The sequence below is a fragment of the Rhinoraja longicauda genome, chromosome 20 (assembly GCF_053455715.1).
Source record: "Rhinoraja longicauda isolate Sanriku21f chromosome 20, sRhiLon1.1, whole genome shotgun sequence".
Lineage (NCBI taxonomy): Eukaryota > Metazoa > Chordata > Chondrichthyes > Rajiformes > Arhynchobatidae > Rhinoraja > Rhinoraja longicauda.
The window spans coordinates 39,168,381-39,240,469 of record NC_135972.1 but is presented as its reverse complement, the minus strand read 5'-3'; the positions used below and the strand labels follow the sequence as shown (position 1 = coordinate 39,240,469).

At 45.1% G+C, this 72,089-nt stretch overlaps 2 protein-coding genes across 3 annotated transcripts; both read left to right on the top strand.

The window, feature by feature from the left end:
- Positions 1-21,611: 21,611 nt before the first annotated feature.
- Positions 21,612-35,798, top strand: LOC144603742 (caveolin-2-like). The gene is made up of 3 exons (XM_078417444.1): positions 21,612-21,778; positions 23,481-23,668; positions 31,315-35,798. Exons 1-3 carry the CDS (start codon positions 21,614-21,616, stop codon positions 31,463-31,465), a joined length of 504 nt encoding a protein of 167 aa, XP_078273570.1. The 5' UTR covers positions 21,612-21,613; the 3' UTR covers positions 31,466-35,798.
- An 11,420-nt stretch (positions 35,799-47,218) lies between these two features.
- On the top strand, positions 47,219-67,002 carry LOC144603451 (caveolin-1-like). Of its 2 annotated transcripts, none has more exons than XM_078416658.1 (3): positions 47,219-47,495; positions 49,777-49,941; positions 65,110-67,002. In XM_078416658.1, the coding sequence occupies exons 1-3, from the start codon at positions 47,466-47,468 to the stop codon at positions 65,449-65,451; spliced, it is 537 nt and encodes a 178-aa protein (XP_078272784.1). In that variant the 5' UTR covers positions 47,219-47,465; the 3' UTR covers positions 65,452-67,002. The 2 variants fall into 2 exon arrangements, with proteins under 2 accessions (XP_078272784.1, XP_078272785.1); XM_078416659.1 differs by lacking the exon at positions 47,219-47,495 and adding an exon at positions 47,556-47,618.
- The last annotated feature ends 5,087 nt before the right edge of the window (positions 67,003-72,089 follow it).

Sequence of the window (72,089 nt, the reverse complement as noted above, 5' to 3'; positions counted from 1 at the left end):
TGGGGTCAGGTTTTATGTTCTTGCTGTTTGAAATCCCCATCCTACCTTCTGCAATTGTCCAGAGGAAGCGTGGATTAAAACGCCCATGTTAAAGGATAAAGATAATTAGTTTAGTTTGGTTTAGAGATACAGCACGGAAACAGGCCCTTTCGGCCCACCAGGTCCGCGCCGACCAGCGATCCCCACATATTAACACCATCCTATACCCACTAGGGACAAATTTTACATTTACTAAGCCAATTAACCTACAAACCTGTACGTCTTTGGAGTGTGGGAGAAAACCAAAGATCTCGGAGAAAACCCACGCAGGTCATGGGGAGAACGTACAAACTCCGTACAGACAGCACCCGTAGTTGGGATCGAACCCGGGTCTCCGGCGCTGCATTCGCTGTAAGGCAGCAACTCTACCGCTGCGCCACCGTGCCGCCCTTTAATTTTCAAGGGCTGCTTTTTAAATAGACCACCAAAAAACGGAGGAGGAAGTGGGATTGTAAATGTGGTGATGTTGACTAGTCCTTTAACCAGACTCTACACATTTACTCCACAGACGTCTGTGTTTAACTCCAACGCACAAAGCATTTGAGCAATTAGCTCAGATGGGGACGGAGGAGCTTCTCATTCTGTTACTGCCTCAATTAAAGAAGTATCTGTATCTCACTCTAACTTAAGCTGTGGCTGCTTGGCTTTTCTGGAACTTTGCATTGGTAGAACACAGAACATAGAACATAGAACATAGAACATAGAACTTAGAACATAGAACATAGAACATAGAACACAGAACACAGAACACAGAACACAAAACACAGAACATAGAAGATAGAAGATAGAAGATAGAACACAGAACATAGAACACAGATCATAGAACATAGAACATAGAACATAGAACGTAGAACATAGAACACAGAACATAGAACATAGAACATAGAACATGGAACGTAGAACATAGAACATAGAACATAGAACACAAAACACAAAACATAAAACATAAAACATTGAACATTGAACATCAAACATCAAATATCAAACATCAAACAGAGAAATGTACAAAATAAAAAAAACAACAAACAACATACAATGTACAACATACAATATAGTGTATACACCATACAATACATACCATACAACATACGACACACAACACACAGCATACAACATCACAGGAATGGGACCTTGGGCCCACGATGTTTACACCGAACATGACGCCAAGTTAGCAAGGCACATGATATCAACACACAAAATCAGCAGCAAAGCAGAAAACGTAACAGGAAAACATATCAACAAATCCTGACACAAATGCAAGAAGTATGTGGCTAATGGATTGATTGGAAGGAAGAGCACAATTGGCCTGGGAACTTGATGCCAGACTTGACACAGAAGCCAAAGCCAGCTGTGAACCTCTCTGAAGACACAAGGAACTGGCATTCAAAAAAAACCTAAGCGCTGGAGTAACTCAGTAGGTGGCAGCGTCTCTGGAGGACATGGTGGGTAGTGTTTTGGTTTATGACCCTTCTTTGGATTGATTGTAGTAGGGGGGAGTCTGAAGAAGGGTCAGGATCGACCCTGACTCTGGGATTTGGAGCCATGAGGCAGTTGCTTGATCAACTGTGCCTGCTGCCCCTGGTAATATAGAATGAAAGACGTGCTATCTAATATTTCAAGGTTTCAAGGTGAGTTTATTGTCACATGTACCAATTAAGGTACAGTGAAATTCAGATTGCCATACAGTCATTCCAATAAAAAGCAACAAGACACCCAAATAAATTTTTAACATGAACATCCACCACAGCGACTCCCCCAAAAAGCATTTGCACGTTTCCATCATTTTTATTGAATTTTATGAAAATTAGATTAAATCTCACCCAGTTTGTTCCTTTCCTTCCATGGTCTGTAAAATTGTTCCCAGCGTGTAGTGTATTGGTGATTGCTGGTCGGCATGGACTTGGTGGGCTGAAGGGCCTGGTTCAACACTGTATCTCCAAACTAAACTAAACTAAACTGAATTACAGAGGAAATCTTCCTGTGATAATTAAGTGCAAAGAAACCTGACATTAACTCTCCAATTTAATTTTAACAAGGAAAGCCATTTCCTTCAAATGTAACTTTGACCTCTTTTGGCTTCTGCAGGGATAATTCCTGTTGCTATAAATGGCTGTTTATTGTGTAAAATGATATGTGATTTATACTAAGGCACATATACTAAGCTGAGTTACTCCAGCATTATACTAAGCTGAGTTACTCCAGCATTATACTAAGCTGAGTTACTCCAGCATTATACTAAGCTAAGTTACTCCAGCATTATACTAAGCTGTCAATTCTCATCATGGATTGGAAAAAGGCTACAATGACTGTTCATATCATTGTATCCAAGGTAAATTTTCTTATCCACTTCTTTCTCTCACGAACTTATACTGTGCAATATTATACAGACATAGCTACCCTTTGAGCACAAACTGTGAGCATTGAGAAGTAACTAAAAGATGGTAACAGAGATGGCCAAACATATTTATATTTGTTTGCTCACTGATGGCATACTTTATTTTAATCTAAGATAGGCACAAAATGCTGGAGTAACTCAGCGGGACAGGCAGCGTCTCTGGAGAGAAGGAATGGGTGTCGTTTCAAGTCGTCACATCCTCAAAAAATTCCAGAAGATTAGTCAAGCATGATTTCCCTTTCATAAATCCATGCTGACTTGGACTTATCCTTTTACTGCTACCGTTATTACCTCTTTAATAATTGACTCCAGCATCTTCTCCACCACCGATGTCAGGCTAACTGGTCTGTAATTCCCCGTTTTCTCTCTCACTCATTTCTTGAAAAGTGGGATAGCATTAGATATCCTCGAATCCATAGGAACTGATCCTGAATCTATTGAACATTGGAAAATGATCACCAATGCATCCACTATTTCTAGAGCCACCTCCTGAGTACCCTGGGATGCAGACCATCAGGCCTTGGGGATTTATCAACCTTCAGTCCCATCGGTCTACCCAATACTATTTCTCGCATAATGCAAAAAATGTTCAGTTCCTCTATCCCCCTAGATTCCTTGATTCCACTAGCCCCTAGAGCGCTATCTAACTCTCTTTTAAATTCATCCAGTGAATTGGCTTCCACTGCCCTCTGTGGCAGAGAATTCCACAAATTCACAACTCTCTGGGTGAAAAAGTTTATTCTCCGGACTGTCAAAGCAGCCACAGCCATACATAAAAACAGCTTTTTTTCCCATGAGTGGTAGTTCTACTCAATAACCAAAGTCTGTAGTTTCTTTTTTGCTCTGGTTTATTTTCACCCACATGTTTAGACCGTAATGTTGTATCCTTATTGTTTTGATGTGGTTATGCTTTATTCTTAATTGTTAACTGTATGTTTGTGTCGTCGTTTGTGAGCGGAGCACCAAGGCACATTCCTTGTATGTGCACATACTTGGCCCATAAACTTATTCATTCATTCATTCATTCATTCATTCATTCATTCACTCATTCATTCTCACCTCAATTTTAAATGGCCTCCCCTTTATTCTTAGAATGTGGCCCTTGGTTCTGGACTCCCCCAACATTGGGAACATTTTTCCTGCATCTAGCATGTCCAGTCCCTTTATAATTTTATACGTTTCTATAAGATCCCCTCTCATTGTTCCAAATTCCAGTGAATAAAAGCCCAGTTTTTCCAATCTTTCCTCATATGACAGTCCCGCCATCCCAGGGAGAAGCACAGAATAAGGGAATCAACAACCAGAGGGCGTTGGTTTAAGGTGACAGGGGGAAGATTTAATCGAAAACTGAGGGGTATCTTTTTTACATAAAGGGTGGTAGGTGTATGGAATGAGCTACCAGAGGAGGCAGTTGAGGCAGATACTGTTGCAACGTTTAAGAAGCATTTAGATAGATAAGTGGATAGGATAGGATTAGAGGGACATGGGCCAAACGCAGGCAGGTGGGACTAGTGGATCGGTGGCAGGTAGATGGTGCTTATTGGCCTGCATGGGTAGGTTGGACTGGAGGCCCCTGTTATCGCACTGCATGACTCTGACTCTAAGAGACCCATATTTTCTGATTTCTTATTTTCTTGTGATTTATAAATCAAACTGATAATACTGCTGGCATTTATTAATAACACAACTGGCCTTCATTAAGTCACCCACCTTACTGTGCATTGAGAAGTGCTGATTTACCGATCATGGGGAAACATAATGTCAGTTATTCCAACAATAGAGTTGTCATCTGCTACATAATTTACTGTGCATGTGTTTTCGAAGCACAGCGTGGTGATACTGTATTGCCCAGGTTCAACTAAGGTTTCCCATTAAAGTTGAAGTAGAACATCAAATGGTGGGCAGGCAGCCTCTGAAGCCATTAACAGAAAATATTCATTATTTTCACTGTTTTCCTTTCATTATCCTGTACAATACTTCACTGGTCGACATTTCTATTAGATTTTATGATGAAATCGACATTTTCTTTCCTGTTGGACTCCACCACAGCATTTTTGTTATAATAGCATTCTCCAGTAACTTCATGGCAAACTGATTTACTACCCTCCTTGCTACTTCATCCTCAGGCAGATGTCCAAAATGATGTTTGGGATCAAGAATGCTTACCCTGAAAACGCAAGGCTAAAAAATGATAATCACTTATTATTTTGAAGGCTCGTGTAATTTTTTTGCAAATGATACAGCCATTGCAATTGTTTAAATTAAGTGACCTAGACTTCAACACACAACTTTCTGACTCAGAGCTGCATAAATGAATGGGAGGAAGTTTCCATTTCAAACGTCTCTCAGAGAGACAATGAAACTGTGCGCTCAGTAAGCAGATGGGACGTGGCACATTCCAAGGGAAAACGAATAGGTGCTGCCAAATAAACAGGCTTCTCTCTTTTGTTTTGCAGCATATCACCTATTCAATTGTCCCAATTTAGTAACAATGAATTGTTTTTAACATGTCCGCTACATTTTAGTTTGTTCATTAAGTTGGAACTCCAAAGCTTAATTATTTTATGAAAATTATATATTGGGCCCTAATACATAATGCTTACACACAGATTTCTGTTTAGTTTATTGTGATATACATTAGGGTGCAATGGAATTCCTTGTGCACAAGAAGCTTACAAGGTAAACAGTACACATGGTTATGATAGATACCACACGGTAGATGCCACTGTAAATACAACCACAAATGCAAAACACCAGAATGGTCCAAAGACTGGCGTGCAATCTGATGCAGTGCAAACATAAAACGCTGAAGTGAAATAACAAAATGCAATATAATTAGAGGACAATTAACAGAAATTTCACCTTGAAAGTTCTTGGCAAACTGATTAAAGAAAAGATAAATGAATCTGCTTGGATTTACCTCTGCTTGTGATTGAAGTTTGACACTTTGTGACAGACTTGGCTGTAAATATTGAAAGCAAGCACACCCATAGTGTTTGAAGCCAGTGGTTGATCAGTTCTGACTGGGACACTGATGCCAAATGAAGAAACCAAAGCCATGTGAAATCTTTCCATTTCGCTTTAGGTAATCTTCATTTGGTCATTAGATCATAAGTAATAGGAGCAGAATTAGGCTAGCCGACCCACCAAGTCCACTCTGCCATTCAATCATGGCTGATCTAACTCTCCCTCCTAACCCCATTCTCCTGCCTTTCCCCCTTAACCCCTGACAACCCGTACTGATCAAGAATCTATCTACCCCTACCTTAAAAATATCCATTGACAAGCCTCCACAGCCTTCTGTGGCAAAGAATTCCACAGATTCACCACCCTCTGACTAATACCTTGCAATGTTATTCTCACCAACAATGCAGCAAGGCAGGAACCTAATCATTTTCCAAGCCATGGAGCTTTAGCTGCTTTAGTTCTACTCATACATGTTGTTGGGCTTTTGTTATGCTGGTTCTGTATAACATTCCTGCCTGTGTATCGAGCCCTGCTGAAGAGAGGGGTCATATCTTTACTCAGCAAATTCTACATGTATAGATGTACAGTATCAGTACATTGGCTTGGATGGCAATGCTAATTTGGAAGACAAAGCCAAAGCAATCTCTGGCAAAGAATGAATTCTAGATTGAAGATGTGTTAACAGAGACACTATGGAGGCTGATGTTCTGGTTTTCAAACAAAGGTTATATTGCATAAATTAGTCACAAATTGCTGGAGTAACTCAGCAGGACAGGCTTCAGGAGAGAAGGACTGGGTGATGTTTCGGATCGAGAAGAAGGGTCTCAACCTGAAACGTCACCCATTCCTTCTCCCGAGAGATGCTGCCTGTCCCGCTATGAGTTACGCCAGCATTTTGTGACTATCGTCGGTTTTAAACCAGCATCAGCAGTCCCTTCCAACACGTTATATTGCATAACCTGGTCCTGATATTGGACATTTCTCCAGCTGTAAAGAACTTGCCTCCAAAAGTGATATTTCCAGCAGATGTGAGATAGGACACCAATTCATTCTTAGGTTTGAATTTGAGCACTTACTATAAAATTACAACAGAAATGTTTTCAATATGATTATATCCTGGTATTCCTGCACGGGTTACACAATTGTTTGTACTTTTATAAAAGGGTTAAAAAGAATCAAGACAAAAGCCCAATAATAATTGAAACTTAAAAATGAATCTACAAACCACTTTCAGTCATATTCTTCATATAGTGCTCACACACTGTAATACTTTATGTATTAGTGCTATCCACAAAGCAGAAATGATTATACGTTGCATTGTCTCAACAAAAGAGTACTCTTTTTATTTTACAAAATGCAAATATTTAATGGTTGTTCGGGGAAATTTATCAAATCAAAAGCAATTGCCTTTAGAGTGTTGAAATATTCTGGGTTGTGGCAGGTTAACCTTGTTATGTACCACAGTATGTCAAGTATGCTTACTATGTGCATGGATCATGAAACAACAGGAAAATTGTTAACCATTTTCTGCCGTGTTTATAAAAAGGAGTAAAACCACAAATATGAGATGCAGAGGAACTAAAGCAAGTCTGTATAGGTTCTGCAGAACTTTGAAAAATTTGCAGCAATTTGCTTTAGTTTTTATCTCCTGCAGTTGTTTTCATTATGTTGAGAGACCCATAATCAGCCCAACTGCTTCCACCTGAGTTTCCGCTCAGTGATCAGTGAACCATAATGGTTCCCTTAAAACACTGATTTTGTACAATGCCTTGCCTAGGCACAGGGCATTAAAGAAAACAACCTTGTATATTTATATAACATTCACACAATCAAAAACATTTTTCCCCAGCCAATATTAAACAACAGGGCACAGCAGTAGAGTTAGTGCCTTACAGCACTTACAGTTCCAGAGACCCGGTTTCGATCCTGGCTAGGGGTGCTGTCTGTACGGAGTTTGTACGTTCTCCCCATGACCTGCGCGGGTTTTCTCCGAGAACTTTGGTTTCCTCCCACACTCCAAAGGTTTGTAGGTTAATTGCCTTGGTATGAATATAAAAATTGTCCCTAGTGTAGGATAGTGTTAATGTGCGGGGATCGCTGGTCAGTGCGGACTCGGTGGGCCGAAGGGCCTATTTCTGCGCACTAAACTAAACTAAACTAAACATTTTAACATTGTGGAGATATTACATTGACCCAATGTTGGGTCAAAAGGGATAGGAATATGAAATAGGGGCAGAAGCACACGGCGGCACGGTGGCGCAGCAGTAGAGTTGCTGCCTTACAACGAATGCAGCGCCGGAGACTCAGGTTCGATCCTGACTACGGGCGCCGCCTGTACGGAGTTTGTACGTTCTCCTCGTGACCTGCGTGGGTTTTCTCCGAGATCTTCGGTTTCCTCCCACACTCCAAAGACGTACAGGTATGTAGGTTAATTGGCTGAGCCAATGTAAAAAAAATTGTCCCTAGTGGGATAGTGTTAGTGTGCGGGGATTGCTGGGCGGCGCGGACCCGGTGGGCCGAAGGGCCTGTTTCTGCGCTGTATCTCTAAAAAAAAAGCAGGACATAGGCCCTTTAAACCTGTTGTGCCAGACAATGATATCACGGCAGATGCTTCAGCCACCTGTTCCTGTTCTTTGGCTTCGTCCTTCAAGTTATTTTAAAGCAAAGATCTTACAAACGTACGACAGGACCACAAACCTCTGTGGATTATTAAGTGCATGGGTTGGTGCAAGTTGGGAACTGGCAGTTGAATTTCAGGTGAGCTTCAGCTTGTGAAGAAAGGCTCCAAACTCAATTCTACAAGCAACAAAGGCACAGGTGATAACTTCAGTGTAAGGAGAGCTGAGGCAACGTCATCTTCAGACAACCTGCGTAAGGTGGAGATAGATGCATAACGAGTTCTATACAGCTAACCATGTACTTTGTTAATGTCGGCACCAAGGCTGAGTGAGCAATATTGCAGCCAACCTGTGCATAGCTAGCAACCACAATCAGTGACCTCCCCACCATCCAGGGAATGTACAGGAGTCACTGCCTGAAAAAGGCAGCCAGCGTCATCAGAGACTCACACCCCCCCTGACCACACACTCATTTCACCCCTGCCATCAGGAAGAAGGTACAGGAGTCAGAAAACTGTAATGTCCAGGTTCAGGAACAGCTTCTTCCCTACAGCCATTTGGCTTTTAAACACCACAACCTCAAATAACCTCTGAACCACATAGACTTGGGGGCATTGGTTATGTCTTTTTGCACTATTTGCTGTTTGCTTGTTTTAAGAATTGTTTTTTCTTGTTCATTATATTGTTTACAGTGTACTATGTTTACATATTCTGTTGTGCTGCTGCAAGTGAGAATGTCATTGTTCTATCTGGGACAGATGACAATAAGAGGCTCTCAGCTCTTGATGAAACAATATCTAGATCACCCATTTGATAGATGTTGGTTGAGGAATAAATGATGGGCGCTCAAACAAATTAATGTTCTCTAATTGTAGGCTCTGTACATACAGGAAGCAGCACCAATGCGCAGGAAGCCGTTCCCCTGTGTGATGCTCGGCTTCATAGAGATTTCCTGCACAGAAACAGGCCCCCCAAAGCCACACTGATCATCCGTCACCCACTCACCTTAATCCCAACCACATTCCCATCCACTCTCCTCAAGGTTATCCGCACGCTAGGGGACATTTACAGCCACAACTTACATACCGGCCGTCTTTGAGATGTGGAAGGAAACTGGAGCACCTGGAAAAAACACCCATTGTCATAAGGAGCTCGAACAAACTCTGCACCAACTGCACTGAAGATCATGATTGAACTGAGCTCTCTGGTGCTGTGAGGCAGCAACCCTTCCAGCTGTACACTCTGCCACCACAGATCTTAGATATCTCATTGAGAATACCTACTATTATTCTAAAGTCCAGTGGTTTTGGCTCGTCTAACCCCATCTGAACTCATAGGGCAATCTCCTCATCATGGAAGTCAATCCACTGAGTGTACTCTGGAATAACTTCAAAGCAAACATCTGCTTTCTTAGCTAGGATGACCTTCAATGCTGAAGGTATCTCGTCAAGATTTCCTAACTCCTGTACTCTAATAGAGGCACAACATCTCGACATCACCTGAAACAGGCAGCAGCTGATTATTTGAATTACTCCATGCTCGGAACTGAGGCTAAGGTCTGTGGATATCATGCTCTGAAGAAGATCTCAAACCAAAAAAACGAAGAAAAGAAACTGCTCAAGGAATTCACCTGCAATATTTTCAAAGCTAGTTGTCTCGTAATATTCTGGACGATGTCTTTTCTTGAGCAAAATCAGAATACAACTCTTGCAACTTGTCTGGCATGTTCCAAAGTCATCTGTCAAACTGTCTCCTTTACACCATTCATCAACAGGCTGTCTCCATTACACTATTCATCAACAGGCCCTCAATTATACAGTAGCTGTATACCGATTAATTACAAATGATAAAGAGTTTCTACAGACAGTATTTAGGCACGGTGGTGCAGCGGTAGAGTTGCTGACTTACAGCACTTGCAGCTCCGGACTACGGGTGCTGTCTGTACGGAGTTTGTACGTTCTCCCCGTGACCTGCGTGGCTAACGGAATCAAGGATTATGGGAAAAAAGCAGCGTACGAGGTACTGATTTTGGATGATCAGCCATGGTGCTGGCTCGAAGGGCCGAATCACCTACCCCTGCACCTATTTTCTATGTTTCTGTTTCTCGATCACGGGGAGAACGTACGATCTCCATACAAACAAGCTCCCGTAGTCAGGATCGAACCCGGATTTCGGGTCTGAAGAAGGGTCTCGACCTGAAACATCACCCATCCCTTCTCTCCAGAGATGCTGCCTGACCCGCTGAGTTACTCCAGCATTTTGTGTCTATCTTCGGTTTAAACCAGCATCTGCAGTTCCTCCCCACACACGTGCATGCAGCCTGCAGCTGTAGCTTTCTCAGATGAGTCATTTGAATATGGAGCTATTCACCTCCTTTGATGTCTTCTTTGTAAACCACCTAGATTATTCATTACAATTGATTGTCTATCAGTTTTCTAAACTATAATCTCTTCCATGCAGTGTAAACAAATGCAGCTGCAAACCGCTCGAGGTGTTTATCCACAACACAACAATACATGCAGGAAATTCTGCTTGGAATGCATCCTGTGCTGGGCACTGTGGAATTTTGCAACGGTTAATTTTTTCCACACATTACTCCCCGTATTAATTATGAAAACAACTGGAGGAAAATGGGTGCAACAAGGATTTCAACCTATTCCAGGAAGTGCTTCTGCCTTTGATCACAACACATCATTGTCCTCCAAAAGCGAATACAATAGCAACAGCAACATTTACAAAAGACTTGCTTGCTAACGTGGTTTTCAGCATTGATGGTGTCTGATTGATTGTAAATGCATGTCTGAAGAAATATTTAAACTTTATACTTTGAGTTTATCTTTAACAATAATTACCCAATTGCACTGACCTTTACATAACCAACAACAGTCATAAGTTGTTTCTCCAAGACCTCTGTTTGTTAAGCATTGCCAAGTGTGGGAAAAGGCACAATGTCCAACCAACAAATAGAATCAACTGAGAATTCTCTGCGTTCTGCATATTCATTGGGATGTTGTCAACAGGAGATTCTCGGTGCAATCATTTCCCACAGGATACGGGCTCACTCCACTCACTCCACTCACTCACTCACTCACTCCACACTCACTCCACTCACTCACTCACTCACTCACTCACTCACTCACTCACTCACTCACTCACTCACTCACTCACTCACTCACTCACTCCCTCACTCAACTCACTCACTCACTCACTCACTCACTCACTCACTCACTCACTCACTCACTCACTCACTCACTCACTCCACTCACTCACTTCACTCACTCACTCACTCACTCACTCACTCACTCAACACTCACTCACTCCCTCACTCCCTCACTCACTCCACTCCACGCACTCCACTCCACTCACTCCACTCACTCACTCACTCCCTCACTCACTCACTCACTCACTCACTCACTCACTCACTCACTCACTCACTCACTCCACTCACTCCACTCACTCACTCACTCACCCACCCACTCACTCACTCACTCACTCCACCCACTCACTCACTCCACTCACTCCCCACACTCACTCCACTCACTCACTCACTCACTCCACTCACTCACCCCCTCACTCACTCACTCCACTCACTCACTCCACTGACTGACTCACTCACTCACTCACTCACTCCACTCACTCACCCCCTCACTCACTCCCTCATTCACACTCCACTCACTCACTCCCTCATTCACACTCCACTCACTCACTCCCTCATTCACACTCCACTCACTCTCACTCACTCACTCACTCACTCACTCACTCACTCACTCACTCACTCACTCACTCCACTCACTCCACTCACTCACTCACTCACTCCACCCACTCACTCACTCACTCACTCCCTCATTCACACTCCACTCACTCCACTCACTCCCTCACTCACTCCCTCACTCACCCACTCACTCACTCACCACCCACTCTCTCCACTTACTCGACTCACTCACTCCACTCACTCCACTCACTCACTCCACTCACTCACTCACTCACTCACTCCACTCACTCACTCCACTCACTCACTCACTCACTCACTCACTCACTCACTCACTCACTCACTCACTCACTCCACTCACTCACTCCACTCACTCACTCACTCACTCACTCACTCACTCACTCACTCCCTCATTCACACTCCACTCACTCACTCACTCACTCACTCACTCACTCCACTCACTCACTCCACTCACTCACTCACTCACTCCACCCACTCACTCACTCACTCACTCACTCCCTCATTCACACTCCACTCACTCACTCACTCACTCACTCACTCCACTCACTCACTCACTCCACTCACTCACTCACTCACTCCACTCACTCCCTCACTCACTCACTCCACTCACTCACTCACTCACTCACAGTAAGGTTCTTGCTGAGGCACACATTACACGATTGTTCGCAGTGACACCGTTCACTTAGCTCATCCATCGCTGCACATCCAGCCAGGTGCGTTCATGCAAACAGGGCCAGGGGTGGGGAGTTGATAGCTGGTGGACTTGCACCGTTTCATTTTTGATATACGCCACTCAGAGAATGTATAGGAAGGAACTGCAGATGATGGTTTACACCAAAGATAGACACCAAATACTGGAGTAACTCAGCAGGTCAGGCACCATCTCTGGACAGAAGGAATGGGTAACGATTCAGGTCGAGACCCTTCTTCACTCTTGTAAAATTATATACATATATAGAGACTTATGCAGACTTGTATAATGATTGTATAATGTAGTCATCTATAATGTTACCAATAGATAATAGACAATAGACAATAGACAATAGATGCAGGAGTAAACCATTTGGCCCTTCGAGCCAACACCGCCATTCAATGTGATCATGGCTGATCATCCACAATCAGTACCCCGTACTGTCTTCTCCCCATATCCCTTAGCTTCACTACCTTTAAGAGCTCTATCTAACTCTCTCTTGAAAGCATCCAGAGAATCGGCCTCCACTGCCTTCTGAGGCAGAGAATTCTACAGATTCACAACTCTCTGAGTGAAAAAGTTTTTCCTCACCTACGTTCTAAATGGCCTACCCCTTATTATTAAACTGTGGCCCCTGGTTCTGGACTCCCCCAACATTGGGAACATGTTTCCTGCTTCTAGCTTGTCCAATCACTTAACACTATTATATGTTTCAATAAGATCCCCTCATCCTTCTAAATTCCAGTGTATACAAGCATAGTTGCTCCATTCTTTCAACATACGACAGTCCCGCCATTCCGAGAATTAACCTCGTGAATCTACGCTGCGCTCCCTCATTAGCAAGAATATCCTTCCTCAAATTTGGAGACCAAAACTGCACACAGTACTCCAGGTGTGGTCTCACTAGGGCCCTGTACAACTGCAGAAGGACCACTTTGCTCCTATACTCAACTCCTCTTCTTATGAACTCATTTTCGGTTAAAATATTAATGTTTAAGCAGAGGTTGAAGACACTTCACGTCCAACTAACTCAGTCCATGTATTCTTTTGCTAGATAGTTTAATTTAAATATTAACATATCTTGCTTTTCAGCCCACTGTGCAGTTTTCTCTTTGGTAAATTATCCAAATATGGATGTTTTAATGCTTTGGTATTTTAATCAATACAGTCATAAATCAATTCACCATTTACAGCCGCCCTATTTAAGTCGACAATTGCAGGATGGCTGGCATGGAACACCAGACTGATTCCCTCACAGTTAAAGCAGTAAAATATTACATAATTCAATAAGAATCCTGAAAGTAACACCAATATCAATGGCCGTTTTAACCTGTGCATTAACCCTGGCTGTTTCCTTGCCTCCATTGCCAGCTAAAGACAGGAAAGATTTGCGATTCTTTTGAATAGTGATTGTTATTCGGATTTTGGGAAAGGAATATCCAGCAATGGGAAACTATTTCTCAAATCTATCCACATCAACGTCATGTGCATCCGTTCGTCTGGCTTCCTAATTAAAGCACATAATTGTATTTGAAATTGGGAGGAATACAACAGACACTGAACGCTGCCAATTTATTTTCAGTGAATTTGAACAATGCGTTGCTGAGCTCGCATTGACCTTAACCTGCTGGGTCAGTGACTAGATCTTGAGTATGTGTTAGAGCAGCATTTGTGTGAGGCACCTGGGAATGTGTGAGTGCAATTCTGTGTATGTGTGGTCGTCAGAAAATGCTGGAGTAACTCAGCGGGACAGGCAGCATCTCTCTCTCGAGAAGGAATGTACGATGTTTCGGGCTCAGACCCTTCTTCAGACTTCTGTGTATGTGTGTATGCATGTATTACTGCCTTTGCACCTGTATGCGAGGGTATGTCTGTGTGTATCCTTATATCGTTATATGTGGTTGTATAAATATATATATATAAATATATATGTGTGTGTGTGTATCTATTTATATGTGGGTGTGTGTATATATATGTGTATATGTAGAGGAGGCACGGTGGCGCAGCGGTAGAGTTGCTGCCTTACAGCGAATGCAGCGCCGGAGACTCAGGTTCGATCCTGACTACGGGCGCCGTCTGTACGGAGTTTGTACGTTCTCCCCGTGACCTGCGTGTGTTTTCTCCGAGATCTTCGGTTTCCTCCCACACTCCAAAGACGTACAGGTATGTAGGTTAATTGATTGGGTAAATGTACAAAAAAATTGTCCCTAGTGTGTGTAGGATAGTGTAAATGTATGTGCGGGGATCGCAGGGTGGCGCGGACTCGGTGGGCCGAAGGGCCTGTTTCCGCGCTGTATCTCTAAATAATTTTTTTTTAAAGGAGGATGGGGGTTTAAGAGTTAATGTGTACGTGACAGATTGCGTGTTGCACGTGGTGAGCCTGCTTTACTTACTTAGAATTGCTAGCTAAAGTATAATGGGTTGTTTTGCAGAACTGCAGAGGGTGTTGTGACTAAAGGAGAAAGGTCGATACCAAGTAGTACACCAGACAACAAGAAGTCTGTTCTAGACAATAAGAACCGGTGCAGAAACGTGCTGATTATGTGATTAGCTGGACCCGTGACTACTTGTGTATAAATATACTACCAGTGCACAGAGTAATTGTGTGGGACTGCGAGGTGCTGGCACCTTTATTTAATATCACTTTATTTAATATCACTTGCACTTCCATCCTGGATTCTATCGCTCCCCTTAAAATGAAAAAGCTTAAGCCCAAAGGTCGGCCTTGGCTCAATGACACCACCAGAGCCCTAAGAAGGGAGTGCAGAAAATCAGAACGGAGGTGGAAATGTGACAAGCTTCAAATTTCCTTCGAAATTCTGAGAAACAATCTTCTCAAATACCAGGAAGCAGTAAAGTCTGCTAGAGCACAATACTTCTCCGAACTTATCTCCAAAAACTCTCATAACTCCAAGATCCTATTTAGCACTATTACCTCTGTCATATGTCCCGCCCCCAGTACCAGCTTAGTTGCGTCCCCTGCTAAGTGTGAAGAATTCGCTAAATTTTTCACCAGCAAAATTGAGAACATTAGAATGAACATTTCCCCTCCCATCCGTGACCTAGCTGTCTCACTAGTCTGTTCATCTAAATTGGACTGTTTCCAAACCGTCACTCTATCCACCCTTGCAAAGCTTGTCTCCGCTATGAAACCTGCAACCTGCCCCCTTGATCCTGCCCCCACTGCCCTTCTGAAGGATGTCATTGCAATAGCCGGTCCCAGCATCCTCTCTATTATCAACAGTTCTCTGGCCACTGGCACCGTTCCAACCTGTTTCAAGCACGCGGTGGTCCAGCCCCTACTGAAAAAACCTAACCTAGACCCCCACCTTGCCTAGCAACTACAGACCCATTTCCAAACTGCCATTCCTGTCAAAAGTCCTTGAAAAGGCAATTCTAAACCAATTAGTGCCCTACCTACACCAAAACACCATCCTGGAAAGTTTCCAGTCAGGATTCAGAGCCCACCACAGCACAGAGTCTGCCTTGTTGAAGGTACACAACGACCTGCTTCTCGCCATCGACACCGGCGACTGTGCAATCCTGCTCCTTCTCAATCTCAGCGCAGCGTTCGATACAGTGGACCACATTATCCTTATTGACCATCTCCGGTTCGCGGTTGGCATTGATGGCACTGCCCTGAGCTAGTTTGTTTCCTACCTCAAAGATAGGAGTTTCGCCATCAACATAGGCAGTTATTCCTCTTCTCCAGCTAGCCTCTCCTGCAGAGTTCCACAAGGCTCCATCCTAGGCACCATTCTCTTCTCTCTATACATGCTCCCCCTTGGCCAAATCATTCAAAGGCACGGCATTTCTTTCCACTGCTATGCCGATGACACTCAGCTTTACCTCCCCCTGAAACCCAACAACCAGTCAAATTTAAACAGCCTCTTACACTGCCTTGAGGACATAAAATGTTGGATGGCACAGAACTTCCTCCAATTAAACGAGAGCAAGTCTGAGGTCATCCTATCCCCCCCCCCCCCCCCCCCCCCCCCCCCGACTCCATCAAATCGATAACAGGCAGTCTTGGAAGTCTATCCTGCCTAGTCAAACCGCATGTCAAAAACCTCGGTGTGATATTTGACTGCATTAAAGTTTGACAAGCAAGTCAACGCTGTGGTAAAAGCCAGTTTCTTCCAACTTCGTACCATAGCTAAAATCAAACCAATCCTCCAATTCGACGACACTGAAAAAATCATTCACGCTTTCATTTCCTCCCGCCTAGACTACTGCAACTCCCTATACACTGGGATCAGCCAATCATCCCTGTCCCGCCTGCAATTGGTCCAAAACGCCGCAGCGAGACTCCTGACGGGTACCCGTAAAAGGGACCACATCACGCCGATTCTGGCCTCTCTCCACTAGCTCCCTGTACGGTACAGAACCAACTTCAAGCTACTCCTATTCACATATAAAGCCCTAAATGGACATTCCCCCCCCTACATCAAAAATCTTCTAACCCACCTCTCTAACTCCAGGTCCCTCAGGTCGGCCGACTTGGGGCTACTCACTATCCCGCGGTCTAGGCTTAAGCTCAGGGGTGACCGCGCTTTAGCGGTTGCAGCTCCTAGACTGTGGAACAGCATCCCTCTCCCCATCAGAACTGCCCCCTCCATCGACTCCTTTAAGTCCAGGCTCAAAACCTATTTCTACTCCCTAGCGTTTGTGGCCCATTGAGGAGGTGCTGTGAATTGTTTTGTATGTGCTGTTATGTTTGTGTGCTACTGTATGTTTCATTTTGTCTTTAGTACCTAATCAGATGTACAGCACTTTGGTCAACCTGGGTTGTTTTTAAATGTGCTATACAAATAAAATTGACTTGACTTGACTTGACTTGACCATACTACAGTGACTCTCCCACTCTCGCTAGCCTAATAAAGTTGTGTCTTTTCTATCAGTGTCTGACGGTGTTTGTTAGTTCAGAGCGCGGACAGACTTTAATATTTTACATACATATGGTATATATGTGTGAAACATAGAACATAGAAACATAGTAAATAGGTGCAGGAGGAGGCCATTCGGCCCTTCGACCCAGCACCGCCATTCATTGTTCTCATGGCTGATCGTCACCAATCAATAACCCGTGCCTGCCTTCTCCCCATATCCCTTGATTCCACTAGCCTCTAGAGCTCTATCTAACTCTCTTTTAAATCCATCCAGCGATTTGCCCTCCACTGCCCTCTGTGGCAGAGAATTCCACAAATTCACAACTCTCTGGTTGAAAAGGTTTTTTCTCACCTCAGTTTTAAGTGGCCTCCCCTTTATTCTTAGACTGTGTGGCCCCTGGTTCTGGACTCGCCCAACATTGGGAACATTTTTCCTGCATCTAGCTTGTCCAGTCCTTTTCTATTTTTTATATGTTTCTATAAGATCCCCTCTCATCCTTCTAAACTTCAGTGAATACAAGCCTAGTCTTTTCAATCTTTCCTCATATGTCAGTCCTGCCATCCCAGGGATTAATCTCGTGAACCTACGCTGCACTGCCTCAATTACAAGGATGTCCTTCCTCAAATTAGGAGACCAAAACTGTACACAATACTCCAGATGTGGCCCTATACAACTGCAGAAGAACCTGTTTACTCCTATACTGAACTCCTCTTGTTATGAAGGCCAACATTCCAATAGCTTTCTTCACTGCCTGCTGTTCCTGCACACAAACTTTCAGTGACTGGTGTACAAGGACACCCAGGTCTCGCTGCACCTCCCCCTTACCTAATTTAACTCCATTGACATAATAATCTGCCTCCTTGTTTCTGCCGCCAAAGTGGATAACCTCACGTTTATCTATATTATACTGCATCTGCCACAAGTGTGTGTGTATAATTCTATGTATGCCCCTTTATATGTTTGCATTAGTGTGTGTGTATATTTGTATCTGTATGTGATTATGTGTATATACGGGTTTCTTTGTTTGCTTGTTTGGAGATACAGCTTGGCCTGTTTCCTTTATCATCATTACCTGTTTGCATATCTTTCATTCATTGTTCTTTATCTCTCTACATCATCGTCTCTAGCTCTTGTTTCCCTTATCCCTAACCAGTCTGATAAAGGGTTTTGACCCGAAACGTCACCCATTCCTTCTCTCCAGAGATGCTGAGTTACCCCAGCTTTTTGTGTCTATCTATGGAAACAGGTCCTTCAGCCCACCGACTCTGCGCCGCCCAGCGATTCCCGTAAACCAGTACAATCCTACCCACTAGGGATAATTTACAATCTTTTCTGAAGCTAATTAACCTACAAACCTGTATGTCTTCGGAGCGCGGGACGAAACCAGAGCACCCAGGAAAAACCCACCCGACCACGGGGAGAGCATACAAACTCCGCACAGAAGCACCCCTAGTCAGGATCGAAACATAGAAACATAGAAAATAGGTGCAGGAGGAGGCCATTTGGCCCTTTGAGCCAGCACCGCCATTCATTGTGATCATGGCTGATCATCCACAATCATTAACCCGTGCCTGCCTGCTCCCCATATCCCTTGATTCCACGAGCCCCTAGAGCTTTATCTAACTCTCTTTTAAATTCATCCAGTGAATTGGCCTCCACTGCCTTCGGTAACAGAGAATTCCACAAATTCACAACTCTCTGGGTGAAAAAGTTTTTTCTCACCTCAGTTTTAAATGGCCTCCTCTTTATTCTTAGACTGTGGCTCCTGGTTCTGGACTCCCCCAACATTGGGAACATATTTCCTGCATCTAGCTTGTCCAGTTATTTTATAAATTTTATACGTTTCTATAAGATCCCCTCTCATCCTTCGAAATTTCAGTGAATACAAGCCCAGTCTTTCCAATCTTTCCTCATATGACAGTCCCGCCATCCCAGGGATTAACCTCATGAACCTACGCTGCACTGCCTCAATAGCAAGGATGTCCTTCCTCAAATACAAATCCAGGTCTCTGGCACTAAAAGGCAGCAACTCTGCCACTGCCCCACCGTGCTGTGCTTGTTCATGTGTCTACCTGTGTTGGGGATACATCGATCTACACTATGCAGAATTGCACTTTCAGAGTGTTGGCATCTTCACTGAAACATATGAGAGGACACCTTTAGATCAAATATCTGAAATCCAAGAATCATCTATCCGCCCTTGTCCACCAATACTGCTCCATGCAATTAATATCCATAATAAGATGCAATGGTGGAACCACTGGTCCGATTCTTTGAGGCTTTGTAACTATTAACGATACGATACGATACGACAGAACTTTATTTATCCCAGGAGGGAAATTGATCTGGCAACAGTCATAAAAACACAAAAGGGATTTTAGGGAATAAAAAAATTACTAATATGAGGACAGAAATTTATGACAAAATTTACCATCACTTACCAGCATAACTCTTGGCTGAATGAGGAAAAATGTGTTCAATGACCTAGACCTCAAATGCCCAAATTCGTAGCCCACCCGGGCCGGGCGGCTGCCATTGGTGGAGCGGGAGCACGTGGCTGCTGGCTGGGTGAGGTCATGTGGGGCGCGGGGCAGTGATGGCACCCTTTGTCCCTTATTTGGGAGTGAGAAGTTGGCAACTGGAGAAACACTGGAGAAATGCCATTAAGGCAGTAGTGGCAAAATCCACAGATTGGCTGGGTAAACCAAAGTCAACATTCTCTCCCAGGTCAACATTTCCACCATGGAGGTACTATGTGCATCTAATCAGCTGGACTTGGAGGCCACATCATCCCCGTGCCTGGCCTCAGACTCCCAAAGTAAGCACTCGGCTCCAAGCTCTGTCACAACAAGGAATTTCCAGGGCAAAGAAAGTGCCTCAAAGTCCCATTGAAAAAGTATATAGTTTTGTGGGAATCCTGGTGTGTGACAGTACACAATGGAGCAGGAATGTACTGAGTGCCTCGGATCCCCATGAGAGGAAGCTGTGTGCAAACGGTGGAAGGAGCGCTCAATGTCCTGAGACGGAGGTCATCTCCCCATCAAGGACCAAGCACCAAAAACATGGCCTCATCTACAGATCCCAGCCCTCTTCAAAGTCACAGAACCACTGATTGCCACACGGTCCTCCTCCTTCAAAGGGCAAGACTGAGCTGCCGGGACAAGCCCGAGATCACCAGCAGCTCCCATGTGGCCCCTGGTGGACTTTCTTCCCACTGCCAATAAAATAAATCATGTGAGTTCTCCCTACAGCAAGTGTCGGTATGGTTACTGCCGAAGCACGTGTCCTCCCCGACCCCACAGTATGTAGAGGCCATTGTGATGTATCTGTGAATGTGTATGACGTTTGTGTGTATGTGTATTTCCCTCTTTGTAAGTGTGGATTGAGATTGTCTTTGTCTATGTTATCCTGATTTAGTCCCTGTGTACATGTGGAGATGAGATTGTGTGTGTGTGTGTGTGTGTGTGTGTATCTCCCTGTGAAATTGTGTATCCCTGTGGGCGATTGGAGATGTATCTCTCTCGGTGTATCGAGTTAATTTGTCCCTGTGTATGTGTGTGTTTGTCTCTGGCAATGTGAGATTGTATACGTGCCTTTTTGTGTATATCCGAGTTTATTTGTTTGTGTGTGTCTATGTAAGATTATGTATGTGCCGATTGTATGTACCCACATTTATTTATCACTGTGGGTGTGTGCTTCTGTCCATGTGAAAGTGTGAATGTACTTATTTGTGTATTTGTCCCTGTGTGTGATTCGCTGTTTGTGTCAGACTGTGGATATACCTCTTTGTGTATGTGAGTTTGTGACTGTGTTCATGTTTTACTGAGCTTCTGTGTGCAGTTTGTGTGTGAGATGCAGTGTGTGTGTGACTGTGTGCACTGTGTGCATGGCTCTGTGTGCATGTGTGTGGCTCTGTGTGCATGTGTGCGGCTCTATGTGCATGTGTGTGCATGTGTGTGACTCTGTGTGCATGTATGTACCTGTGTGCATGTATGTACCTGTGTGCGTGGCTCTGTGTGCATGTGTGTGGCGGTGTGCATGTACCTGTGTGCATGTGTGAGTGTGTGAGTGTGTGTGCATGTATATGTGTGTGTTGTTGGGACTGCTAGCCCGGGTAACAGGCAGTCAGGCTGTCAGTGGCGCTGGTTGATGTCAGCAGTGACCGCGCCCATGTGTGTGTGGGGTGGATCGGCGGCCGGGCGGGGGGGGGGGGGACGGGCTGCGGGGAGAAAGTGCGTGAGCAACTCCAGGCAATACCGAGGGCGAGGGGAGGAGAGAAGAAGATGGGGAAGGAAGCGGGGCCGGGTGACCGAGGGGTGCGGGGTGACACAGAGGAGGTGCTGCGGGCGGCCAAGCTGCTGCCTGGTGGGCAGGAGGACCAGGAGTGGAGAGAGCAACACAGGAGAGACAGAGACAGAGACCCCGGGGGCAACAACACACACGTCAAGGTGAGAGGGGGGAGAGGGAGGGAGAGGGAGGGAGACCAGGGTTCCCCGCTGGCAGCCAGTGTCTCCAGTCTGCACTGGCACAGTGTGGGTCCGGCACCAGTCTGCACTGGCACAGTGTGGGTCCCAGTGTCTCCAGTCTGCACTGGCACAGTGTCTCACTGACCCGGGTCCCACCCTGCCCACAGCACTGTGTGCACACACACACACACACACACACTTTGTACCGTCTCCCCGTCACCTGCCTGGGGTTTGTCCGAGATCCTATTCCCTCCCGCACTCCAGAGACGTGCAGGTCTGTAGATGAAGCGGCTGGGTCTCAGTGAGTGTGGGACAGTGTGAGTGAGTGAGTGAGTGAGTGAGTGAGTGAGTGAGTGAGTGAGTGAGTGAGTGAGTGAGTGAGTGAGTGAGTGAGTGAGTGAGTGAGTGAGTGAGTGAGTGAGTGAGTGAGTGAGTGAGTGAGTGAGTGAGTGAGTGAGTGAGTGAGTGAGTGAGTGAGTGAGTGAGTGAGTGAGTGAGTGAGTGAGTGAGTGAGTGAGCGAGCATCGCTGGTCGGGGCCGAAGGGCCTGTTTCTCTAAACTAAACTAAGCTAAAGTACTAGGTTAATTCCCGGAATGGCGGGACTGTCATATGTTGAAAGACTGGAGTGACTAGGCTTGTATACACTGGAATTTAGAAGGATGGGAGGAGATCTTAGTGAAACGTATAAGATTATTAAGGGGTTGGACACGTTAGAGGCAGGAAACATGTTCCCAATGTTGGGGGAGTCCAGAACCAGGGGCCACAGTTTAAGAATAAGGGGTAGGGCATTTAGAACAGAGATGAGGAAAAACTTTTTCAGTCAGAGAGTTGTGAATCTGTGCAATTCTCTGCCTCAGAGGGCAGTGGAGGCCAATTCTCTGAATGCATTCAAGAGAGAGTTAGATAGAGCTCTTAAGGATAGCGGAGTCAGGGGGTATGGGGAGAAGGCAGGAACGGGGTACTGATTGAGAATGTTCAGCCATGATCACATTGAATGGCGGTGCTGGCTCGAAGGGCAGAATGGCCTCCTCCTGCACCTATTGGCTATTGTCTATAAAGTTGTGGTGTCGGAGGGCAGCGTTGTCAAGGCGGGGCAGTGCAGGGTGAGTCGTGTGCATCACAGTGCTGTCTGTGTGGTGTTTGTACCTTCTCCCTGTGACCAAGTGGGTTTCCTCCAGGTTCTCCAGTTTCCTGCGACATCCCAAAGACAAGCAGGTGTGTCGGTTAATTGATGCCCTGTGCATCTATCACTGGCGGGGCAGTGCAGGGTGAGCCGTGTACATCTATCTCACTGGCGGGGCAGTGCAGGGTGAGCCGTGTGCATCTATCACTGGCGGGGCAGTGCAGGGTGAGCCGTGTGCATCCATCACTGGCAGGGCAGTGCAGGGTGAGCCGTGTGCATCCATCACTGGCAGGGCAGTGCAGGGTGAGCCGTGTGCATCTATCTCACTGGCGTGGCGTGAAACATACAACGAGGTCAGTGACACTCACACTGCCCCAGTGAAGCTGTGACATGGCGAGCTGTACCCTGCCCGGGCTGCCGGGGATGTGGACGGACCTGGTGACTGGTGTGTGAAAGCCCTGATGTGCTTGTTTGTCTTCTATCTCTCTCTCACTCTCTCTCTCACTCTCTCTCTCACTCTCTCTCTCACTCTCTCTCTCACTCTCTCTCTCTCGCCCTAGGTTTCCTTTGAGGATGTGATCGCAGAACCTGTTGCGACACAAAGTTTCGATGGCATCTGGATTTGCAGCCACGCCTCGTTTGAAGTCAGCAAGTTCCTGCTTTACAAAGTGCTCACTCTCTTCCTGGCCATCCCACTGGCCTTCATCATCGGCATTCTCTTTGCCGTCACATCTTACGTCCACATTTGGTAAGCGCCTGTTCCCAATCTCCAGTTCACAGTCTGTGTTTTTGTTTCCCCTGCGTTGCAACCTGCCAACAACGGTTGATAGCAAACCATACATTGCATGCAGTGGAGAAGGCAATACTTGGTTAATCTCCAAGATAAATCAGATAGTGAAAATGTTAAAAATCCTTTCCTGCTCAAACAAAAAGCATCCAGATTGCCAGATTGCCAACACAAACGAAATGTTCAATTAGTCGCTTTGTTAGGACAGAAAACATTGACCTTGAGTTTCCTACATCAATGCCATTCCCACACCCATTTTTCTAATGTGTCCATCTAAAGAGAATGGATTGAACATTGTATCCAACAAAGCTCTGAATCAGCACTACACTCGGATAGAGCTGTTGCCTCACAGTGCCAGAGAGCCTGGAACTGCTGCTGTCTGTGTGGTGTTTGTACCTTCTCCCTGTGACCAAGTGGGTTTCCTCCAGGTTCTCTGGTTTCCTCCTACATCCCAAAGACAAGCAGGTGTGACTTCTGCAAATGGCCCTCGTGTGCAGGGAGTGGATGAGAAAGTGGGATAACATTAGAACAAGTGATCGATGATGGCTTTTTTCAATCCTATAGCTCCAAACTAAATGAAAGTAAACCAAACTCTGACATTTGTTGGTGTGAAACACCCTCTGTTTGAGCCATCATAATTCAGCTCAAAACTGTTTGACATTATAAATAACCGGTAGCCCGAGCAGCATTGAGATATAGGTGACCTGAAGGAATGGCAGTATAGACAATAGACAATAGACAATAGCTGCAGATGCTGGTACAAATCGAAGGTATTTATTCACAAAATTCTGGAGTAACTCAGCAGGTCAGGCAGCATCTCGGAAGAGAAGGAATGGATGACGTTTCGGGTCGAGACCCTTCTTCAGACTCGGTCTGACAGGGTCAATTAATGTCATTGTAAAAGTGACTGAGAATGAAAGGTTGCATCGGTGAAGTCAGGGAATTGGAGTCAAATTGATCAGGAACAATAATTGTGCAGGGAAGGAGACTTTGGAATGAGAGTAAAGAAAAACAATGTGATGAAATAAAAGCAGAACTGCTGTGACCACTTAATAGGTCAGGCCATGTTTAGATTTATTTTACAGTGAACAGTTTAGTTTAGAGATACAGTGCTGAAACTGGGTTTTCAGCCCACCGAGTTTGTGCCGACCAGTGATCCCCACACACTAACGGTATCATACACACACTAGGGACAATTTACCATTTTACCCAGCCTAATAACTTTACAAATCTGTATGTCGTTGGAGTGTAGGGGAAAACCCAGGCAGGACACGGGGAAAACGTACAAACTCCATACAGACAGCACTCGGAGTCAGGGTCGAGCCCGGGTCTCTTGCGCTGTGAGGCAGTAGTTCTACCGCTGCACCACCCATGGTATGCATGCTGGCTAATCAGTTCAGATAATATTATACATAAGTACAATCAAGCCAAACTGTGTGGGAAGAGAAAAAGAGTTAACATTTCAGGTCAAAAACTGCATCTGTGGGAAGAGAGACAGTTAACATTTCACCCCTGTCTCTTCCCACAGATGCAGCCTGACCTGCTGGCTATTTCCAGTATTTTATGGTTTATTTTAGATTTCCAACATCTGCAAGTTTCTTTTTAATTTTTTAATATAGGTAGTTCTGCTATAACACGATAGTCGTGTTGCTAAGAAAATTTGCATTGTAGAAAGATGCTTAATAATGACCATTGTGTCAATGGGGAGAAAGGGGTTAAAGGTTGGAAAATTTCAGACACAATAGAAAATTTATTTTTCCCACAGGATTTTCAACAAAAAAAGGCCTTTTTAATAGCAATAAGTTTAATTTTGTTACTGTAAGCTAAAAATACCAAAGGTTGTATGGTACCTTGTTTAACACTATCATTCCAACAAGAGTCAATAGAAGCAATTGCTTTTTCAAGTCGCTGTTGCTCACAGTGGCTGTGTTCTTGAGATAAAATGGTGTCTGGTCACTGTGTGGAGGTTGGATCGAAACAGTTTTCTCCCCCTACACATATAAGATTATTAAGGGGTTGGACACGTTCGAGGCAGGAAACATGTTCCCAATGTTCACCTGTTCAGTACTGCCTTCAACCACTGAAGGTCACCTCACCTTCTGTCTCCTTTCTCTGTTCATTTATTTATTTACTTATTTATCTATTTATTCATTTCCCTATGTTCTCAAAATCTCTGTAAAGCGTCTTTGAGTATATGAAAAGCGCTATATAAATAAAATGTATTATTATTATTATTATTATTAATGTTGGGGGAGTCCAGAACCTGGGGCCACAGTTTAAGAATAAGGGGTCGGCCATTTATAACGGAGACGAGGAAAAACTTTTTCAGTCAGTTGTAAATCTGTGGAATTCCTTGCCTCAGAGGGCAGTAGGGGCCAATTCTCTGAATGCTTTCAAGAGAGAGCTAGATAGAGCTCCTAAAGATAGCGGATATGGGGAGAAGGCAGGAACGGGTACTGATTGTGAATGATCAGCCATGATCACAGTGAATGGCGGTGCTGGTTCGAAGGGCTGAATGGCCTCCTCCTGCACCTATTATCTATTGTCTATTGTTAATAGGCCCTGCGGCCCACTGTGTCCACGCTGACCTTTCGCAGTAGTTCTATGTAATCCCACTTTCCCATTCACCCACTTTACATTAGGGGCAATGGCCTACTCCTGCACCTATTGTCTATTGTCTATAAAATTCAAGACAGCTTTTTTTCTGCTTGTCAATATCCAAAGTAATTTTTGAATGATTCTCCAATTCCAGATGCAAGTTGTGTCATAACCAGTTCAGCCAATGTTATACAAATAGTGTTCCGTAATTTGTCCCCCGTGTTATATAAAATTTGTGTTGTGGAACCACGTATTGTATCAAAATTATCTGTATGCTTATTTTTGATTTAAAAATCTCTACCACCAACTTGTTCACTGGTCATAAGAAGCTCTGCAGTTTAACATTCCTTGTTTGGGCTGAGGAGATCATCGGCATTGCAGGAATTTAAGTCTCGTGATTAAAAAGACGAGCTTTTTCTGCCACAGGTTTAATAGTCAGTCTGCAAATAGAAGCCACACCCTAAAGCCTAAACCATAGTTTGGGGGCAGGATACAGTTTCCATTAGGTTACAGAGAGTATGGAGTTGAGAAGGACAGAACAAAAGTAAAAAATCATTTTCCTCACCCAAATGATTCTGAATATTGGGAGTGTAGGAAAGAACTGCAGATGCTGGTTTAAATCAAAGGTAGACACAAAATGCTGGAATAACTCAGCGGGTCAGGCAGCATCTCTAGAGAGGAGGAATGGGTGACACAAAATGCTTATTTGAATATTAAATATTATTAAATAAATTTCATGTTATCGGAGTAGAATTAGGCCTTTCTACTCTGCTATTCAATCATGGCTGGTCTATCTTTTCCGCTCAACCCCATTCTCCTGCTTTCTCTCCGTAACATTTGACACCAGTATAAATGAAGAACCTGTCAATCTCCGCTTTAAAAATATCCAAAGACTTGGCCTCCACAGCCATCTGCGGCTATTAATTCCAACGATTCACTACCCTCTGGCTAAAGAAGTTCCTGCTCATCTCCTTTCCTAAGGTACGTCCTTTTATTCTGAGGCTGTGCCCTCTGGCCCTAGACTCGCCCACTAGTGGAAACATCCTGTCCACACCCACTCTATTCAGGCTTTTCATTATTCGGTAAGTTTCAATGAGGTTCCCCCCTCATCCTTCTAGACTCCAGCGAGTATAGGCCCAGAGTCATCAACTGCTCATCGTACATTAATACAATCATCCCCAGCTGCGTTCTTGTAAACCTCCTCTGGACCCTCTCCAACGCTGGCACATTCCCTCCTCAGATAAGGAGCCCTAAACTGCTGACAATGTGGTCTGACCAGCCTCAGCATTGCATGCCTGCTTTTATATTCTAGTCCTCTCAAAATGATTGCTAACATTTCATTTGCCTTCCTCACTACTGAATCAACTTGCAAGTTAATCTTTTGGGATTCCATGCACCAGCACTTCCAAGTTCTTTTGCACCTCCGATTTCTGTATCCTCTTCCAATTTAGAAAATTACTTATGCCTTTATTCCTACTACCAAAGTGTACGACCACACTCTACTGTGCTGTATTCCATTTGCTACTTCTTTGCCCACACTCCCAACGTGTCCAAGTCCTTCTGCAGGCTTCCTGCTTCCTCTACGCTACCTCCACCTATCTATATACCATCCACAAACCTGGCCAGAAAGCCATCAATTCTATCATCCCAATCATTAACATACAATGTGAAAAAACCAACCTCAGTGGAACAATGGCAACCAACCAGAAACTGTCCCCCTTATTCTCACTCTTTGCCTTCTGCCATTCAGCCAACCTATCCATGCTAGTGTCTTCCCTCTGATACCATGGGCCCTCATCTTCCTTGGCAGCCTCACGTGTGGCACCTTCTGAAAATCCAAGTAAACAACATCTACTGACTCCCCTTTGTCCATTCTGCTATTTACTTCATCAAAGAATTCCAAAAGATTTGTCAGGCAAGATCTTCCCTTCATAAAACTATGCTGACTTCAGCCTATTTTACCATCTGCACAGCTGGATGTTTGCAGTTAAGATGCGATGGTCCCTGATTTAATTGAAAGGTGGAATAAGGAGCTAATAGCCCATTCTTATTTTTATGGGTCATGCATTTCTGAGTTAATAGAGAGGCTAACTACTGATGCTGAGGCAAGACTGGATTACAGAAAGTTTCAGAGAGGAACCCCAGGTAAAAAGAAACAGATTCTCATTCCAACATATTCCACTACCAGCCACATCTTCGTCTCCCTCCCCCTTTTAGGTTTTCCAAAGAGACTGTTCTCCTTGTTACTCTATGGTTTGTTATCTTCATCCTTCTCGTGGTACTTTCACAGGTAACAAGAAAGGATGCAACACCTGCATCTTTGCATCTTCCCCCCAACCAAGGGCCAAAACTGTTCTTCCAGATGAAAAACTTCAGATAAGTCAAATGCAGTAGTTCAGTGAACACATCTTGCATGGTAGCGCAGTGATAGTGTTGCTGACTTACAGCGCTTACAGTTCCAGAGACCCGGGTTCGATCCCGATTACGAGTGCTGTCTGTACGGAGTTTGTACGTTCTCCCTCGTGGGTTTTCTCCGAGATCTTCGGTTTCCTCCCACACTCCAAAAACGTAGGTTAATCGGCTCGGTATAAATGTAAACTTGCCCCTAGTGTGTGTAGGATAGCGTTAGTATGCGGTCGGTGCAGACTCGGTGGGTCGAAGGGCCTGTTTCTGCGCTGTATCTCAAACCTAAACTAAACATCCGCTCAGACTGTAAGGGTGTTTTTGAACTGTCTGTCACTTTAATTTTCCTTTCCACATTCTGACGATTCTGCCAGTGGTCCAATACTGATCCAATGATGACCGACACAAGCTTTGGGGGATGCCACTTCATCTACTCTCTGGGCCAGTCCTCATTTAATATTGCATTCTACAGTTTCAGTAACCCTCTCCCACAGGGAACACAAGCAGACACTGGAGAATCAGAAAGGGTGAGCAAAATGAAAGAGAAAACCCTTTTTTTTTAAATATGAGATAGCCAGTAACCAATTCAGGAGAAACAACTTTACTCAGAGTAGGTTGAAATAAGGAACATACAACTTCATGAAGTGAATAGGTCAAAAACATTTTTGCCACCAGGAGTTATTAAATGATGGCAGACATAAAGACCAACACAAATAGTTGAGGTAAAAATATTTTTGTGTTATAAATTTTGTAACTGATAGATAATTAACATGCTACTTTTAAAGATTGTTTCTTGCTTTTACATGACCTACTGATATAAAAAAAATAACTAAAGCAAAGAGAAATCAAATATCAGTTGAAGATTGGTGATGATATTTAATGCTTAAAAAATGGCAATACAGTTTCAGAAAGTTACCTTGTCTGCTCTAACTCCAAGAGTTTGGCCTTAATTTTAGAAGTCCTCTATAACCAGTCATAATTCCAGGAAAAGCCCGTATGAAGCTTCAGAATTTAGAGGCACATCCAGTTTTGTTGGGGGACAAATTAATAATTTTAAAATTGAAAAGAGGTTTAGGTTTGTTGTTCATTTGAGTCATTTATCTACTCCACAAATTCTTCAGTCATGTAGCCTACGCCATCATTTGCCTCCACAATGTTGTACAGGACCCTAGTGAGACCGCACCTGGAGTACTGTGTGCAGTTCTGGTCTCCAAATCTGAGGAAGGACATTCTTGCTATTGAGGGCGTGCAGCGTAGGTTCACTAGGTTAATTCCCGGAATGGCGGGACTGTCGTATGTTGAAAGACTGGAGCGACTAGGCTTGTATACACTGGAATTTAGAAGGATGAGAGGGGATCTTATTGATACATATAAGATTATTAAGGGATTGGACACGTTAGAGGCAGGAAACATATTACCAATGTTGGGGGAGTCCAGAATCAGGGGCCACAGTTTAAGAATAAGGGGTAGGCCATTTAGAACGGAGATGAGGAAAAACCTTTTCAGTCAGAGAGTTGTAAATCAGTGGAATTCTCTGCCTCAGAAGGCAGTGGAGGCCAATTCTCTGAATGCTTTCAAGAGAGAGCTAGATAGAGCTCTTAATGATAGCGGGGTCAGGGGGTATGGGGAGAGGGCAGGAACGGGGTACTGATTGTGGATGATAAGCCATTATCACATTGAATGGCGGTGCTGGCTCGAAGGGCCGAATGGCCTACTCCTGCACCTATTGTGTATTGTCTATTGTTAACAGGCCCTGCGGCCCACCGTGTCCACACTGACCTTTCGCTGTAGTTCTATGTTATCCCACTTTCCCATTCACCCCCTTTACATTAGGGGCATAATTAGAGGTCAAACCCGCATGCCTTTGCAATGTGGGAGGAAACCAGAGTGCCCAGAGGAAACCCGTATGGTCCCTGGGAAAAAGTGCAAACTCCTCACAGACAGCCTAGAAGCTGTGAATCTGGCAGTGTGAGGCGGCTGCTCTACTGGCTGCACCACTGTGAGTGGAAGTGCAATGCTTTGTGTGGCATTCCTCATTGGGGAGTTGAAGTTGGAGGACTAGCAAACCAAAACGTGTGTGTGTACGGGGGACACACCAGTGATTCAGATTGTACTTATTGTTGATTATTATGGCTGTTGGAGAGGCTCATGTTATGGGACATGTGCTATCTTTTTAGTGATGTTGTGTACAATTAAGAGAATAAAAATGAGTACAAATGATGTAGTGACAGTCGCTGCTTATCCAAATAGAGAAGGGAATTTAACTGAGCTAGAAAACTGGTCTCAGTGTGTGGGAAATGCATAGTTTGAAACACCTTGTTCAGGCTTGGGTTGATACTTCTCATTGCCAAATGTACCGTACCAAGATACAGTGAAAGCTTTGTTATGCATATTGTCCAATTGAATCAAACAATACAATACATAAATACAATGAAGTCAAACTCAAAGGACAATAGATACAGAGTTGAGAATGTAGTTCTCAGCATTGTAGTGCACCAGTTACAAGGATAAAGTCCAATGTCTGGAATGGTTTCCTTCGTTTGTCTTTTATTGTTATGAATCTGTGTGATGTTTTATGACTAATTAAGTCCACACTTTAACTTCAGGTTTCTAATGCCCATTGTGAAGACCTTCATGATGATTCTGCCCCCCATTAAGATCATCTGGAAAAGTATTATGGACATGTTTGTTTCTCCTCTGTTCGAGAGTAAGGGCCGTTGCTTCTCTGCATTCAATATCCGCTTCTCTGAAATATAAAGAAGAAAGCAAATAGTGGCAATCACAGAGAACAACCTGAACCCAAAAAGGATTCCAGACTTTATGAAATAAGTAGCATTATCTATGCTTCAACTTTTCATTCCAAATGCACTTTGAGAAAGTATCTGACAGTTTTTAAGTATCTACACATTTTTGCATAAAGTTCATTTAGAAATAGCTATGCATATAATTGATTTATTTTTAGCCAGTAAGCATCCTGGTAATGATTAAGAATGTTTGCACCAAGATGTTGCCGTGCAATAATTAAATCCTGTTCAATATTTTGACAAATATTCATAAGAATTATGTGGCACCATGAGGCCATTCGGTCCATCAAGTCTATGCCATCTTGCATTGCATTCCAATCAACCACATTCCCCTCCTCTCTCCCTTTAACACCAGGTCAAGGGCCTATTTTTTTTAAGGCACTCGTATTTCTTCCAGCTTGACTGATTGAATTTCAGATCCTTGCTATTCTAAGGGGGTTGACCCTAATCCCCTCTGTACTTTTAAATGTGTGTCCCCTGCTTCTTGAACTAGTCTTTCCTTTATTTACACTCCCTGAAGATGTCATGACCTTTTCATTAAATTTTTCATACCTTTAACTACTGTAGAGAGATATATCTGCATGTTGTGTGGGACCTGCACATCCTTCCTTAAGCTTCTGATCAAAATTGGAAACAACACTCAATTTCTGAGGCCCAGCAGTGTTCAGTGTCATTTCTCTCCTTTTGTAACTGAGCTTCTCCAGATGAATTCTCGCATCCCACTTGTATCGTGAGGAACTGCAAATGCTGGTTTGCACTGAAGATAGACACAAAATGCTGGAGTAACTCAGCGGGACAGGCAGCATCTCTGGAGAGAAGGAATGGATGACGTTTCAGGTCGAGACGTCACCCATTCCTTCTCTCCAGAGATGCTGCCTGTCCCATTGAGTTACCCCAGCATTTTGTGTCTATCTTCCAGCATCCCACATATTTTACTAACCGCTCTCTACCTGCTCCCTACGTTCAAGGATTAATATACACGCATGTCCTGCACACCTTTCAAAACTGTACAACTTAAGTTATATTGTCTCTCCTTGTTTGTCCTCTGTATTTAGAGTACCCTTGCCATTCAGGTAATCTTTCCATGGCTCTGTTAGTTATCCTCCGCACTGTTTACTCTATTGCCACTCTTTGCGTCACCCACAAATTCAGAAACATAACATTGCACAAGAATGTCTCGGACTTTAATAAGCATGAAAACACAATGACCACAGCGCAGGAAACAACGTTCTCTATCATCCTCCAGTCTGAAAAGAAAACCTGTCATAATCGCTACTTTGCTTTCAGCCTTTAACCTAACTTCCTGGCATGTTGATAGTGGTCCTTACATTCCATGAAATTCAATTTTACCAGCCAACCTTTGTGTGGGACGTTATCAAGCAAATCACTGCATTCCCTTCATTTATCTTCATCACTTCAACAAAATATTTAGTTGAGTTAATTAAATTCAGAGCTCTCTTTTATCAACTCTAAATTGCTCACGTGGTTATTAATATTTTCCCTTATTAATGTCACAGAGTGATGGAGCTATTTGGCCCTTCGGCCCAACTGGCTCACACTGGTCAACATGTCCCCGCTACACTAGTCCCACCTGCCTGTGTCTGGCCCATATACCGCAAAAACATTCCAAAGGTTTCCCCTCAACCAAGATTAACTTGACTGACCTGTAGTTGCACGGCACTGCTTTGTGAAACAAGGGTGTTGCATTTGTCATGGTACATTTCTCCAGTACCTCCCCATTATCTCGGGAGAATTGGAAGATTATGGCAGCAGCCTTCAATCCTAACTCCATCGATAGACAAGGATGCATCCCATCCTGACCTGGTTCATTGTTTTACCTCCATTATATAAGGTTCTGCTGAGTCCATAGAATGTAGAAATAGTATAACACAGGAACAGGCCCTTTGGCCCTCAATGTCTGTGTTGAACATGATGACAAGGCCAATTTAACTGTCTAATATCTCTCCATTCCCTGCACAATCCATACCCCTCCTTTCCCTTCATATCTAAGATCCTTTATCTGGAATATTAAGTAGACATCAGGCCCATCTTCTAATAAAGGATATCCTTATGAGAGAGGAAATGATAATGAAGGTGTTGATCCCTGGGATGAAGGTGAAGATCCCTGGGTTGTGTGAGCAGTGAAAATGCAGATTGGGCCTATCTTTTGGTGACTTTTTAAGAATGGGATTAAATGAAATATACATAATTATGATAGGATGTGTTAGGTTAGATATGGGGATGATGTTTCCCTTGGTTGGAGTGCCAGCCACCAACAGTCACAGTCTCAAACTAAGAGGTCAGCATCGCAGGAGATTTAAAGAAATGTCTTCACTCGGAGAGAAGTGATTCTTCAGAATGTTACACCTGAAAAGGCCGTGGAGGTTTACTAGTGAGTACCTTCATGCAAGAGATCGATTTATTTTGGGATATTAAGGGAGTGTTACATTACAGGGTTAATGTACCAATGGTTCAGAGCCAAAATATGTCTTGTTTTATTGAATGCTTTACAGGCAGGATGGTCCAAATAGCCTCCTGTGCTTCTATCTTAAGCAAAGCTAATCTCCCTAGTAATTCCCCATGATCAACTTTCACCCCATATTTAGCTCTTCTGTCTTTCTACGGAGTTTTAACATAGAACATGGAATATTTGGCAGCATTCTTTTTATTAGTAAACACTGACAAAAGGTACATATTTGGTAATCCATCTACGCATTCTGATTTTATGAAATGATCACTTTTGTTATCTTGAATTGAGGCCATGCCTTGTTTTACTACTGACATACTATTTACATACAAATACAAGGCTGGCACATTGATGCAGGAAAGTTGAAATCATGATTTAAGAAGAAACAATTCTGAAGATACGATGGGTTTTCAGAATTGTATCTACAGTAGGTTAGTGGCAGTTATCTGAAACTCATGGCAAGCAAAATCAAATAAATTGTATTAAGATCAAACAATAAGTATTTGCAATTGGCAGCAAGTACAGGATATTTGTAAATGGAACAATGTGAAAGTAATATCCAATCATTATTAACAATTTACATAGTGCATTTTCACAATATGACCTCTTGGTTATAATTGACTAAATTATGGACTAGTTTTTGTCCACATCAGCAACTCTTCCAATATATTTCTAATAGTCTCCCACTTTCTACATATTCCATCATTCGTGTGCTTGCTGAACAGCATTGGCTCCCAATCTCCTGATGCGTTCAGTCTGAGGAAGGGTCTCGACCCGAAACGTCACCCATTCCTTCTCTCCTGAGATGCTGCCTGAATCATTCCTTCTGAGATGCTGCCTGAAATGCTGAGTTACTCCAGCATTTTGTGATACCTTCAGTTTAAAATTATTTGTCTTTCTATCATTCCCCAATCTTTCATAAGGATTCCCAGTTTTATAATTCCTTGCGCAATCTTTGATCCTCCAACTCTAGCCATTCCATCCTCATCTTCCAAACCATTTGAGGCAGAACATTCAGTCACCTCTGTTTGACTATAAACTGCTCTCTCCATCGCTTTTTAGCTGCATTTTTCCAAACAGTATCAAAATCCATCCTTTCAATTGAGCTTTCATTCACCCCTCCATCGTCTTTCATGGGTTAGAGTCCATTGTTTATCAATTTTATTTTTGATGTTTCTCCATAAAGTATGTTATCTACTTGACTGATGCTAAAGTAGCATAAGAAAATAACTGGTACAACAGATGCTGGTACAAATCGAAGGTATTTATTCACAAAATGCTGGAGTAACTCAGCAGGTCAGGCAGCATCTCAGGAGAGAAGGAATGGGCGACGTTTCGGGTCGAGACCCTTCTTCTGACTGCCTGACCTGCTGAGTTACTCCAGCATTTTGTGAATAAATACCTTGATTGATGCTAAGGGGTCTATTTAAATTCATGTCGTAACTGTTGTTCTTGAATCCCCAATCATTAATGTTATGATTTTAATCGATAAAATGAGAATCAATAAGTTCTGAACTGTCATAAATTATTGGGTTCCACTTTAACTTTTCATTATGGATATGAATGATTCAAGATCAAAATACATGCACACTGATATCAGACTATGTTGGGACTTTGGAGTCAAGAAATGTGTTATTGTATCAACATACACTACTGTGGAGTTGCAAGTTTTTTTGATGCTCAATATTGTAACACTTGAAACACTTGTGCACTGTACTAATGTGATGGATTCTTATATTACTCTGGTCGTATAATGTTTGCACACAAATATGTATGCTTTGGTAAGCTGAGGTACTATTACAAAGTAATAAATAAGAAAAAACGAATGCCCGTATTTCTTTCTCTTTTTATAATTTCATTATTTTATCCAATATTAACATAAAACTCAAACTCTCTTTGATAAGAATTTAAGAAAAGCAGTAAAATTCTAATGATCTGGCAACTTTGGGACTTTGATGCTGAATAGGTGGATTCTCTGCACTATTAAATGTAATTTCTATCTACATCCCAATGTATTTATTAGTTCACATTTATGTTTAGATGTTAGACAGTTTCATGATAAATTTTCCAGTGAACCAGGTACTGCCCCAAAGGGAAGATAGACACAAAATGCTGGAGTAACTCAGCGAGACAGGCAGCATCACTGGAGGGAAGGAATGGGTGACGTTGTGGGTCGAGACTCTTCTTCAGGCTCCACACCTTTCTTCAGGTAAACCAGCATCTGCAGTTCCTTCTGACACATTAAGTTTAAAAGGAAGTATAACAGAGCTTTATTTGTCATTCGGTACCGAAGTACCGAACGAAACTACATAGCAGCCATAGAAAAAAAGAACACAAGACACATGACCCCAACACAAACGTCCATCACAGTGACTCCAAACACCCCCTCACTGTGATGGAGGCAACAAAACTTCCACTCTCTTCCCCATGCCCACGGACAGACAGCTCGTCCCCGACCGACCCGCACAGTCCCCGCAAGGGGATGGAAGTCCCCGCGGCCGAATCGCACCGGGCGCTGAAACGTCTCGCGGCCGAGCCGGGCGATGGAAGGCCCCGCGACCAAGCCGTGCACAGCTAAGTCCCGTGGCCGAGCCGCACCGGGCGATGTTAAGTCCCTCGGCCGAGCCGCACCAGCGATGAAAAGTCCCGCGGCCGAGCTGCACCGGGCGATGTAAAGCCCCGCGGCCAAGCTGCAAGTGGGGCCCCAGTGAGTGGGATGAGGGTGTAGGAACCAGATGCCAATGAGGTGGAAGGTAGGATGACATAACATCAGCTGACGAGCCACATGCCAAACTATCAGGATTTCCAAACAGTTGGATAGTGGATTACCAGAGATTTACTGTAGTGTCAGTTTACAGTGAAGATTGTGGAGTTTGAAAATACAGCAATTGCTGACCCGCCTTTTCTTTTGTGTGAATGAGTTTTCAAAGCAGCCACTCTGACCTCTCTGACTGGGTGAAAGAACCATCCATGGTATAAACCAAAAACTCAAAAGATTTAATTTCTATCTGCAATGAGTTAACTGACCACAGAAAAGGCTACACTTAAAATTGGTGTTGATCCACTTTAGCATGGGAGAACTCACTCATGACACCCAAGAGGTTTGCAGATGGGTTAAGTCAAGTCAATCTGCTGGAAAGGCTGGCTTGGTACATAAAGCTGACACACTGAGGGACAGAAACTGCAAATGCAGCCTTGCGAAAATGTATCATGATGTGGGACTTTGAACTTTGCATTATCCAGCAAATAAGAGGAACTGATGATGGTTGAGATAGTGCACTCTGTCTTTATGCCGATCGTGATTTACTATCATTTGATTACGAACCTCAACACAGTTTGTAACAAAGCACATCTAAATGACTAATTATAAATTCAATCCTTGAAGCTAAATACTAATTTCACTTCCAAAAGTCAAAATTAACAAAGTTCTTGTGCATAATCTTGTGCAAAACTAAATATCCCGTGTAATGGCGATGTTTAATCTTATGGCAATCATGCCAAGTTAAATTGAACAACTTATAAAAATAAACATTGGGTTGATATCAAAGCAGGAAATAATTTGCAAAGGAAAACAAATCGCAGTATCTCTGGAAATCAACACTTCAGCTGCTGGTAACAGTTCCACTTTAATTATGGTCTAGATCCCATGTAAGATAGACACAAAAAGCTGGAGTAACTCAGCGGGACAGACAGCTTCTCTGGAGAGAAGGAACATGTGATGTTTCGGGTCGAGGCCCTTCGTCAGGGGACGTCAGTCATCTATCAATTTGCCTACGGACCTTCAGTGTTTGTAAACAGTATAATTGCTATCTCGCCAGTGTTTTACTTTGCCCTAATACCTTACGCTTGTAACTAATGTCGTCAATCTTTTGTGTGCCTTCCTCCATGCCTGCATATCCTTCCTGGTGTTTTCCTTATTCGGCATTGTATCCCAATGAAGGTTAAGCTATGTTTTCATATTCATTTCCTAGCTTTGTATGCTGCTCAATTTGTAAAACTTGGATTTATACGTTTTGAACACTTTTCGCATCCTCAGAACAGGTTGAAGTGCTTCATGACTGATTAACCACTCCTGAAGTTAGTCAATGCTGTCTTATGCTTATTCACTCATGAGGCCCATAAGTTCACACATTTCAATGGCACTAAGCGGCAGATAGAAATCGCACCCAGAGGGAGACAGACAGATGTCTTGTTACCCTTTAGATCTCATTTTATTGTCATAAAGTCATTAGTGATAGGAGTAGAATTAGGTCATTCCGCCATTCAATCATGGCTGATCTATCTCTCCCTCCTAACCCCATTCTCCTGCCTTCTCCCCACAACCCCCGAAACCCGTACTAATCAGGAATCTATCTCTGGCTTAAAAATATCCATTGACTTAGCCTCCACAGCCTTCAGTGGTTGTTGAGACTGGTCTGCTTCCAATCCATTTCTATGGGTTCTGAGAAGGCTGAAGAGACAACAAGGGACCAGTGGACTCTGCCACACGTGAGGCAGGAGGAGTTTTACCGGGTGAGCCGGGTGGAGAAGTGGTGCATTCCACCTACTATTTACATTGAGCTTCTCTGCTCATCTAATCAATGGGCTCAAAATTCTCAATACTATTACAAATGCCTCCATTTTGATCATTCGTGGGTCAGGGATTTCCATAAATGGATGAGGGGTAGAACTTTTGCAAGGAAGCTTTGAGGAAATTCTTCAATCATTTCCACTTTCCACCTTGTAGTTTCTTCGCATGACAAGAATTCAGAATAAAAAAACAAGGTCATGTATCATGGTTGATGTTGCTCCCTGCATTTCTCTTAGAGTTGTTGCTCACCGAAGATCATGTCTAGATTATGAATCCAGATCCAGCAAAGCAGACTAAGCATCTCTGGAGCTACTGAGAGGAGGTGGTTGGGGAGGACACTGATGGGGACTGTGAAAGAACAAGTGGCAAATACAATAGGTTAACCAATGATGAGCATTTGTCAGCACTGGGCCTGTACTCGCTGGAGTTTACAAGAATGAGGGGGGACCTCATTGAAATATACAGAGTAGTGAACGGCTTGGATGTGGAGAGGATGTTTCCACTGGTGGGAGAGTCTAGGACGAGAGGTCACAGCCTCAGAATTAAAGGACATCCTTTTCGGAAGGAGGAATTTCTTTAGTCAGAGGGTAGTGAATCTGTGGAATTCTTTGCCACAGAAGGCTGTGGAGGCCAGGTCGGTGGATATTTTTAATGCAGAGATGGATTCTTGATTAGTACTGGTGTCAGGGGTTATGGGGAAAGGGCAGGAGAATGGGGGTAGGAGGGAGAGATAGATCAGCCACGATTGAATGATCGAGTAGACTTGATGGGCCGAATGGCTCAATTCTACTCCTATCACATGACCTTACAACCTTATGAGAATAAAAGGAGATCTAAAGGGAAACAAGACATCAGTCTGCCTGCTGCTGGATGCGACTCAAGTGTGTTTTGTGAACCTGCGTCTTCCTGAGGTGCTCGATGTATGATTGTTGTAAGACCATGTGGAGAGGGAAAGGCTCGATTGCCAGGGAGAATGAACTGCACATCAAAGGGAGATTCGGTGAATGAGAAGCAGATGAATCTTTGTTTGGTGGCAATCTACCAGATTGATCGCATTGATCACTGTATTTGACGCTCTTAAATAAAGTCTTGACCGATCTTTGCGGTGTGTTTTAAAGTTTTCTTCAACAGGACCTTCTCTGCGCCAGATAGCAGGAAGTCCTATCTGCAGTGACCAAGCAGATTTGCCTTCTTTCTGAAGGATTGATCATGATTACGATATCTCAGTTGTTCACTGGCATGTCTCTCTCTTCCCACGTGTGGCCAATGCTGTGCATTTGTAACAAGAGATTCTCACCACCAAGTATCAGAAGTTTCCATCTGCTCCCAACTCCTCCATTTTCAGCTGGTATAGACCCTTTGACACTTCTTATTGGTCTTGTGTGATGACAGGGTTGAACAAGGCAGTTGCTGTGAAATGTATTCAGGGTTACTCGTGTCATGGATAGAATGGCTACAAATGAATTTTCGAACACTTCTTTCCAACACGCACTAATTGGCTTAGTCCTTGATAGGTTTACGTTATCCATGGCTCTCAGCAGTGTGAGTCCCCAGGTGTTTGGGCCAGAGGTAGTCATGATAGCACCAAAGAATCCGATCGCCTGACCGCAGGAGAAGAAGGCAGGGGAAGAGAAAAGACATTCTGGCCTTCCATCACAGTGAGGAGGTGACTGGAGGACACTCACTGTGATGGATGTTTCTTTCTGGTTCTATTTGTTTGATTGATAATTGTGTGTTATTGCTTATTTTTAATTGTGTGTTATTGCTTATTTTTATTGCTCTTGTTGTTGAACTGTGGGTAATCTTTCATTTCACTGCACATTTATGTGTGTGTGACAAATAAACTTGACATGTTATCCTGTAGACATTCACTCCTCACCTGTGCTTTAGGCCATGAGTGTTGGGTGCCAATGGATTTGTTCTTTTTACCTTTACCTTAATCAGTCTGAAGAAGGGTTTCGACCCGAAACGTTACCCATTCCTTCTCTCCTGAAATGCTGCCTGACCTGCTGAGTTACTCCAGCATTTTGTGAATACTTACCTTCGATTTGTACCAGCATCTGCAGTTATTTTCTTAAACTAATCCACACAGATCTCTGCTGCCTGTATCTTTGTTGGGTCTATATTACAATTTTGGTAATATGGCACCAAGAAACTATTATGATAATGATTAAATGTGTCCTTTCTTGAGAGTTTGAGAAACAAATGTCGGCCTGAAGTGTGGAGCATTTCCTTTGAATGGGCACATTTAATTCCACTTCAGGAGCTCGGGGCCTGAGTTTATCCTAGGTAGACACAAAATGCTGGAGTAACTCACTGGGACTGGCAGCATCTCTGGTGAGAAGGAATGGGTGTCGTTTCGGGTCGAGTTAATCCTCACAGTTTAAAGGCAGTATCTCCACACAGACAGTTCAGTACAGTTTAGTTTATTGTCACATATACCGAGGTACAGTGAAAGGCTTTTGTTCTTCACACTGCCTCAGCAAGGCCAGCAGCATAATCAAGGACAAGTCGCACCCTGGCCACTCCCTCTCCTCCCCTCTCCCATCAGGCAAAAGGTACAGAAGTGTGAAAACGCACACCTCCAGATTCAGGGACAGTTTCTTCCCGGCTGTTATCAGGCAACTTAATCATCCTACCACAACCAGAGAGCAGTGCTGAACTACTATCTACCTCATTGGTGAACGTCAGACTATCCTTGATCGGACATTGCTGGCTTTTTTTTGCACTAAATGTTTTTCCCTTATCAACAGTTCAACAACAACAGTTCAACAGAGCTTTATTTGTCATTCGGTACCAAGGTACCGAACGAAACTACATAGCAGTCACACACAAAAAAGAACACAAGACACATGACCCCAACACAAACGTCCATCACAGTGACTCCAAACACCCCCTCACTGTGATGGAGGCAACAAAACTTCCACTCTCTTCCCCACGCCCTCGGACAGACAGCTCGTCCCCGACCGACCCGCACAGTCCCCGCAAGGGGATGGAAGCCCCCGCGGCCGAGTCGCACCGGGCGCTGAGACGTCTCGCGGCCGAACCGGGCGGTGGAAGGCCCCGCGACCGAGCCGTGCGCAGCTAAGTCCCGCGGCCGAGCCGCACCGGCCGATGTTAAGTCCAGCGGCCGAGCCGCACCGGGCGATATTAGGCCCCACGTCCGAGCCGCACCGGGCGATGGAAGGCCCCACGGCCAAGCCACACCGGGCGATGTTAAGTCCAGCGGCCGAACCGCGCCGGGCGATGTTAGGCCCTGCGGCCGAGCCGCACCAGCGATGAAAAGTCCCGCGGCCGAGCCGCGCCGGGCGATGTTAGGCCCCACGGCCCGGGCACTGTTAAGTCCAGCGGCCGAGCCGCACCAGCGATGTTAGGCCCCGCGGCCGAGCCGCACCGGGCGATGGAAGGCCCCGCGGCCAAGCCGCACCAAGCACTGTTAAGTCCAGCGGTCAAGCAGCGCCGGGCGATGTTAAGTCCAGTGGCCGAGCCGCACCAGCGATGTTAGGCCCCGCGGCCGAGCTGCACCGGGCACTGTTAAGTCCCGTGGTCGAGCCGCACCAGCGATGTTAGGCCCCGCGGCCGAGCCGCACCGTGAGGAAGAGACCTAAAAGAGAAAGGTTTCCCCCACCCCCCCACCCACACCACCACCACCCACACCACCACCACCCCCCACACATACACAACCAAAAAAAAAAAAAAACCATCCCAACACCGAACAACAAAAAAACAAAAAAAAGGAAAAAAGACGAACAGACTGCTAGCGAGCCGCAGCCGTTAGGCGCCGCCACTTCCATACACCTTCCATGTATCTATACACTGTAAATGGCTCGACTGGAATCATATCTTGAGTTCCCGCTGATTGGATAGCACGCAACAAAAACTTTTCACTGTACCTTGGTACACGTGACAATAAACTAAACTGAACTGAACTGACGCAGATGCTTGAATTAGAATGAAGAAGGGCCTTGACCTGAAACGTCACCCATTCCTTCTCTACCGAGATGCTGCCTGGCCTGCTGAGTCACTCCAGCATTTTGTGAATAAATACTTTCGATTTGTACCAGCATCTGCAGATATTTTCCTAAACTAATCCACACAGATCTGACCACAAGGAAAGAGAGCCCTGGGCATGAAGGAATGGAGCTGAAGTGTGATACGTTTATACCAAAGCTTTTGCAGGATCAGTAAGTCAGTGAACAAGGTTTGGTGTTGAATATGTTCAGGAAGCATGGAACATATTATGGTAGAGGAGAGGAACAGGCCCTTCGGCCCACAGTGTCTATGCTGCACATGATGCCAAATTAAACTAATCTCACCTGCTTTCATATGATCCATTTCCCTCCATTTTCCATGGATATCCATGTGCCTATCCAAAGGCCTCTTAAATGTTACTTTTGTATCTGCCTCCACCACCACCCCTGGCAGCCTAATGCAGGTACACACCACACACTCCACCTAACATCTCCTTTAAACCTTGCCCCTCTCACCTTAAAAGTTTGCTCTCTTTGGAGTCTTTGACATTTCCACATTGTGGGGGGAAAAAAGGTTCCGGCTATCTACCTTATCAAGTGGTGTAGGAAAATAACTGCACATGCTGGTACACATCGAAGGTATCACAAAATGCTGGAGTAACTCAGCGGATCAGGCAGCATCTTGGAGAGAAGGAATGGGTGACGTTTCGGGTCGAGACCCTTCTTCAGACTGATGATCTACCTGATCAATGCCTCTCGTCATTTTACAGGTCACTCCTGAACCCCGGTAGAAATCGGAATGAGTTACATTTACAGTGGTAGAGCGGGGGAATGCGGTCAGTGAATATCGGAACAGTTGAATTCAAATGTTACAAGGCAGGGTTGAAAATCCCCAAGAGGAAAAAGGTCAGAGGCAAATGATGTGGCAAAGAAGAGGCATCTTGTGGCCGAAAATATTTTAAAAGCTGCAGATGGTGAAATTCTGAAATAAAAGCAGAACATGCTGGGAAGAGCAAGCAGGTCAGATGGAGTCTGTGGAAAGGGGAACCATACACGTTTGGGGTGGGGTGGGGTGGGGTGGGGGCAATTCGTCAGACTCAATACTGACCAACTGAATTGCGTTACATCTTGCGGTTGAATGCGGCACCGAATTTGCAGTGACTCCGCCGATGGAGGGTTTCAGGATGAGTTGGCGTTGACCAGGTCTCACTCTGAAGAAGGGCCTCGACCCAAAACGCCACCCACTCCTTCCCTCCAGAGATGCTGCCTGTCCCGCTGAGTTACTGCAGCTTTTTGTGGATATCTTCTCTGTCCTCGGGGTCGAGCACCTCTGCACTTCCCTGGGCCGATGAGATCCATCCATGGGATCCATCCATGAGATCCATCCATGAGATCCATCCATGGGATCCATCCATGAGATCCATCATCATCATCATCATCATCATCATCATCATCATATATATACAGCCGGAAACAGGCCTTTTCGGACCTCCAAGTCCGTGCCGCCCAGCGATCCCCGTACATTAACACTATCCTACACCCACTAGGGACAATTTTTTGTACATTTACCCAATCAATTAACCTACATACCTGTACGTCTTTGGAGTGTGGGAGGAAACCGAAGATCTCGGAGAAAACCCACGCAGGTCACGGGGAGAACGTACAAACTCCGTACAGTGCAGCACCCGTAGTCAGGATCGAACCTGAGTCTCCGGCGTTGCATTCGCTGTAAAGCAGCAACTCCACCGCTGCGCTACCGTGCCGCCCATCCATGAGATTCATCCATGAGATCCATCCATGAGATCCATCCCCTCCGCCTCCGCAACCCCAGGAGTCCAGTAGGCAGGTCTTGAACACAGCAGAGAGGAGGTGGAAGCAAAAGCCCTCCTGATAATATGTCACAGCTGGTAAAGCTGGGGGAGGGCTGGGGTAAAAAGACAACCAAGCTGAAAATTACACGAGGATGCTGAAACTACTTCAAGCATTCAAGTCGAGGAATTTTACTTTTGAAGTAATGGTATTTTCTGTTTAGACCCTGCAATCGCCATCGAAATCAACGCATCTCGGATGCTGGCGGGTTTGCCCTGCAGTGCTCGGTGCAATGATGTCCCATCCCCAGTGCCAGTGATGACCCATCCCCAGTGCCAATGATGTTCCATCCCCAGTGCCAATGATGTCCCATCCCCAGTGCCAATGATGTTCCATCCCCAGTGCCAATGATGTCCCAGCCCCAATGCCAATGGTGTCCCATCCCCAGTGCCAATGATGTCCCAGCCCCAGTGCCAATGATGTCCCAGCCCCAGTGCCAATGGTGTCCCAGCCCCTATGCCAATGCTGTCCCAGCCCCTGTGCCAGCGAGTCCCAGCCCCAGTGCCAATGGTGTCCCATCCCCAGTGCCAGTGATGTCCCATCCCCAGTGCCAATGATGTCCCAGCCCCAGTGCCAATGGTGTCCCAGCCCCTATGCCAATGCTGTCCCAGCCCCTGTGCCGGCGAGTCCCAGCCCCAGTGCCAATAGTGTCCCATCCCCAGTGCCAGTGATGTCCCATCCCCAGTGCCAATGGTGTCCCAGCCCCTATGCCAATGCTGTCCCAGTCCCTGTGCCAGCGAGTCCCAGCCCCAGTGCCAATGGTGTCCCATCCCCAGTGCCAATGATGTCCCAGCCCCAGTGCCAGCGAGTCCCAGCAACACTCGGCTCCCCGTCTCGCAGTTGCGCCTGTTCACGGCGCGCCTGCAAGAGTCCGGGTTTCCCTGCACACCCGGCGGCTGCACATTCCAATGGGATGTGCCACGACAAGACAACACGTTGCTCCCTGGAGACAGGGACGGGGACGGGCTGGGGGGGGGGGGGGGGGGGGTAGGGGCTGCATGGATAATGAAGGTGCTGTCTCAATATCTAGCTGCAGGAAACGCAGACTCGCCCGGGCGGCCTTGTACATCGGAGAGGCAGCTTCAGAGCACAGGGGTTACGTCCACAGGTTGTTGCAATGTGCTCTGGTGGGTGGTGAGACGACACGATACGATAGAGCTCTATGTATCCCAGGAGGGAAATTCGTCTGCCAACAGTCATAAAACACAAGATACATGAAACATGAAGTCAAAGTGATGAGTGGAAAGGATTGGGTGACGTGCAAAGATTGGGGGGGGGGGGGGGGAGGGGGGAGTCAGTCTCAGTCTACCCCACGACAGAAGGGGGAGGAGTTGTCCAGTTTGATAGCCACAGGGTAGAAGGATCTCCTGTGGCGTTCTGTTCTGCATCTTGGTGGGACCAGTCTGTTGCTGAAGGTGCTCCTCAGGTTGACCAGTGTGTCATGGAGGGGGTGAGCTGTATTGTCCAAGATGCTCCGCAGTTTGAGGAGCATCCTCCCCTCCAAGACCACCTACCGTGAATCCAACTCCGCCCCCAGGACGGAGCCAGCCTTCCTGATGAGTTTGTTGATCCTGTTGGTGTCCGCACTCTTTGCCCTGCTGCCCCGGCACACGGCAGTGAAGGAGATGGCACTGGCCACCACCGATTGGTAGAACATCTGCGAAATCTTACTGCAGACGTTGAAAGAGTCTCAAAAAGTGCAGCCGGCTCTGTCCCTTCTGGTACAGGGCCTCAGCGCTCCTGGGCCAGACCAGTTTTACTGTCCAGGTGCACTCTAGGGTATTTGGAGACTGCACGGGTCCACTGTGACAATGGTTGTGGAGACGTTGGCAAAAATTAAACTACCTTGCCTCCAGGCACAGAGAACTCAGTGGTAATGGACGGGTGTCTTATCCACGCTACTGGAGGAAGTTAGACCCTATGCGTAGAGCAGTTTATACCATCATTTCTATTCTGGTTTGGGGCATCACGCTCTTATCCCCCGCGCCGGTACAAAACCGAGGCCAGGGGCAGCAAAGGTTCAGGTAAAGTCCTTTTATTGAGGGAGTTGTCCATGCAGCTAACAATCCCACGAGGCGCATGGAGTTGTACAGCACGGAAACGAACCTTCTGCCCGACTTGCCCATGCCCACAAAGATGATTCATCCTTCACCACACAATCTCTACCTTAAAAACGTGAACAAACGTCGACTTCCAGGGTGGAGGGAGGAACTGCAGATACTGGTTTTCACGTGAGATAGACACAAAATGCTGGAGTAACTCGGCGGGACAGGCAGCATCTCTGGAGAGACTCAATGAAGAAGGGTCTCGGCCCGAAACGTCACCCATCCCTTCTCTCCAGAGATGCTGCCTGACTGCTGAGTTACTCCAGCATTTTGTGTCTATATTCGACTTCCCCTACCTGACTGCAAATCTCCTTGATATGAAATATATGTCACGGTACAGGTAACAGTTCCCCTGCCCACTCACACACTCCTCCCTAGATCTGCTGAGTACAGTTCGCTGCTTTCCCGGAGTTATCTCAGCTCCGAAGACAGACACAAAAAGCTGGAGTAACTCAGCGGGCCAGGCATCTGAAGAAGGGTCTCGACCCGAAACGTCGCCCATTCCTTCTCTCCAGAGATGCTGCCTGTCCAGCTGAACTTTTTGTATCTATCTTCAGTTCCTTCTTGCACGTTATCTCAGCTCCGTCTGCACCAAGAAACGCTGCGCCTCTCTCACACTGTCCACCTGGTTAAACCCCTCCAGCTTCTCCCCGGCGTCTCTCTTTCTACCATGGGTCGTTGTCACTTCCTGGCGTAGATTGTACCTCCCGCTCACCTCCTTGGATACAGAGCCTGCCATTGGGCCGAACCCGCAGCTCCATGATTCATTGAATATGAATGCGCGTTTCCCGTCGTAACTGGAAACTTCAAATCGTCTGCATGAAGACTGGAATCTCCAAACACAGCCCTGGGTAATTGGCTCCCTTCCACTAAACCCGGCGATCACAACCACCTTCAGATCGCCTTCTTCCCGCAGGCTCACACTTTAACCCGCTGCAGTCTCTGGAATATCCAGCTGTTTTGGAGAAGTTATGTCTGGCGAGAAGACTGGAGACTTTGAGGTAAGAGAGGATGCGCCCGCCTTCACTACAAGAGGTACCGGTGCTGGCAGATTTAACGCGTCGCTGCTGAAGCAATAGTCGCGGCTCAGATTGCGGGACCGGTCCAGTCTCGGCTGGAGAACGGTGCGTATTTGGCAGGGAACGCGGGTCCCATACGGCGTTCAATGCGAAGGAAATAAAAACTGCAGATGGTGGTTAAAATCGAAGGAAGACACAAAATGCTGGAGTAACTCAGCGGGTCAGGCAGCATCTCTGGAGAGAAGGAATGGGTGAAATTTCGGGTCGAGGCCTTTCTTCAGACTAAAGAAGGTTCTTGGGTCTGAGGAAGGGTCTCGATCCGAAACGTCACCCATTCCGTCTCTCCAGAGATGCTGCCTGACCCGCTGAGTTACTCCAGCATTTTGTGTCTACCTTCGGTGTAAAGCAGCATCTGCAGTTCCTTCATACACAACGAGAGACTTCAATCAGGGTGGAAACTCTTTGTAAAGATGCGATTCACGATTCTCCCGAGCGCTTCATCGGTGAACATTTGCAATGATGGTTCATTTTACTGATTGAATCTCAAGCATAAGCTTATCTTTTTCTGTATATCCTGCATTTTCTGAAGATTTATTTTGTTCGAAACTAGAGTTACTGGGAAAAAGGAAATGTGGAATGTGGGGAACCCGGGGGCAGACGCAGGAAGGTCTCACCTCGATAGGTTGCTTGGGAATGTACTGGAGGGGGCAACCCGGCTGCTGGAACCTGCCAGTAGATCACACCACTGCGCTGCTGAATGGAGGTTTCACAGCATGTGTCCAGGGGCAGCGCAGTGTAGATGTGGCCGGGGCACCAGGTTTCCCCAGACACTGTCTGAATCACTGTGGTGGTCTCTGCTGCCAGAGCTCCCAGCAGACGTTCACAGCGCTCGATAGCTCTGGCGGGAGATTTCTCTGTCGATCCAGCGTTTGCTGGGCCTCTGGGGACGCTGGTGGGAGATTTCCCATCAGATGTTCATTGGGGTTGCTGGTTTCAATGGGGGCTCTGGTGCGTGATTTACCAGCAGATGTTCATAGGGTTGTTGGTATCGTTGAGGACTCTGGTGGGACATTTCCCAGCGGATGTTGGAGAGCTTCCTGCATTCACTGAGGTCTCTGGTGGGGGAATTTCCCAGCAAATGTCCACATGGTTGCTGGATCGACGAGGGCTCTGGTTGGAGACCTCCCAGCAGACCCAGCGTTTTCTGGGTTCACTAAGGGCTCTGGTGGGGGATCTCCCATCAGATATCCACACGGTTGCTGCATTCAGCACCACTCCAACCAAGTTCACCCAAAACATGCCACCTCTTCCCTATTGAGGACTCTGGTTGGAGATCTCCCAGCAGATGTTGGAGCGCCTGCTGGAGGAGGTTGGTACTCTGGTGGGACATTTCCCAGCAGATGTTGGAGCACCTGCTGGAGGAGGTTGGTACTCTGGTGGGACATTTCCCAGCAGATGTTGGAGCGTTTGCTGGAGGAGGTGGGATCTGTGGTGGGACATTCCCAGCAGATGTTGGAGAGCTTACTGCATTCGGTGAGGACTGGTGGGAATTTCCCAGCAGATATTGGAGAGCCTGCTGGAGGAGGTGGGGACTCTGGTGGGACATTTCCCAGCAGATGTTGGAGTGCTAGCTGGAGGAGGTGGGGACTCTGGTGGGACATTGCCAGCAGATATTGGAGAGCCTGCTGGAGGAGGTGGGGACTCTGCTGGTACATTCCCAGCAGATGTTGGAGTGCCTGCTGGAGGAGGTGGGGTCTGTGGTGGAACATTGCCAGCAGATATTGGAGAGCCTGCTGGAGGAGGTGGGGACCCTGCTGGGACATTGCCAGCAGATGCTGGAGGAGGTGGGGACTGTGCTGGGACATTGCCAGCAGACGCTGGAGGAGGTGGGGACTGTGCCGGGACATTGCCAGCAGATGCTGGAGGAGGTGGGGACTGTGCTGGGACATTGCCGGCAGACGCTGGAGGAGGTGGGGACTGTGCTGGGACTTTGCCAGCAGATGCTGGAGGGGGTGGGGACTGTGCTGGGACATTGCCAGCAGATGCTGGAGTTGCTGGGTGATCCGTGCTGCCCTCTGGTGCTGCTGTGCCGGCCCTGTGTACATGGGTGTGGTTGTTGCGCTCCCAGTCAGTCTGTGCGTTAAATGCGCTCAGCCGGTCCACAACTTCTCCTCCGGCATCTGACGGCCGCCCGCCCGCCCGCCCTCAGCGCGTTGTATCGGCTCCAACCTCGCCTTAAAGCCATTGCTGTCGCCTCCCGCAGGGACTTCTCTACCCGTCGCCCATCCGAGACCACGGGAACATTTACAAACCCAAAAATAAAATGGAAGACGAGAAGATGAAAGAGGAATACGTGCAAGATTACCACACCAAGGAGATCGACCTGATCAACAGGGACCCGAAGCACCTGAACGAATATGTGGTGAAGGTAAGGGGCGGCTGGGACTGGTGGTGAAACGTTGGGGATTGTGCAGACAGGCAGCAGAAATAATGCAAACAGCAGCTTCCAGTGCAAGTCCACGCTGCCCTGGGTGGTTGGTGAAAGTTGTAGAGAGTGTGTGTGGGCTGTCGGCGTCTCTCCCTGCTGTCCTGGCCCCAGTGAAGGTGGGTTTAATGGGACTGCGGTCGCTCGCCGGCGACCCCTCTCCCAGAGCAGAGCAGAGCCGGCACAGGGAACAAACGTGCAAATAGTTGAGCAGCAGCTCATCCGTGAAAGCCGGGCGATCCCAGCGCCAGCAAGAACCAGCGCTTGGCAGCAGCACTTGTGGAAACTCAAGCGCCCTCCGCTCTGTTCTAAGGGGTCGTTGAGATGAGCATTTAGTGAGAAGAAAGGGGATTAGCAGCCGAGCCCACTCCGCCCCCCTGGATACACCCCAATCCCTCCCCAGTCCAATCCCACACTTTGCCAAATACTGGGCAACCCCCCCTCCCTGAATACTCCTCCTAGTACCACCCCCGCCAAGTTCACCAGCCCACCCCCGCCAAGTTCACCAGCCCACCCCCGCCGTGCTACACTTGGTATCCTGTCCACCCCTGCACGAAATAACTCGTGCAACACCGCCCTTATTCTACGTTGGAATGTTGGAATGCCCCTTGCAACCTGCAGCCAAACCCCTTCCACCTGCTCACCCTGCCCTGAATAAAATCATCGCAGCTTTCCTGCACCTGACTCCCAGCCAATCCCACCCACAATGTGTCCCCAAAACTCTCGCCCAACTGCACCTGATGCTCAATGTACCTGCCCCAAAGCAACTCGCCCAGGCCCAGCACCACTCCAACCAAGTTCCCCAAAACATGCCACCTCTTCTTCCCTGTTGTACCTAGGGTTCAGCCCACCCTGCCCAAAATACCCCATCCAAATCCACCTGCCCAGCCCAGCACACATGAAGCATATCCAGGAAAATACACCCCACCTTCTCCATCCTACTCAAGATCAAAGCTAGACAACATCTCTGGAGAGAAGAAATGGGTGACGTTTCAGGACGAGACCCTGCTCCAGAGATGCTGCTTGACCCGTTGAGTTGCTCCAGCATTCTTGTGCCTGTCTTTGGTGTAAGCTAGTGTCTGCAGTTCCTTCCTACACTGCTCAAGATCACGTTTGGTCCACCCAGCCAAATCCTGTCATATTTCACCTGCCATATATTCATTCCATTCTGATCTTACCTCACTAAACTGGTAAACAAAACTGAGTCCACCACACCCAGTCTCACACTTTATCCAAACAGCATCCAAGCTCATTCTACCCAACCCTTTCCACCAAGCACATCCATGATCCACAAGCCCACACTACTGGCCTCTTTCATGGGCACTCACCCAATACCACTCCTTGAAAATAACCTTGCCAGTCCATCATACCCACAAATAAAAAAAATACAAATTTTAATATATTTTAGTATCTAATTGTTGCCTTAAAGGGATAGTGAGATTTTGATAAAAATGCTAATCAAAAAAATATATATGAACAGGTGCAAGACAAAGTCAACATCATAGAACTGCCACAAAATCTACTTTATTATATTTTATTGAAAGATAAATTATAAGAGTTATACTCGTGAAGTACATGGTTCAGATTCTCTGCCATTTTAACTCTGAAATTTCCCCCATCCCATCCCAAGAAAGGAAAACATGTCTCCTTAGTTCTGAGGATAGTGATTTAGTAATTAGACATTAGTAATTAACAAAACTTTTAAATTAACCATCACAGGAAAATACAAATTGATAATACAGTATGTTGCATAATAATTCATAGGAGCATTGGAATGGCAAATAGGAAGATTTTATTCAGTCCGCCAAGTACAACTTTATTTTTAAAGATCACAATAAATGGTATTCAAAGGGATGATGCTTAAAAGCAGATGTACCCCGTCCTATACACACGGTTTATTCTTCAACTACTTTTCTGTCAAAAGTACAGTTTTCATTTATAAGTCCACTGATAACAACATTTCTATTTTTTATATATGATTGAAACAACATTTAAGTTGTTAGCCATTTGGTTAGCAAATGTGAATAACATCAATCTCCTTGTTCTTAAATATCATGCCTGTAGAAATTGGAGCAGCAGCAAAGATCACAATTGAAAGTTGTCAAACCAGTTTTACTTTTGAGGAGAATGTCAAACCAGTTTTACTTTTAACGACGATGTCAAATTAATATTCTCCAGGGCTGCACAGTGGCACAGCAGTACAGTTGCTGCCTTACTGCGCCAGAGACCTGGGTTTGATTCTGCCCATTCTCCCTGGGACCGCGTGGGTTTTCTCCAGGTGCTACGGTTTCTGCCCACATTTCAAAGCCATGCGGGTTTTTAGGGTAATTGATTTTTGGAAATTGTCCCTTGTGTGTAGGATAGAACTGGTATACCTGGTGATTGTTGGTCGGCATGGACTGGGTGTAGGGTTGCCAACTGTCCCGTATTAACCAGGACTTCCTGTATTTTGGGCTAAATTAGTTTGTCCTGTACCACCCTTGTCCTGTATTAGTAGGGTTGCCTACCTGACCTCGCCCGGGCCGGGAGGCCGCCATTGGTGGGCCGGGAGGCCGCCATTGGTGGAGGGGGAGCATATGGCCGCTGGCTGGGTGAGGTCACATGGGGCGCGGGGCGGTGCCGTCACCTTGTCCCGTATTTGGGAGCGAGGAAGTTGGCAACCCTAACTGGGTGGGACGAAGGGCCTGGTATCCACACTGTATCTCTAAACCAAACTAAACTAGAAATTGTAGACAAATGTAGATTTTGTGAAATAGTTACCTGAAGTAAAACTGAACTAAACTGAAGTTAAAATTAGTGGGGGGGTTGCCACACTGGATTGACTCTTAATGGTATTGTAGCTGTGGTAACTTTTTTCTGAAATCATTAATAACTAAATAACGCTTACAGCAATGCTTCAGAAAAAACAGTTGAGCCTAATTTTTTTAAATTTGCAAATCAAGCACAACAATTAAACAGTATGCTTTTTCATAATCTAATACTAATTGAGATCTTGGGGTTTTCATTTTCTCGTACACCACTGCCAATCTCTGGCTAGAATACTGCCAACTGGTGGCCGAAAATAAAAATTGTTCATTTTCCTGATCTGTTCGACTCACTGGCTTGGGATTTAATGTTAACTGAACTACCAATTGTTGAACAGTTTTGTACTCGGCAGCAACCACGACAAAAGAGAGCTCAGAAAGTCTCTCTGAGCGATGAACCGAGAGAATGAATAGCTCTCTTGTTTCCTCCCCCACCCTGTGAATTACATGACATTTGAGCACATGGCTGGAATTGTGCCTGACTGAACCTTGTTGAAGAGAAGTGATTTGATCTTTAAGTCCCTGCAGATTTAACGCCTATTTTTTGTTATCCAGATCCTGTTTGGTAAATCTGTTGGCAAGTTGCAGGAAGCTTTATTGCCTGGGGATAATCAACACTTAAACCAGGCACAAATCACACAATGCAGGAGCCAACAAACTCCCTCGCAAGTTCTCTTAATGAAACTCTCATATAATCAATGTTTAGGGTTTACAGACATGTGACTAATTTACACTGCAGCTGCATTATATAAAAAGACAGCACAGTGTTTTATACCAACATGAACATGACAGTGAAACAAGGAACTGCAGATGCTGGCTCACATCTAAAGGCACCAAGTGCTAGAATAACTCAACGGATCAGGCAGCATCTCTGGAGAGGTGATGGACACAAAAATCTGGAGTAACTCAGCGGGTCGGACAGCATCTCTGGAGAAAAGAAATTGGTGAGTTTTCAGGTCAAGACCCTTCTTCAGACCGTCTGAAGAAGGGTCTCGACCTGGAACGTCAGAGTCTGAAGAAGGACCTCGACCTGAAATGTCACCTCTTCCTTTCCTCCAGAGATGCAGTCTAACCTGTTGAGTTACTCCAGCTTTTTGTGTCCATCTTTGATTTAAACCAGCATTAACAGTTCCTTCCTACACATAAATAGGTGATGTTTCGGATCAGTCTTCCACTTTACAGATTCCCTTCTGGGTTTTTGATGCAGGGATCATACAAGCAAATGGATGAGTACAAGTATCTGTCATAAGGATGTGGGCGAGGGGAGGGGGAGAGAAACCAAGTCTATAATCTGATTGTGCTTAATACAAACACATTAAGACAGAACTTCCACAATAAGAAGAACCAACCTGAGTAAATTTCAAAGAAAATTGTGTCAGATAACGATACGATACGATAGAACTTTATTTATCCCAGGAGGGAAATTGATCTGCCAGCAGTCATACAACACAAGATACATGAAACATGAAATTAAAGTGAGGAGTGGAAAGGATTGAGGTGTGCAAAGATTGGGGGTGGGGGGAGGGGGGGAGTCAGTCTCAGTCTACCCCACGAAAGAAGGGGGAGGAGTTGTACAGTTGATGACAGAAGGGGGAGGAGTTGTACAGTTGATGACAGAAGGGGGAGGAGTGGTACAGTCACATGACCAAAAGCACAGTAATAGAAAATGGAAACTGTTGTTACTTTGGATAAATCTACAAAGCGTCTGGTTTACTTTGAAAGGCCGTGTACAATATCGGGAGAATGGACGTGGGTTAAGCAACCAGCAGGCAGATGGCATGAAAATCAGTGAAGGGAAATGTATTTTAGAGGCAGCAGTGGGATTGATATAAACTTAAAGTAAATAGAGAACCAAAATCACATGAGATGGTATGCTTTATAAATACACCAAATACAAGTGGAGTAATCTACATTAATTTAATACATTTGACATCATTAGAATTTCTAAAACATTCAGTTACAATAAGTACATGGGGAATTGCAGACGATGGAATCTTGAGCAAACACAAAGTACTGGAGTAACTCACCAGGTCAGCAGCATTATGGAGGGAATGGAAAGCCTCCATTTTGGGTTGGGGCCCTTCCTGAGTCTGAAGAAGTGTCCCAACTGATAAAATGGCCTCTCCATTCCCCCACAGATGTTGCCTGTCCCACTGAGTCACTCCAGTACTTCACTTTTGTGCTCAGTTACAATGAATTACTTTTGAAGTGTATTTAATAAATAGAGCAAAAATACTTTTCCCCACAAATAGTGTTGCAATGTAATAAATAAACAAGTGCAACTGGTTCCAATTGAACAGCCAGATGGACGGTATACTGTTTAAAACACTGGCATCCAAGAGGTGAGTCATCACCATGGTATGATGCTAGGAAAATAACTGCAGATGCTGGTACAAATCGAAGGTATCACAAAATGCTGGAGTAACTCAGCGGGTCAGGCAGCATCTCAGGAGAGAAGGAATGGGTAACGTTTCGGGCCGAGACCCTTCTTCAGATTAAGAAGGGCCTCGACCTGAAACATCACCCATTCCTTCTCTCCTGAGATGCTGCCTGACCCGCTGAGTTACTCCAGCATTTTGTGATACCATTTATTGCTAAATGGGTGTCCAAATGCAACTAATGCATTACTGATTATTCTGAAGAAAGGTCCAGAAATGTCACCCATTCCTTCTCTCCAGAGATGCTGCCTGTCCCGTTGAGTTACTCCAGCATTTTGTGTATCATCTTGGGTGTAAACCAGCATCTGCAGTTCCTTCCTGCACTATTACTGATTATTATTCAGTCCTTGATTAAGAGTCAACGTTATCAGGCAGGTGAAGCGTGCATATATTCTCTAACACCAGGATACAATTATGTTGTACAGGATACAACTATTAAATTGCCTGTTTTCCTTTTTTGGCTAAGTAATGACTGATCAGTAAATTTGCTTGTACAATTGGCTCCAATTCAAATGCTTCTGAATTCAAATTCAATTTCAGTAATTTCAATTTACTATCAGTGCTGAGAATTCAAAGCACTGCTATCTTTCAAACTATTTGAATCCTTCGTTTTTCCATAGAAACTGCTTATTGGCCACAGATATTATCGTAAGGCAATTGTATGTCTATATACTCTAAACATTGATTCTACCTGAGTTTCATTAAGAGAACTTTAAGTTCCCCAGCTTTGTGTGAACTTGAGACCACCATTAAAAACAATGAAGCAAGGGATGAGAATGTCTCTAGATTTCCCAACTGTGGACTTGTTACCATGAGGTCTTGATCCAATAAAAATAAACCCAAGCCAGTTGGAAACCAGACTCTGCATCCAATATTGCAGCATTTCGGTAGAGGGGAAAAAGCGTAACTGATTGAACATTGAATTATCCAGTTTGGGTAAATAACCAGCAACACCCACTCACTTTTACCCATTCCCTCTTCTGTGCCACACCTGGATGCTCACCTGTCACTCAGAAATTAAAAAAACTGTAGATGCCAGTTTGCAAAAAAAGACACAAAGTGCTGGAGTAACTCAGCAAAATGTCACCTATCCATGTTCTCCAGAGTCACTGCCTGATCCATTGAGTTACTTCAGCACTTGTTGTCTTTTTTAGTAATCCAACATCTGCAATTTCTTGTTTCTCCATTTTTCTGCTCTATTGTGAAATCTCGTCAAGGTATGCCTACTTTGAAGAAGTTCTCCTCCTTTGTCCAGTTCATTCTGAAGAAGGGTCCCAACCCAGAACGTCATCTATCCATGTTCCCTAGAGATGCTGCCTAACCCGCTGAGTTACTCCAGTACTTTGTGTCTTTTTTAAAATTCCAATGCTCTGGTGCCCACTTTGCCACCTTGCACCCTCAGGAAAATTGACCACCCTATTCACTCGTCACCCAGAAATATTGCATGAAGCTCACAAGTAAATACATCATCAGAATTGGTACGAGCTAAGCACCAAAGGTTAAATGTGTTGCCCTCTGCCAAGAATGAATGAATTAAATCGAATGTCCAAGGTGTAAAGGTGAAGGGCCAGGTACATGATGTACGTCAGGTATGGATGGACCAAGAGGTCAGATACATAGAAACAGGTGCCTAGTCTATTCATGGTCTCGCCAATGTAAAGGAGGCCACATTATGAGCCCTGAAAGCAATTGATGAGGATGGAGGAGGTGCACGTGAACCTCTCTCTCACTTGGAGGTACAGCGGGTACCTCTAGACGGAAGTGAGAGGAGTTGTATGAACCTTCCAGATGAGACTGAGGTTCACGTGCAACTCTTCCAACCTCAATTCATGCATTCGGCGCTGCTGATGTTCAAATTCACCGAACACTTGCCCTCTGTCTGCCCAAGCCTGCTGGAGCTTCTTGTTGTAAGGCCTTTCTCCACCCACACCTCTCTCCCCCTTCCCACCCCCACCCCCCATCCTCCAGCCCCCATCAGAAGGAGGGTCGTGACCTGAAACGTCGTTCCTCCTTTCCTTCCGCTGATGCTGCCAGGCCCGCTGAATTACTCCAGCTAAGATCAACATAAAATACTGGAGTAACTCAGCGGGCCAGGCAGCATCTCTGGAGAGAAGGAATGGGTGACGTTTCGGGTCGAGACCCTTCTTCAGATCTCTCGTGTGAGGTCTGAAGAAGGGTCTCAACCCGAAATGTCACCCATTCCTTCCCTCCACAGATGCTGCCTGTCCCGCTGAGTTACTCCAGCATCTTGCGTCTATCTCCGGTGTAAACCAGCATCTGCAGTTCCTTCCTGCACATTTCAATTACCCCAGCACTTTGTTTCTGCTCAGCATTCCAGCATCTGTAGTTTCTCATGTTTCCAAAGTCAAACCAGAGTTCTTTTATCTCCTGGAATCCTGAAGACATTAACAACTTTAGAGAACTCTAGAATGGAGGAAATAGTTAGGGTTATTAAACAGTCAATTAAAAACCAAATTAAAAGCTACTCTGGCTGTAGATGATGATTCCTTTGCATGTTGTGGCAGCCGTTTCTTCTGCTGTAAGTTGCTAAGTTGTTCAGTGAAAAATGTTACAGACGGCAGCACAACCATTTCACGATCGTGATGTCAACGAGCTTACAAAGCTGATGTCAGTCAGCATGAAATGGCCGCAACTTAGCAACTTTACAATTTAATAACCTCACCAAAGTGGGAGCCAGTACAGTTTACCATAAATGTAAGTGGAATTCAAATGCCAACTCGTGTCCTGGCCAAAAACAGATGTACCATGGAGTGCATGTGTAGGAAAGAACTGCAGATGCTGGTATAAACCAAAGATAGACACAAAAAGCTGGAGTCTCTCAGCGGGACAGGCAGCATCTCTGGAGAGAAGGAATGGGTGACGTTTCGGGTCGAGACCCTTCTTCAGACCGGGAGTCAGGGTAGTGTTTTTTTCAATTATGATTTTACTTCAATGGCATATGAAATATCATTAACAGACTGAAATCTTTCTTGAGTTCCCATGTTACATTAATGTTTGGGTGGCTGTGTCTATATTCACTGAAGTTTTGAAGAATGAGAGGTAAACCCATAGAAATGTACAAAGTCTGACAGGATTCCGAATTTTTTCACCCAGCGAGTTGTGAATCTGTGGAATTCTCTGCCACAAAAGGCAGTGCAGGCCAATTCACTAGATGTTTTCATGAGAGAGTTAGATTTAGCTCTTGGGGCTAAAGGATTCAAGGGATATGGGGAGAAAGCAAGAACGGGGTACTGATTTTAGATGATCAGCCATGATCATATTGAATGGCGGTGCTGGCTCGAAGGGCCAAATGGCCTACTCCTGCACCCATTTTCTATGTTTCTATGATTCAACAGACTAGATGTGGGGAGGATGTTTCCCCTGGCTAAAGAATACCCAGAACCAAGGGTGACATTCTCAGGATAAACATAAAGATATTGGGGTAAGGAAGGGACTGCAGATGCTGCTTTTAACCAATATTTGGACAGAGATGAGGAAAAATGTCTTAGATTTTTTTTTAGATTTAGAGATACAGCGGAAACAGGCCCTTCGGCCCACCGGGTCCGCGCCGCCCGGCGATCCCCGCACATTAACACTATCCTACACACACTGAGGACAATTTTTACATTTGCCCAGCCAATTAACCTACATACCTGTACGTCTTTGGAATGTGGGAGGAAAGCGAAGATCTCGGAGAAAACCCACGCAGGTCACGGGGAGAACGTACAAACTCCGTACAGACGGCGCCCTTAGTCAGGATCGAACCTGAGTCTCCGGCGCTGCATTCGCTGTAAGGCAGCAACTCTACCGCTGCGCCACCGTGCTCTGCCACTGTATGTCTCTTTTTTTTTTCCCTAATCAGATGTGCAGCACTTTGGTCAACGTGGGTTGTTTTTAAATGTGCTATACAAATAAAATTGACTTGACTTGACTTGGTGAATTTATGGAATTCTCTACCACAGATAAAATTACTTGCAAAATTACTGAATATATTTAAGAAGGAGATAGATAGATTTCTAAAAATCATCGTGTGGTTTAGCAAGAGCAAAAATATGATGCAGTTAATCACATGAGGTAGGCAATCAACAATGAACATTTAAAAGGATTGAAGAGACAAATGGCCAACTCCTCCTTCCAGTTTTATGTATTCTACGTTTCGTAGAGTTACATTGTTAATAGAAAATTATTTGCTGTTTATGTTAGTAACCAATGGAGAATATGTGTAAACCTTTTGGAAGCTACCATATGCAGAAAAATGTCACTGTTGACTATTTACTGGAAAATAACAGACAGTGTATATGTAAGAAGGAACTGTGAATGCTGGTTTAAACTGAAGAGGTTGAGTAGGCTGGGTCTCTATTCCTTGGAGCGCAGGAGGATCTTATCGACGTGTACAAAATCATGAGGAATAAATTGGGTGGATGCACAGAGTCGCTTGCCCAGAGTAGGGGAATCTAGGACCAGAGGACATAGGTACAAGGTGAGGGGGAAAAGATTTATTAGGAATCCGAGGGGTAACTTTTTCACACAAAGGGTGGTGGGTGTATGGAACAAGCTGCCAGAGGAGGTAGTTGAGGCTGGGACTATCCCATTGTTTAAACAACAGTTAGACTGGTTCATGGATAGGACAGGTTTTGAGCGATATGGAAGGCAGGTGGGACTAGTGGAGCTGGAACATGTTGGCCGTTATGGGCAAGTCTCCACACTGTATCACTCTATGACTCTGTAGACACTAAAATCTGGAGTAACTCAGCGAGTCAGATAGCATCTCTGGAGAAAAGGAATAGGTGACATTTTGGGTCGAGTCGCTTCTTCAGACTCAGGGGAAAGGGAAACGAGAGATATAGATGGTGATATCGAGAGAAGGTAGGCACAAAATGCTGGAGTAACTCAGCGGGACAGGCAGCATCTCTGGAGAGAAGGGATGATATAGAGAGATATAGGGATATATGTGCCATTTGACGTCAGATACCAAGGGCCACCATCCACTCCACAGTCAAAAAGGCCCAACAGAGGATGTACTTCCTGCGGCAACTGAGGAAACACAATCTGCCACAGGCAATGATGGTCCAATTCTATACTGCTATCATTGAGTCCGTCCTCACCTTCTCCATCATGGTCTGGTTTGGCTCAGCCACCAAGCACGACGTCTGGAGGCTGCAACGGATCGTTCGATCAGCTGAGAAGGTTGTTGGCTATAACCTTCCCCCCATTGACGAACTGAACACTGCAAGGGCCAGGAAGCGAGCGGGCAAGATCATCTCTGACCCCTCTCACCCTGGCCATGAACTCTTCGAAGCACTTCCCTCTGGAAGGTGACTCCGGACTGTCAAAGCAGCCACAGCCAGACATAAAAACAGCTTTTTTTCCACGAGTGATCGTTCTACTCAATAACCAAAGTCTGTAGTCTCTTTTTTGCTTCGGTATAATTTTCACCCACATGTTTAGAAAGTAATGTTGTATCCTTATTGTTTTGATGTGGTTATGCTTTATTCTTAATTGTTAACTGTGTGTTTGTGTTGTCATTTGTGAGCGGAGCACCAAGGCACATTCCTTGTATGTGCACATACATGGCCAATAAACTTACTCATTCATTCATTCATTCATTTATGTGGAGCATTGTTAGGACATTTCAGAGAGATACATTAATGCCCTGTGTAAAACATTACATCTCTCCCATGCCATTGCATTAGCACTTCACTAACACTATCACCACATCTCAATCTCAGCCTAACATTGCACAATGTGATTCACCACAAAATGGAAAAGTGAAAACACCAATGACCAATAACATTAAAGCAAGCATTTCTGCTCATAGCCTGAACTGCTAGATCTGACGATTTAATACTGGTACGTTAACTTTTCATATTGAATCTTAATATTTCAAGTACAGGGATGTCACAAGGTTTGAGTCAAAATATGATGTAAGTAGCCAGATAACTAATTGTATGTTGTCATCGCACACAAACTATTCCGGGATAATTTGTTCAAATTGTTCTGAGAGCCCCGTGTTGGTAATTAAATGCACAGATAGATATCGTCAGACTGGTTAGAGCAGTTTTTAAATTCAACTGTTTTCTCTTCTCGTCATATAATGCTGGATGTATTTGGAGATAGACATACAAAATAGGTGCAGGAGGAGGCCATTTGGCCCTTCGAGCCAGCACCGCCATTCATTGTGGCCATGGCTGATCATCCATAACCAGTAACCCGTGCCTGCCTTCTCCCCATATCCCTTGATTCCACTAGCCCCTAGAGCTCTACCTAACTCTCTTTTAAATTCATCCAATGAATTGGCCTCCACTGCCTAAATACAGATAATATACGGAAAACACTGCATAACCAATCATTACATATAAGGCGCACAGAACAAAAGAGTTTTTACATAGGCATCTGAGGACAATAATGGGTAAAAGACTGTCAAGTTAGTCTTCAGTTTGTCAACTGTCTATTCGCATTTCATTGGAAAGGACTTAGGTGGGAGTCTGGTTCAGAAATGCAAGGCACAGGAGGTCCAAGGAGAGCGGCTAATTTGGCTTGGTGATGGGAGGCAGAGGTAGTGGTAGGAAAGATGCATTTTCGATTGAAAGTCCATGACCAGCGGTGTACAGCAGGTGTAGGTGATGGGAACCTTGTTTTTTTGATGTATGAACAACTGGGATGTGAATGTGGGAAGTATAATTAATTAGTTGGTGAAAGACACCATAGATTGGGTGGAAGGATGGGCAGAGCCTTGTCAGATCGACTTTAATCCCGACAGGTGCGAGGTGATGTATTTTAGGAAGTCAAACAGGGAGAGGTCACGTGCCGATAAAGCCCCAAGGAATGTTGCTGCCTTCTGGCTGCACTTCTCACCCACCATCCTCATCTCTGGACACCCTGAGCGTAGGGGAGAGGGTGGGGCCAAGGATGTCCTGGTTGGGTTGCTCCTGGGTCTGGCCAAGCTGGCCATCCGAGAGCCACGGCACCAGGCGGAAGAGGGCTCTACCCAAGCCGGCTGCCTGCCCCTTTTCCGAGGTTACGTCCGCGCCTGGGTGGTGTTAGTGAGGGACTACGCGCTGTCCACGGGCACCCTGGGGGGTTTCCGGGACCGCTGGGCACCGTGGGGGGTGGAATGCATCCTTGACAAGGAGTGTAAGATAGTTGTATAACAGTTTATTGCTTGTCTTGTATTATGGTGGTGGGTCTGTTTTGGTTTTATTGTATTGTATATATAATTTTAATATTTGAATAAATATTTATTGATTAATAAAAAAACATTTTTTTTTTTAAGGAATGTTGATAAACAGAGGGAATTTTATGGTAGTTCAAGTGGCAACCTCAGTAGGTGGTGAAGAAAGCGTGTGGCACACTTGCCTTCATATGTCTGGACAGAGAATACAAAAGTTGGGATGTTATGTGGCAACTTTACTAAACAGTAAAGTTAGACTGCACTTGTCACAAGGTCATAAGTGATAGGAGCAGAATTAGGCCATTTGGGCCATCAAGTCTACTATAGACAATAGACAATAGGCGCAGGAGTAGGCCATTCGGCCCTTCGAGCCAGCACCACCATTCAATGTGATCATGGCTGATCATTCACAATCAGTACCCCGTTCCTGTCTTCTCCCCATACCCCCTGACTCCAATATCCTTAAGAGCTCTATCTAGCTCTCTCTTGAATGCATTCAGAGAATTGACCTCCACTGCCTTCTGAGGCAGAGAATTCCACAGATTTACAACTCTCTTACTGAAAAAGTTTTTCCTCATCTCCGTTCTAATTGGCCTACCCCTTATTCTTAAACTGTGGCCCCTGGTTCTGGACTCCCCCAACATTGGGAACATGTTTCCTGCCTCTAACGTGTCCAACCCCTTAATAATCTTATATGTTTCGATAAGATCCCCTCTCATCCTTCTAAATTCCAGTGTATTCAATCATGGCTGACCTATCTCTCCCTCCTAACCCCATTCTTCTGCCTTCTCCCGTAACCCCTGACACCCATACTAATCAACAATCTATCTCCACCGTAAAAAAATTCTATTGACTTAACCTCCACAGCCTTCTGTGCCAAAGAATTCCACAGATTCACCACCCTCTGACTAAAGAAATTCCTCCTCATCTCCTTCTTAAAGGAACATCCTTTAATTCGAAGGCTGTGACCTCTAGACCTGCTCTCCCACTAGTGGAAACATCCTCTCCACATCCAAGCCTTTCGCTATTCAGTAAGTTTCAATGAGGTCCCCCGTCATCCTTCTAAACTCCTGCAAGTACAGGCCCAGTCCCGTCGAACGCTCATGATATGTTAACCCACTCATTCGTGGGATTATTCTTGTAAACCTCCTCTGGACTATCTCAAGAGCCAGCACATCCTTCCTCAGATATGGAATAGTACATGGAGTCGTATGCAGTAATGTATGCAATTATATGAAGGATGTACTGTGCTAGAGAGAGTGCAGGAGATTCACCATTATATCTCCCGGATTAAAGAATTTTAGTTACGGGGAGAGATTGGAGAGGCCGAGTTTGTTTTATCTGGAGTGAAAGAGGATTGGCAGTCCATGCAACTATAAGAGGCATAGATAATGTAGGTAGTCAATCTTTCACCATGTTGGGGTATCAAAAACAAGAGAGCATAAGTTTAAGATCTCTAAATCTAAAAAAATAAATCTAAGATGAGAGTAAAGAGTTTGAAAAGGGATTTGAAGGGATATTTTTTACACAGAGTGATTGTTATCTGGAATTCGCAGTCAGAGGAGATGGTGGAGTCAAATACAATTTCCTCATTAAGAGACATTTAGGCAGACATTTATATAGACAGGGTGGAGAAACAGATGGGCCTACTGTGGGAAGATAGGATTTGTTGCATGGACAAAATGATCAGCGTGGAGTAGAGTGTGCCAGGGGCCTTTTTAGAAACAGTATAACTCTGACATGCACATTTATTCTGAATATGAGTTAGATTAACGAATATGAAGATACATAAGTCTTTGAACCTCAAGCTGGGGTTCAGAGTTGCTGTTTTGTGTCAGTTTATAAGCGTGTCAGTTGATTACATACTGCAGTAATATCACGTATCAGTGCTATTAGCTGTTGATTCAGGGCTTGAGCATTATCATGAACAAATCTGAATGTTTCTGCCACCCAAGGCGCAAAATTAATTAACTACAGGATCCCAAAACACATGTGTTCATTCCCTGAACTTGTAAAATGTATCTGCTGCATTTGACCACAGAACGGTCACTGCACCTCAGATATAGGAGCATTTTATGTGTAACATGGATAAACAAAACTGCAGATGCTGGTTTAATTCGAAGGTTGACAAAATGCTGGAGTAACTCAGCGGGTCAGGCAGCATCTCAGGAGAGAAGGAATGGGTGACGTCTCGGGTCGAGACCCTTCTTCAGACGTGTGCAATGCACAGTGAAATTATTTTCGCATGTATTACACATGCAGGCGTTGCCATTATTGGCACCATTATTCAAAGTCCGTTCAGCCTGCACGCTCGATGTACTGGAGGGGTTCCCGCGAGCCAACATCCCTCCCCTCTCCTCGCCCGGCCAACTTTGTGTCCCGGGGGTGCCTCCTGTAGTCGACCTTGGGGGTGCTGGAGGCATTACCCCAGTTCACCCTCCGACCGGCCCTTGTTCCTCGCGTCCCCATGTCTCCAGCGGCCTCCCGGTTACCCCGTCCGACGAGCCTTCGAGCGGGTGACCTGTCTTGCCAAACGACGAGCCATTGATCGGGTTCCCGATCCCACTGCCCAACAGCAATGATGATTCATTTCATACAGCCAATGCTTTTGGCAGTTTAACGACCGCTTAAGTTGCCTAAAATGAATGGAATGTATTGCAGAAGTAATCAGACTGGTTTTGTATTTCTCCTGCCACAGATGGACTTTGAAGATGTGATTGCTGAACCCGAGGGAACTCACAGCTTCGATGGCATCTGGAAGGCCAGCTTTACTGTCTTCACAGTGTCCAAATACTGGTGCTACCGCCTGCTCTCCGGGCTGCTCGGGATACCTTTAGCAATTATTTGGGGAATTTACTTTGCCATCTTATCTTTCATCCACATCTGGGCAGTGATGCCATGCATTAAGAGCTTTATGATCGAGATGCAGTGTGTCAGCAGAGTATATTCCATCTGCATTCACACCTTCTGTGACCCTTTCTATGAAGCCGTGGGTAAAATATTCAGCAGCATTCGAGTGTCAATGCAGAAAGAAGTGTAAATGGAAACATGTTGAAAGTATTTGATCAGTTTGTCACATTGCTTCTTACCAAATGGAAGCTCAGTTTCTTTATCACAGAAACATGTTGGTGCCTTTTCTAATAGCACTGATATAGGAAAAAAAATGGTTGTATCCTCTTTCATTACTTATCCCTGGCATGTTCTGTCATCCTTTTATGGTACTCTGCATTTCAACACTGATCTTAGCTTTTAACAGCTACATTCCTTTACTGTTAAACCCCACATGACAAATTTTGTGAACAAAATGAGTCATAGACTATCTTTAGCATTCGAGGCTGCCTGCTACTTGATTCTATTGTTTCCCGAGCCAGAGGCCGATTCACAGTACTGTACTTAACCAGAATGGGAAAGATTAAGGATTAAACACTGAGCATAGGATCGTAATACTATTTAAAAAGTTGAGAGTTGCTGGAAAATGTGGATTATTTTGCAGCAAAGTTATAATTATGCCATTTCTGAAAATACTATGCAAAAATATATTTCTTTGTTGAATCTCACTTGAGATTATCAGGATTTTTGAAAATGTTAAATATAATTTACACTTTTGGAATGTCAGCCTGGAAGGGCCGTGGCTGACACCACCGAGATTCTTGTTAAATAATTCATCATCATGGGAAACTAAATAACTGTGTGTGAGTTATAGTGTGCCTTGATGCCAAGAGGGTTGACACTCTCTCTGCCACTCTCTGAGATATGCAATGTTCTCTTTATTATTTTTCTTCTTTGGTAATCATTTAAACTTTTTTTTTAACCTTGTGCATGTCTGCCATTAAACTCTAGCGTGCACCAGACCATCAGGGGGACAATGGTCAAACAATGTTGCCGTGTGCTTAATGCTTGCAACTCGGAGAATCTGTGTGAAATGAAAGTACTAAGATAACCATGTTAAATTGCTGAATGTAACTCAGATTTTCCACATTTTAAATTGCAACCTATCAACGAGCTTTATCAAAATATGCAACCCAAATGCAGTTAATCTGCGGGATTTTCCTGCTTAGACAATAGCAGCAGAAGTCGAGCGTCAGACCACAACGCTGAAACACACTGGTGGCCAGAGGCACCCCATGGGCAGTTAGTCATGTAGTCCATCTGCCATCATCTTCAAGCTTCAAAATACACCCGGAGCCTCAATCTTCTTTCCTGCCAAGTTCTATTGCCACTTTAAACATGTGTAACAGAAGGTTAAAGGAGTAGCTATTACTGCTGTTTTAAAGAATCACTGATGGAAAATTATTTTTGAGGGTTGTGTATATAGTTCGAATATAGATGTCACCTACAAAATAAACAGATATGAAACAGATTTTTAGATTTTTGCAGAAGCTATTTTATACAGATGCATTCATATTACTTATTAACCATAAAAGATATAAAATTTAGCTTTTATTTTTTACTACCACTTTTAATTGTATTGCAAATTATTTGAACCATGATTGATTTCTTCCAAGTGATGTTAAAGCTTGCTATTGCAGAAGATGTTCAGGCATTTAAAATATGTTAGCATGTAAGAGCTGAAACTATTTGAAATAAATAAAGAACCAAATGTTTACACAACTTGGTTTGAGTTATATTCCTTCAAATCAACGTCATCTTAATAATAATACGTGCTCTAGTATAATGAGAACCAGTTTCATTTGATGCAAACTAATCCATAACTCTGCAGATAGACACAAAATGCTGGAGTAACTCAGCAGGTCAGGCAGCATCTCTGGAGAGAAGGAATGGGTGACGTTTCGGGTCGAGACCCTTCTTCAGACTGATTATAACTGCAGAGTTATAATCAGACTGATCCATTACTCTGCAGAGATCATTTCACTCTAACTCTTGCAATTAATGATTGGAATTTGCATACTAACAAGAGCCATATATAATCAGTAAAATTATATAATTCCTCAGATTTGTATAGAGAGCATTTTTATTGTCCAGAGCACCACGATTGAAGTCGCAAAATTAAACGGTGCAGTAAACTCTTGTTTTTACTGACCTCTTTATAACAGATTTTGGTTGTAGTGGACTGACCTGCAGACAATTACTGCCAGGCTGGACTGGGAACTGCACCCCGCCCAATGGTGCCTCTCTGGCCACTCCCGCCACCGCGACCATCACCGCCCCGGCTACTCCCGCCACCGCCACCACCACTGGTGCCACCGTGACCGCTCACAGGCACACCTATCACTGCCGCCGCCATAACCACCGCTGCCGCCACTACCACTGCTACCACCACCCCGGTCAGCCCAACCACCACCGCCACTCCCAACACCACCACCACTGCACCTACCGCTGCTGCCACCACCTCTGCAGCTGCGCCCCCTCCACCATCGCCACTGCCACCAATGCCAGCACCAGCGTTGCAGTCACGCCTGCTACCGCCACCTCCACCGCAACGACCACCACCACCAACACCACCACGTTCACCACCACTGCCACACCACCACCACCATCACTGCCACACCACCACCACCTCCGTCACTACCACACCACCACCATCACTGCCACACCACCACCACCGTCGCTGCCACACCACCACCACCTCCGTCACTACCACACCACCACCATCACTGCCACACCACCACCATTGCCACACCACTACCACCATCACTGCCACACCACCACCACCTCCGTCACTACCACACCACCACCATCATTGCCACACCACCACCATTGCCACACCACTACCACCTTCATTGCCACACCACCATCACCACTGCCACCATCACCAGCTCCACAAGACAAAGGAGATACTGAACGATTTCAGGAAGTGAAGAGGTACACGTTGCATTGATGGCACCAAAGTCGAGAGGGTTGAAAGCTTCAAATTCCTAGGAGTCATTATCACCACCAACTCCTGGACCACCCATATTGAAGCAAAGACCACGAAAGAACACCAATGCCTCTTCTTCCTTAGAAGGCTGAGGAAGTTTGGCATGTCCCCAACAACTCTCACCAAATTCTACAGATGCACCATAGAAAGCATGTTATCAGGATGCATCACAGCTTGGTTTGGGAACAGCTCCATCCAAGACCACAAGAAATTGCAACGAATTGTGGATGCAGCCCAGACCATCACACAAACCGACCTCCCTCCATTGACTCCATCGACACCTCACGCTGCCTCGGCAAGGCCAGCAACATAACCAAGGATGAGTCACACCCTGGCCACTCCCTCTTCTCCCCTCTCTCATTGGGCAAAAGGTATAGAAGTGTAAACACACACCTCCAGGTTCAGGGACAGTTTCTTCCCAGCTGTTAACAGGCAACTGAATCATCCTTTCACAACCAGAGAGCAGTCCTGAACTACTATCTACCTCATTGGGGACCCTCGGACTATTTTTGATCAGCCTTTACCGGCTTTATCACGCACTAGACGCTATTCATGTTATTCCCTGATCATGTATCTATACACTGTAAATGGCGTGATTGTAATCATGTATTGTCTTTCTGCCAACTGGTTAGCACACAACAAAGGCTTTTCACTGTACCTCGCTCAGTACACGTGGCAATAAACTAAACTACTGACCTACGCAGTTGCTGCCTCCATCACCACTGCTGCAGTCACCGGCACCACCTCCGACCCTATCCTATGCTCCAGCCGCCTGCAGGCTGTGACCCATCACTGCTTTGATCCTCGCCGCCCGCCATCAACCCACCTGGATTCCAGTCCAGTTCCAGACCGACAATCTGAAAAAGGGTCTGGACCTGAGATGTCACCTATCCATGTTCCCCAGAGATGCTGCCTGACCCACTGAGTTACTCCAGCACTCTGGGAAACGTCACCTATCCATGTTCTCCAGAGATGCTGCCTGACCCGCTGAGTTACTCCAGCACTCTGGGAAACGTCACCTATCCATGTTCCCCAGAGATGCTGCCTGACCCGCTGAGTTACTCCAGCACTTTTCTGTCCTTTTGTGTCTTAACCAGCAACTGTTGTTGGTTTTTTCAGCCATGGATGCAATAATAATCCCTTACTTGGTTATAGCAGACAATTGGTAATAACCTCACTACCTCCCCCATGCTCCGTTATAATGAGGGTTTACTGCATTTAGTAATGAAGGTTCAGATTCAAAGTAGTTGATTGTCATGTAGACAAAGGTAATCCCTTGTCCACATGAAACTCACAGAGTAAACAGCATATGCACATTAATGATATATACAACAAATGCAAAACAACGGAATGGTGCAAGATCGTAGTGCAATCCAAATAGTGCAAATCAAATATTAAAGTACAAGCAGTGGAGTGGGGAAGAAGGTGCTTTGATGCCCAGATACTAAAGTTCTTCTCCCTCTTAGCAACAAGTTTTAAATAACTGTGGAATATCCTTCAACATTATTTTGTTCATGGTATAAAAGTAAGTAGGACAATTTATGTATGCCAAGAAATGGCCAGTTTCATAGGTACCTGAATACTTTAAATAACTGAAAATTAATTCCAATGTAGTTTCAATTTCCAATGTTGGCCTAACACTTCCTCAAGATAAATCCACTCTTGAGCAGATTGAAAGTGGACAACTTGATCTCCAAGAAGTGTATAGGAAGGAACTGCAGATGCTGGTTCAAAACCAAGGGTCTCGACCCGAAACGTCACCCATTCCTTTTTCCCAGAGATGCTGACTGACCCGCTGAGTTACTCCAGCATTTTGTGTCTATCCAAAATTCCAAGATCATCTCTGAACTGAACAAAAGCCATAAATCCCACAAAAAAATGATGGCATGCTGATAAGTCCACCTTCCAAGCTGCCAAATAACTCAAATGCTCATCTATATCTCTAAAACAGCCAAGAAAATGGGAAAATAAACACGCAACAAAAAATAGTATAATGATAAATTTATAAATGAAAATTTAAAATTCCTGTCAATTAAATACATTAATAAATAACGTTAGATCAAGATGATGTAAATCCCGTGCATCTTGTCTCTCCCCTTCAAAACCATTCTTCTCATTGAAATCGGTGGAATCGTAAATCTGTGCCAAGCCTTAGTTGGAGAAATTTAACAAGGCATGTTTCCAACTGTGACTGTTGGAAACAGTTTGCATCTGCAGGTCTCCTGGAGGAGTCTGGCATCTGAACACAGTCAGAATGACAGCATCACGCAGCTTGGCAGACGTTGCAGAGGTAGTAGTTGGACATTCTGTTTGAAACTGCAGCCTTTTATAAAGAGTTGTTCGTAGATTCTACACGCTGAGATGAAAGTTTTGTCCCACATTCGCTACCATGGCCACTTGTGTTTTCTCAGTGCTTGCCCGCGCCTCCATCTTCTACCTCAGGGATTCCAGCTCCGGTTCCTGGAATCCCAGTTTGGACCCAACCCGGATTACAGGTACCGACAGTGGATCTGCCGCTCTTCACAACTTCTCCTTCCGTGCCCTGCGTTCCACACGGACTGCGATGCTCCGGCACCAGAAGGCCCTCGCTCTGACTCTCCCACAGCTCCGGGACCCACGCACCCACATCTGCAACGGACCCCCAGTCTGAAGAAGGGTCTCCACCCGAAACCAATGTCACCTATCCCTTTTCTCCAGAGAGCATCCAGAGATGTTGCCTGACCCGCTCCAGATTTACTCCAGATTTTTGTGTCTATATTCTGGCACGTTGGTAAATGTGGCTTGTTAAATGTATAACTTTTAAAGTGGATCTTTGTGAACCAGAATTTAATTGTGTTAGTTTTTAAATGATTTCTACGTAATGGAAGCATTATAATATTAAAACTGGGAAATTTCCCCACCTTAAAATGGTAACCGGTACACTAATTCCAGTTTAATGAGGGAGTGCAGCATAGGTTTACTAGGTTGATTCCCGGAATGGCAGGACTTGTATGTTGAAAGGCTGGAGCGACTAGGCTTGTATACACTGGAATTTAGAAGGATGAGAGGGGATCTTATTGAAACATATAAGATTATTAAGGGATTGGACATGCTAGAGGCAGGAAACATGTTCCCAATGTTGGCGGAGTCCAGAACCAGGGGCCACAGTTTAAGAATAAGGGGTAGGCCATTTAGAACGGAGATGAGGAAAAACCTTTTCACTCAGAGAGTTGTAAATCTGTGGAATTCTCTGCCTCAGAAGGCAGTGGAGGCCAATTCTCTGAATGCATTCAAGAGAGAGTAAGATAGAGCTCTTAAGGATAGCAGAGTCTGGGGGTATGGGGAGAAGGCAGGAACGGGGTACTGATTGTGAATGATCAGCCATGATCACATTGAATGGCGGTGCTGGCTCGAAGGGCCGAATGGCCTCCTCCTGCGTCTATTGTCTATTGTCTATTGTCTATTGTCTAACCAGAGGTGAAAAGTCAGCCCTTGCGATTCATAGAACCAATGCACCACATAAGATCTCCACCTGGCCAGTTAATTCTCTGATGGGAAAAACTGATGTTTGTGGCAATCTCAGTTCTTGGTTCAAGGCATCTTATAATATTGTGCTTCAAGTACTGAAAAGCCAGAGTTATGATATTTATGTGAAACCGGGCCTCTCTGCTCAGATTTGGATTCAACAGTTCTTGTCTGGGTTTTTTCAAAGCTTGGGAAACTTGGCGGCTAAAGAATAGCCAGAGCTGCAAGATCCAGCTGAGGCGGGGTTTCCAGCACGGACCACGAGAAACAGAACACTTTTAATTAAAGCAAAATTA

Coding starts and splice junctions, on each gene's coding strand:
- LOC144603742 (XM_078417444.1), top strand. CDS start 21,614: ATGGGGAAGGAAGCGGGGCCGGGTGACCGAGGGGTGCGGGGTGACACA. Junction 21,779..23,480: donor GCAACAACACACACGTCAAG/GTGAGAGGGGGG, acceptor CTCTCGCCCTAG/GTTTCCTTTGAGGATGTGAT. Junction 23,669..31,314: donor ACATCTTACGTCCACATTTG/GTAAGCGCCTGT, acceptor CTTTAACTTCAG/GTTTCTAATGCCCATTGTGA.
- LOC144603451 (XM_078416658.1), top strand. CDS start 47,466: ATGTCTGGCGAGAAGACTGGAGACTTTGAG. Junction 47,496..49,776: donor AGAAGACTGGAGACTTTGAG/GTAAGAGAGGAT, acceptor CGCCTCCCGCAG/GGACTTCTCTACCCGTCGCC. Junction 49,942..65,109: donor TGAACGAATATGTGGTGAAG/GTAAGGGGCGGC, acceptor CTCCTGCCACAG/ATGGACTTTGAAGATGTGAT.